The 63,949-nt window shown below is 39.1% G+C and overlaps 1 long non-coding RNA gene across 1 annotated transcript; it reads left to right on the top strand.

Annotated features, from left to right (window-relative positions):
- Nucleotides 1–19,411: 19,411 nt before the first annotated feature.
- On the top strand, nt 19,412–23,083 carry LOC310889927. Its single transcript, XR_014576919.1, has 3 exons — nt 19,412–19,838; nt 20,494–20,667; nt 21,270–23,083. It is a non-coding gene; the product is annotated as an uncharacterized lncRNA (long non-coding RNA).
- The last annotated feature ends 40,866 nt before the right edge of the window (nt 23,084–63,949 follow it).

Below are 63,949 nucleotides of genomic sequence, written 5' to 3'. Positions count from 1 at the left end.
GTGAGGGTAACCCAGATGCTCAGTTCCAGGAAAAAGTGGTCATGAACTTAAACAAGTTTTCCACCCTCACCCCTACCCCAAATACTTTAAGAAGTTGTTGACAGATTGTCAGACTCTGAGGACTGCATCTCAGTGAGTAAGCCAGAGGAAAAAAGAGAGAGAGTAAAATATATGTCTCCTAAGGGGAAGGAAAAAAAAAAAAAGAGAGAGAAGACATTAAATATTTAGCATCACGCTGCCTCCCAGGGAAGCTGACAGCCTACAGACCACACCTAGTATAACGGTCCAGTTCAAAACCACAGCTGATCACGAGCGTAGCCACTGAAGGGACTTACAAGTTAAAATAAAAGGAGCTGATGTGGCATGAGAGGCAAGTGCTACATTTTATGAGCTATGTAATAATTGTACAAGCTGTCTTCAATTTGTTTTAGCTAGAGGTATGAACACCTGGTCTCACCAAGCACTCTGTGAGGAAGTGTATGCTTGCAGATCCCTTGTGAAGCAGTCCTGACACACAGAATGTACGAGGTTGGGAGTGGGTGCTTCTAAGCCAGACTGTTCAGACTGATGGATAATTATGTCCTTTACCAAGCAGTTTTGTGTGGTAGTGGCAAAATGACTGTAGAAAGGGTCTTTTCTAAATGTTGTAGTTAACATGGATTGAACCAGAAGGAGAGTGTTGTAATTCCAAAGAGAGTCACATGGAGGCACTGCCTGGAGGTGACCTCATCAATGCCTTTAGAGGGCAAAAAAGAATTTGTCCTTCTTCTCCATTATTATTTTTTTTTCATATTGCAGAACAATGTCTAAAAAACTGGTGATGTCAATAATTGTCATTTAATGTAACCTTTACTAAAATCTTTCCATGGGCTGTTTCTTGCAGCACCAAGTGGCTCCACGGTGAAACTACAGCACGTATTTACCATCCCAGCCTTGAAGGGAAGTGGTTAACATTTACCCTGCCAAGCTGGCAGGAAAGTGTGTAGCTCTGCAAGTGTCTGATCCAATTGAGCTGCTGAAATCAAATAGCACATTCCAGATTAGATTACTGCTGCAGAGTCTCACATTGAGCAGGATTTCTACAGGGGTGGCAGTGAGTGGGTGACCAGTCTGGCCCAGTGACATCGCCAAAAAGGCTGGAGGAGGAGATGGAGGAGAAGGTCAGGTGGGTGGAGGAAGAGAAAGGAGAATGCTGATGAGAAGTGAAGCAATGAGATTTGCACTGGCAAATGAGATTCTTAAAACAACAGCAGCAATTGCAGAACCAACAAAACAGTCAACAAACCTCTTAACATCTAGGTTATTTTTGAAGTGGCAGGGACTGTGGAAGGGACAAATGATAGCAGCTTCCTCTTACACCCACAGGGCACAACAGAAGGATTGGTTTCTTCACACCATACCTCTGAGCCAAAAATTAACCTCACTCATTCTGCAGAAACTCGCCTGCCAGCCATGCTGAGCTGGGTGGTGGTTTTGTGGAGCAATAGGACAGCAACACTTAATTCATTTGTTTTTGTATTAGAAACCATGTCCTAACCCCAGGTTCCTTTGCAGCACTGGATCCAGCAGAGCTTCATCACACATTTGCCTCCTGAGATGTCTCATGTTTTGGGGGAGGAGGTGGAAAAAAGTCCACACCATGATGCCACAAAAACATCCCAGCATCCAAGGCTTGCCAGAGACAGGGACATAACTCTGCTTCCCCTAATTGCTGGTTGCTGGCAACAGGAGGTGCTTTGTGTGCCTTGCCTGGTCACAAAGAAGTCTCTTCTGAGGAGAACAGCTGAGCAGAGCCACTGCAGTTAGCTGAGAGGTGAGCTGATGGGAATGCCACCAGGAATCCAGCAGGATAAGAGCAGGCAGGGATCCTGCATGAGCAGACCTATACCCTACCACTCTGTATGTTGTCTGAAGGGGTAGCATGACACCTGTGTAACCCAGCCCTACATCAACCCATGAATGAGGCTTTGGGACAGGGATACAGGCAGAGATGTAGGTCAGCTTCTTTTCTCTTCTGTCTCCAGGTAGGTGAATTCAGTTTCTGGAGCAATTAAAAATGAATCGGATCTGATTGTTTCCCTGATCATTTTATATTTCAGTCTTAAAGTGAGGAAGAAAAGTTCCAGCAGAACAAAATATTCTTCAGATATAGTACTTCTGATGCCTGCTTTTTTATACATTTCTCAGGACAGAGCTCGTAATCCAATTATTTATGATTCAAGTCTTGAACCGTGCTTGGTGGTGTGGCTCTCTATTTAGAGAGTGTTTAGATGTTGAGGAACTTGAGGCTGGGAATGATAAGGTTGAGTTCCTATGGGTTAGGATCAGCGGGAAGGCCAACAAGGCAAGCATCCTGGTGGGGGTCTGTTATAGACCGCCAAACCAGGATGAGGAGACAGATGAGGAGTTCTACAGGCAGCTGGCAGAAGTTGTGAAATCGTCAGCGCTCGTTCTCGTGGGGGACTTCAACTTCCCAGTCATATCCTGGAAGTACAACACAGCCCAGAGAAAGCAGTCTAGGAGGTTTCTGGAAAGCATGGAAGATAGCTTCCTGACGCAGCTGGTTAGAGAGCCTACCAGGGGTGGTGCCCCGCTAGACCTTCTGTTCACAAACAGTGACGGACTGGTGGGAGATGTGGTGGTCGGGAGCTGTCTTGGGCAGAGTGACCACGAAATGGTAGAGTTCTCTAATCTTGGTGAAGTCAGGAAGGGGACCAGTAGAACTGCTGTCTTGGACTTCCAGAGGGCTGACTTTGAGCTGTTCAGGACACTGGTTGGCAGAGTCCCTTGGCAGGTGGTTCTGAAGGGCAGAGGAGTCCAGGGAGGCTGGGCGCTCTTCAAGAAGGAAATCTTAGTGGCTCAGGAGCAGTCTGTCCCCACATGCCCAAAGACGAGCCGGCGCGGAAGAAGACCGGCCTGGCTGAACAGAGAGTTGTGGTTCAAGCTTAGGAGAAAAAAGAGGGTTTATAATCTTTGGAAAAGAGGGCGGGCCACTCAGAAGGACTATAAGGATGTTGCGAGGCTGTGCAGGGACAAAATTAGAAAGGCCAAAGCTCATCTGGAGCTCAATCTGGCTACTGCCGTTAAAGATAACAAAAAACGATGTTACAAATACATCAACGCAAAAAGGAGGACTAAGGAGAATCTCCATCCTTTACTGGATGTGGGGGGAAACTTAATTACAAAAGATGAGGAAAAGGCTGAGGTGCCTTCTTTGCCTCAGTCTTTAGCGGCAAAACCAGTTGTTCTCTGGATACCCGGTACCCTGAGCTGGTGGGAGGGGATGGGGAGCAGGATGTGGCCCTCACTATCCACGAGGAAATGGTTGGTGACCTGCTACAGCACTTGGATGTACGCAAGTCGATGGGGCCGGATGGGATCCACCCGAGGGTACTGAGCAAACTGGCGGAGGAGCTGGCCTAGCCGCTTTCCATTATTTATCGGCAGTCCTGGCTATCAGGGGAGGTCCCAGTCGACTGGCGGCTAGTAAACGTGATGCCCATCTGCAAGAAGGGCTGGAGGGTAGACCCGGGGAACTATAGGCCTGTTAATTTGATCTCAGTGCCAGGGAAGCTCATGGAGCAGATTATCTTGAGTGTCACCATGCAGCACTTACAGGGCAACCTGAAGATCAGGCCCAGTCAGCATGGGTTTATGAAAGGTAGGTCCTGCTTGACGAACCTGATCTCCTTCTATGACCAAGTGACACGCTTGGTGGATGAGGGGAAGGCTGTGGATGTGGTCTACCTTGACTTCAGTAAGGCTTTTGACACCGTTTCCCACAACATTCTCCTCCAGAAACTGGCTGCTTGTGGCTTGGACTGGCGTATGCTTCGTTGGGTTAAAAACTGGCTGGATAGCTGGGCCCAAAGAGTTGTGGTAAATGGAGTCAAATCCAGTTGGAGGCCGGTTACTAGTGGAGTCCCCCAGGGCTCAGTGCTGGGGCCGGTCCTCTTTAATATCTTTATCGATGACCTGGATGAGGGGATCGAGTGCACCCTCAGTAAGTTTGCAGATGACACCAAGTTAGGTGCGTGTGTCGATCTGCTTGAGGGAAGGAAGGCTCTGCAGGAGGATCTGGATAGGCTGGACCGATGGGCTGAAGCCAACTGTATGAAGTTCAACAAGGCCAAGTGCCGGGTCCTGCACCTGGGGCGCAACAACCCCAAGCAGCGCTACAGGCTGGGAGATGAGTGGTTGGAAAGCTGCCTGGCAGAGAAGGACCTGGGAGTACTGGCTGATAGCCGGCTGAATATGAGCCAGCATGTGCTCAGGTGGCCAAGAAGACCAACAGCATCCTGGCCTGTATAAGAAGCAATGTGGCCAGCAGGTCTAGGGAAGTAATTGTCCCCCTGTACTCGGCTCTGGTGAGGCTGCACCTTGAGTACTGTGTTCAGTTTTGGGCCCCTCGCTACAAGAAGGACATGGAGGTGCTCGAGAGAGTCCAGAGAAGGGTGACGAGGCTGGTGAGGGGTCTGGAGAACAAGTCTTACAAGGAGCGGCTGAGGGAGCTGGGGTTGTTTAGCCTGGAGAAGAGGAGGGTCGGGGCGACCTTATCACTCTCTATAGGTACATTAAAGGAGGCTGTAGCGAGGTAGGGGTTGGTGCCTGGTGACAGGACGAGGGGGAATGAGCTAAAGTTGTGCCAGGGGAGGTTTAGGTTGGATATTAGGAAGAACTTCTTCTTGGAAGAACTTCTTATTGGAAGAACCAACCTGCACTCAAGAGGAACAGAAGGCTCTCAGGTACGCCTCAATCTGCCTTTGCAAAGGTATACTTGTTGCTTATCCACCTCTAACTACTATATTGTATTTGAACTTTGTAATAGTATAGAATGTAATAGAATATTGTATTGTAACTACTATATTGTATTTGAACAAAAACAGAGCTCAAGTCAGATCCCTATATTTATAGCAGTGTTATATTCTTAGGGCTAACGTGACAGTCAAATCAATAACTCTGATTTCAGTGACTGGAAATATACTGACAGCAACTGAGAGAAAATTCATTATATAAACAAACCACTGCTCTGTGAATCAGATTATCTGGGTTTTGTTCCATATACAGTTGCACTTAGTTTCGTCATCTCTCCACGCCTCAGTTTCCTTTTCCCTCTTTGGTGTGATAATATTTTCTCATCTCACAGGCAGACTGCAAACATTAGTGTGCATTGCTTTCACCCATGACAACAATATACTGGATGAATCTAAAGTGGATGATGCTAGAAGAACAGTACTAAAACAGAATAAAATGACAGCCAGTCACCATTCACTTTAAAATCAGGAATAGACAGGGTCTGATAAATGAAAGGTCATGCATAGCATGCAAAGGCTTTTAAAACACTAGAAGAAGGTGTGTATAGAAGAAATGGTTACGCTCATGAATGGTAAAGCTTCTGACAAGTCAGAGAAGATTCATTTATAGGGCCAGTAGTATAGTACTTGAGAAGAATTAGCTTTCATATCAAAGGTACCCCTGCACTTGTGCCTAAGAGCTGCTGAAGGAAAGATACACATCAGAAAAAAAAAAAAAAAAAAAAAAAGCAACAAAAATGAGAACTAGAATGGGTTAGTTTAAGTCTTTATAGCAGTATCCTTGAGGAATGAACTTACACAAATGAGATGAAATTCCAGCTTAATGGAAAGCAGTGGTAATGCTGTCAATACAAAGGAGGAGTGCAATAAAAATCCACTTTATGTAGATAGGTGAGGAACAGGAGCTTTTAGGCAGATTATTCCTCATGGTAAAGAAATGTCACTTAATGGTGTGCTAAAGGAAAAAAGAAAATCGGGAACACATGCTACAAAACAGTATGTTGCACTGTACAAGAAAAATGCCTAACAGTCTTGTTAGTATGTTCTCTTTCAGTTCACAAACAGTATAGTTTCCATACCCACAAAGGAAGTTGTGGAAATTATGCAAACTGTTGAACTATAATAGTGTTTCTCAAACAATTCTTACCTGGTCTCTGCAATGTTTATTGAAATTAAAGGAAGATGAGCATCTTCAAGAATGAAATCTAACATCACACAAGGCAGCTTTTGAGAACAAACTTCAAAAACTTTATCTTCATGCAGACAAACACATTCACATGTGCAAAATCATACCTCATAGAATATATCAAGTCAGTCTCTGACACGGTTTGGGCTGGGACAGAGTTAATTTTCTTCACAGAGTCTCACACAGTACCACATGTTGGATTTAGGATGAGAATAATGCTGACAACACACTGCTGCAGAGCAGTGCTCACACAGAGCCAAGGCCTTTCCAGCTCCTCGTGCTGCCCTGCCAGCGAGGAGACTGGTAGTGCAGCAGGAGCTGGGGGGGACACAGCCAGGACAGCTGGCCCAGGCTGGCCAAAAGGGTGTCCCACACTGTGTGGTGTCATGCTCAGCAACTACAGCTGGGGTAAAGAAGGAAAAAGGGTGGGCCTTTGGAGTGATGGCGTTTGTCTTCCCAAGAAGCTGTTCCATGTGCTGAGCCTCGCCTTCCTGGAAATGGCTGAACATCTGCCTGCTGGTGGGAAGTTGTGAGTCAGTTCCTGGTTTTGCTTTGCTTGTGTGCACAGCTTTTGCTTTGCCTGGTGAACTGTCCTTATCTCAGCCCACGAGTTCTCGCACTTTCACCTCTCCGATTCTCTCCCCCATCCCACCTGGGGACAGTGAGTGACCAGCTGTGTGTGGCTGAGCTGCCCCGGGGCTAAACTACAGCAGTCTCAAAACTGTGTGTGAATGTCTTCTGTGGCCTTCCAATACAGCCTGTTGATGAAGTGTGATAGCTGGTGACTTGGCTATTATTCATATGGACGTTCGTTCGTTAAGAATTAGATTAACAATCTCATTTCCCATGAAACTTGAGGCTGTGTTTTGAGCATTTTCTTTAGGCTGAAGTGTAGAGCACCTTGTAAATTACCCACATGGGGTGGTATTTACTTCTCTCCTTCCAGATTCACCTTTTGAACACCACACGTGTGCTCTGATGTCACATTGTTAGGCTCAGAGCTAGTTCTTGAGAGTGTTTTTATTTTCCCATTGATATTTATGATTATCACACATGGGAAAGTCCTCCTCCTGTCCATTGTAATTGTGGCAAACTCTGAATTTCCATTTTGCACAAGAGTCAGGAAGAGTTTTCCTCCAGTAAAATCTTCCATGTTTGTAGTTACCCCTGCACTCAACACAGATTCAAGGCATGTAGGTATGTTTTATATCTACTAGAAATGCACCACAACCAAAGGTAAAGCACTTTTCTTTCCACTGCTCCCTTATAGACCATGGCTTTAAAACTGGAACATAGCCAGACCACTACAGGACAGAGATATTAGAGTAATGCCCAACCAAAACTTGAAGCATATGCAAGGAAAGGTAAGTATCTCTTGGGTATATCATGTGACTAATCACACAAAAAAAGAAAAGTCAACATTTTTAATTTTGTGGGCATTATGCCTTTATTGTACAGCACTAAATAATGTAGCAGTATATGAAAAACAACTTGAATGCCAGATGACAGTGACAACTGTTGCTGATTCAAGGCAAGGTTGTGTCTGAATGATGTTGTGTCTGAATGATGAAACCAATGGGGAACTGCTGCCACTGCAGTAAAGTGGCAAGTGTTCAGGAAGAATATCCTCCAAGCTCCAAGAACAGTCCATCCAGATACTCGGGGGGGGGGGGGGGGGGGGGGGGGGGATTAAAAAAAAATCGTCTCAGCATGCAGTGATATTCTCAGGAAAGACAAAGTTTGGGCAAGACTGAAATTGGCAAAGGACTCCAAGGGCACAAATATTAGTTTCTATCTTAAGTAAAAGAAAAAGAAAAAAAAAAGGGAAAATAAAAAAAAAGGAATGTGTTGATGTGTTGTCAGGAAGTTATATGAACCAAGTGATTTAGTGATAGTGGGTGAAAAAAAGGCCAAGGTACCCTATATTCTCCCAGGCAGGATTCACAGAGATGTGCTATCAGCAGTGAATGAGTTTCAACTAACCGATCTCTTGAGAAATCTTGACCCTGTGAGTCCCTGAGGTCTGATAGGGATGTATCTAAAGATGGTGAGGGATGGCTGACATCATGGTAGGGCTGCTATCACCTTTGAAAATTTTGGGGAAATTCTCATACTGACAGGAGAAAGTAAAATGTGGCAGTCATCTTCGAAAAGAGCAAGAAGGAAGAGTCATAGAACTACACACAAATCTATCTCCCTCTGTTTTCTGAGGAAAAGTCATGATGTTCATTCTCCTGGGAGCTGTTTTCGGGCACATGAAGGAGAAGAGAATAATTTGGAACAGACAGCATGGGTCTATCATGGATAAATCATACTTGACCTTGATTGCCTTTTATGATGGAATGAATATACATGGATGTGCATTGTGGACTGTGGATGAGTTAAGACCATTTGATTTTGTCTACCTTTATTTTAGCATGTTTTAGTTCAGGGTTTAAACACAGCTTACCACTGCATTCTTACATCCATATTGGAATGTTATTTTCTGGATAGGTGCACTACCAGATGGATTAAAATCTGTCTGGATGGTCAGATACCGTGAGTAGTAGCTAGTGGGAAATACTCTACGTCGTGGCTGATATCAAGTAAGGTAACATAGAGGTCCATCCTTGGATCCATCCTATTTAACATCCCTAACAATGATGTGGAGAAGGAAGCTGATGGACCCTCATCAAATTTGCAGAAAACTCCCAATTGATGGATGCTCAAACCTCCATTCAGAGGCACCTAGACAGGTTGCAGGAATTAGCCAACAAGGACCTTATGAAACAAAAAACAAATGAATGCTATATCATGTTGCTAGGATGGGCTAACCCTCTCCAACATTACAGACAGGGAACTGGCAGGCTGAGGAGAAACTCTGCTGGAAAGGTTCTAGCATACCATATGCTAAGCATGAACAAGCAGCATGTAGTCCCAGAGATTAATGGTATCTTGGGCTATATGAACAAGATCCCAGACAGTAAGCTAAGAGAAGTAACAAACCCCCTTCACTCAGTGTGCATTAGACCACATCTAGAATAGTGACACATTGTTGGACCCCCAATAAAAGGAAGATTTAAATAGAGTGACTTCAGAGGCAGTCTCCAAGACAGTAGGAGTTCCAGCAAGACAGAACCTTTGCCCTTCAAGGACAAGCTACAGGACTGGGGCTCATTTGGCCAAAAAGGAAGGCTTTAGAGCACCCAAAAGTCCCCCTGGCACCAACGGGAGGGTACTGAGGAGATGGGGCTGGGCTGTTTTCTATGGTGTGTAGCAGGAGGATGAGTCGCCATGGTCAAAAACTGAAGTAGGGGAGGTTCAAATTGGATATAAGGAAACAAAATTTTACTGTGAGGATAACTAAGCAGCAGAACAGATCTCCCAGAGAGGTTGTGCTATCTCCATCCTTGGAGGTTTTCAAGACACAACTGGAGAATCCTAAGCAACTTGATCTGAATTCAGTGTTGACCCTGCTTAGGGCAGGAGGTTTGACTGTAGACACTCAAGGCCGCTTTCAGCTGAGCTGAGGTGGGAGTTTATAGAAACTTAAGGTTAGGGTGAAGTCTGGGTGCTACTAGTTTCTGAAGTACAAATGAAACAAAGATCTGGTTGCACTATCTGGTGAAAATCTCATCATCCAGCAGTCCCAGACTTCTCCTCTTGGTCTCCTTTGCTTTCACTGTCACAACTTTCTAGGGCTTTTTTTAGTCTGCTTATTGTGGTTGTCCAAAGGATATCCAAAGTTTCACAGAATCAGCTGGTGTCATAGACACAAAATAGCAAGTAGCTGTGCAAGGATGCTGAGCTGTGTCTAACTGTTCACATTTAGCATAATGGCATGCTTGAATTTTGACACTGTGTGAGACTCAAGGTCTCTTTAAACAACCAAAAATCTAATACCCTTAATGCTTCAGTTCTAGTACAGAGATTAGTTATATGTAATAGACAGGAACTGCCACAAAATGGATTAAAAGGGTTGTTCATTTAGGCCAATTTCTTCTTGAAAGCAGGGAGTAATATATACTTTAGAGGAAGATGCAAAAAGGCTAGCCTAGAAGGTACTTCCATTTGCTACAGATGGAACTCCAACTAAAATAAACAGGAGTTGTACATATAACCTTCCATTCTAGCCTTACTTCAGTGGCAAGTTTTAAGTTGTAGGAATTGCAGTCCTCTTTGTTAGATGTTGTTATATTTAAATAATTACAGGTTAGCTTTTAAAACTGGATCCATAAAATTAAGAAGCTGAATTCACACTTCTAAATAAATAAGAAGGCTTTTCAAATGAAATTGGAACCTACAAACTGGTCCTTCAAGCTTCAATAGAACATACCTGACTCCACGTCTTCTGAGGACACATCCACAGCTAACCTGCTAACCTAATCCACCAACACCTAACCTGAAGCAGATGGTTGATCTTTCTTACCAGCTTTTAGTTCTCTTTGTTGTCTGCCATCTCTTTTTCCTTGCTTTTACAGAGTGGTAGGTAATCAAACTAAGCTGAGCTGCAGCTAATTTCTTTGTTCATTTACAATATTTTATTTGCAAGTTTATTCTGATAAAGCAATTACTTCATAGCTTTCAACTCCTCAGTCCTTCACAGTTTTGCAATTGCCTCCTTCATTTCCCCCTCTCCCCCTCTCCCTGTAAAACTCTACCAGCATAAGTGAGGGGGACTGCAAAGCAGTCTTAGGTTGAGGTGAGAAAGGACAGGCTTTGCACTAAGAGTCTCCCTATTTTCTACCAGTTTGATACAGCCTTTTAGAATTCATTTTTAAAGTTAAAAAAAAAAATAATCAAAGAAAAGGAAGGAAAGAAAAAAGCATTCATTTCATTGTGCATTTAAGCAAAATCTTTAAAATCCTTTGCATTATTTTATCACATCAGACTTGTCAAGTCACACTCATTTGAATGAGTGAGATTTGAAAACTTCTGAGTGTTATATTACATTTTCCATTGATATATGCTGTGAATCTTTACGGCTGCATGAAAATGAAGCCAAAAGTAAGAGGAGACAGCTCACTTCAAATGAGTGAGACTGGATAGGTCTGTCATATGTTATTTCAGGTGCTCATAGGATAGCAATTCTAAGCAGAGATGGGTGATGCAGTTGACAGGTTTGCATGGGTTTAGATAAAGAGGAAGAACTTAATCATAGAGACAGAAACAAAAGGGTATGATTCTCCTTCTGGAGTCATGCACTTCGAAGACTAATTTTTGCCTCATCCCATACTCAAAATGGGCACAAATGTCACAGCTGAGAGCCCTTCTGGAGGCACTCTTGCTGAGCTCCAGCAATGACACTGCACTCTTCACAGGAGAAGGCAGACATCATTCACTCCACAGGTTATCATCTTTGGCTAGAAGAGGAAATGGTGACCCCACAGCCACCCTCTCCCCTGTGCCGTGTGTACTGCCATGGATGGTCCTAACAAGAAGGTGTGTGTGTGGCAGAGAGAATTTGAGTCTTGTTTGCACATTTGTTCAAAAGCCAGCCACAGACTGACCCTGTTCCTAATTTTCAAAAATGCTTACCTTCCCTTTGTGCATGAAAAAGTTGCCTTTAATTCCTGTCTTAGTGTTTTAAAGTCACCAGACAGACTTCTAAAATTTATCAAACTTTTTAAAGGGGATTATTATTACTATTTTTCTTTTCTGCAGCTGAGGAGAGAAACAGTAGTGAAAGACGCCTTTTGGATTTGCACTAAGTATGTACTTCCTGGTAGGTGCCTGCAAGTTGACTTTTTTGGTAGAGGGAGCAAGACACCAACGAGCTCATTGTCATGCCCATGGGGCGTTCAGCAGTGAAAGACAAAGAAAAGACACATATGATCCTGCAAAAGGGAAGCGTTTGCGCTTAACGAATTGAGAAACTGCAAGCGTCGAAGGCTGATTCCACTGTGCAGCCTGAGTCACGGCCGTCTTTCGGGCGGGCACCCCGAGGATTTATCCAGGGCTCCCCAAGACAAAGTCGTTGCTTTTCTGCTCAGCGGTCAGCAGAGGGAGATGTTGGCATGCCTTTTGCTGCCGCCGTCGACGGCTGTTGTCTGCCACTTAATTAATTCAATGTTTGAAATCAAACCGCAGTTTAAAATGTACTGGTATTAATCCGCAAGGGTAGGCATGTAACGTGGAGAATTTCCATTAAACTTTCTACATAACCACAAATTTTGAGTACTTCTGTGGGATGTTTTTGGAAAGTTGCTGCAGAAGAGATGCTGGCTCTTACAGTGAAATCTTCTCAGAAAAGAGTTCATGCACCAAGGTATTTGTTCGACATTTCTGAGAGTGAAAACAAATCAAACATGATGATTTTTAGGAAGACATAATTGGACCTAGAACAGTTTTTTGTTGTGTCAGAAATGTGAAAGACACACTTTAGTTATTTTAAAGAAAGAGAGGCATGGGATAAGCATTTTTGAGTAATATTAACATACATCGGATAAACATACAGGCAAACTTTGATGCCATGCTTGTGGTGAGATCAAACATACTTGATTGGATTCATCCTGAAAAGTAATAATAAGATCTTCCCTCATTTCAGCAGACCTAAGGCGCCAGAGAAGGCATGTCAATCTTATTACACCTGAGACTCTGCTCTAAGTGTTCAGATTTCATTAGGAGAGAAAGAAAACCTAGTATTTTTGGTTTTCTCTTCTGGAGGAATATCTGCTAGCTTGAGATGCTGGAGCTAGAACAAATGCTAGCACCTTGTACTCCATGAGTCAAGAAAATGTTAGATTTATTTCCAGACCTCAGGACCGTGTTCTGTTATGACTGACACTGAAGGTGAGTGTGATCAGCGCTCTGACTGCCCCTCTGCCCCACAGTGCGGGGTGAGTTGTGATGTGCCGGAGGGGAAAGAAATTTTTTGTGCTGATAGCTTCCCTTTCCCTGTTGCTCCGCAGATCTGCTTACCACTCTGTTAGTCTCAGTTAAGGTAGAACATGGAAATCAAACAGGAAGGAAGGGAGGAAGGGAGGAAGGGAGGAAGGGAGGAAGGGAGGAAGGGAGGAAGGAAGGAAGGGAGGATGGAAGGAAGGAAGGGAGGGAGGGAGGGAGGAAAAGAGAGAAGAGAAGAGAAGAGAAGAGAAGAGAAGAGAAGAGAAGAGAAGAGAAGAGAAGAGAAGAGAAGAGAAGAGAAGAGAAGAGAAGAGAAGAGAAGAGAAGAGAAGAGAAGAGAAGAGAAGAGAAGAGAAGAGAAGAGAAGAAGAAAAGAAAAGAAATCTGACAAATTTGCCTCGAAAGGATTTTGCTCCCAAAGCCTAAAACCACTTTAGAAGGATCATTCCTTTAATTTTGTTTTGTTTTGATCTTACCACTTTTAGGTTTTTGGATTTCCTCTGAGTGTAAAACAGCTAAAAATACACAGTATTTTTCCCACTTTAAAGTTATTCAGAAGTAAAGGACAGGCATTGCCTGAAGATGCTTACCTATTCACCTTACCTAAAAGCAAAGGAAAAGTGGTTAAACACTCATCTCCTCAATGTGATAGCACTTGGAGCCACGGAGGTTATGTCCGTGACTTGTGTTCCACTATTGACAAGTGGGCAAAAATGTGGCTTCAATCACATTATCTCTGATATGCCTCTCCTAGCAGCTGGGTGACACAGAACAGCTGCAGAAGCCCAGATTTCATTGGCAGATGATTCCTGTGCCATCAGGCCATCGTGGTGTCCAAGGTAGTAGCTATTGCTGTCAGTTGAAGGTTTGTCAACTGGTGCTGCAGACATCAGTCTAGCCTAAGTGTAAGCACAGCTGGAATGGCTGTCAACTCCCCACCTTCCACCCCCCACCCCTTCCCCCTCCCCTTCTATTTCAAGCTGGTTGTTGTTTCTGGAAAATGGTGGTTTTGTGAATTTTTCAAACACAAGGCATGCATTTTTCACATGGCCGGTGTTTCAGTGATAAGTACAGCAGGCCTAATTGTTTTTCCATTTTGTCAACAAAAAACCACAGCAGTTCATCCAAAATCTGAAGCGTTCCTTCAAACTTACTGTGATGCAAACAAAAGCTGGGGTAGGGCCCCAAGTCCCTCCTCAGACAGAAAGCTCAGTATGGCCGAGGGTCTGGTGGTACTCTGACACGCTGCAAAGATCTGTGGCAGTCCCCTTCACACCACGTGCGGGCAACAGCATGAAGTGACACTAATGATAATGTCTAAAAGAAGCATGAGGGACACACCTTTCTTTTATTTATTTATTTTTTTAAAGGTACCTAAAAAATAAATCACCAAGTAAACAAAAGAGTAGCTACAGTTGTAAAGAGTAAATTCTCTGCATCTCCTGGACCTTGTTTTTGACTGGAAAAAGTAATCAGAGAACTTTGGGGAAGACTTAGCGTCACATGCAGCATTAATTTTAATGAAAGCTTTTTATTTATTTTCTCTTTTGAATAATAATATAAAATCAAATTGAAATTGAAATAGTATCCAGATACTACTAGTTTCCTGGCCCAAATTCTTCAGCACATATGGCAGAAGCATAAGCTTGTGCCAGTCTGCTACTTTGGGTAATTTTGCATGCAAATAGTTTAGTGCCTATGTTGAGGTGCTAGAATGTGTTTAGTACACTTGAAAATATTTGCATTGCAAAAGGAGAGCTAATCTCCTGAGGAAAATCAAATTGATATTTTGTATTAGGGGACTACTTTGGACATTGTGTGGCCCTGTTACATGGAAAATGATGTTGACAGTACAGCTAGAATTTTTAATTGACCTTCATAAGTGAAGAACCCACTACTACTTTGCCAAATTCGTAAGCTATTGGAACAGTTCTTTGGTTGTCATTCACCAGTGTGCTCTTTTGCTACTTCCGAATCTTTTCTCTGATAATTTCATCACTTTGATAAAGCTATTCCCCATAAGCAGGTTGAGCAGTGATTGCAATGTTTAATAAGTACTCAGGAGGCAGGCTGGTTGGAAAGAAGAAACAGCATTTATTAATGGCATGAATCATTACCACAGCTGGGTCTTCTCTAGCTTCTGGAAATGTCTATTTCACCATGGACATGCTTAGAGGCTCAGCTCTTGGCTACTTCATGGCCGTGCTTCCTAACCATAGCAGCGTTAATATATCCATTCCCATCCTCGTAAGCTGATACGCAGACTTGCATTTCCGTCCTTCCCCTGACACTGATGGGAGCGCACACAGACACATGAACGCGCACACATTCCTTTTAGCTATTTAAGTTAATCTCTGACAATGCTTACCTCTGAGACAGCACTTAATTGGTCAGTATAACATCTAAGATGATACTGGTTCACCTACTGAGTCTGTGCTGTTTTGATCTGGCATCCAGCTGATTGTCTCACAGTGCAGGGCCATCGTGTCTCGCCCTGGTTTGGCCATGTCGAACAGCCAGCTGGGGCTGACTGGGCACTGTGACAGTGTCCATGCTTGTGTCAGCAGTGGCTTAGTACTTCCTCCAGCACCAGACTCTGATGGCACTGGAAACACATTTGGATTCCCATTTGGTGAGTCCTGCAATTGGTATGCTGTTTGTCAGGATGGCTTTTGTGAGGTCTTTTTATTTTTTCAGAGTGTAAGCTGTAAGTTCAGCCACACATTTCTGTAGCTTCAGCATCGTGTAGGATAGTAGAATGTTAAAATATCTTAATTTTGTTTTGTGGAGGAGGGATGTTCTGGAATTTTTTCCAGTTAGTTTAAATAATTATGTTACTCCTGTGGCTATTATATTTAAAGAAAAGCCGATGCAGTTAGTAATAGGCTTTTTTTTTGCTTTTTTTTTTGTCAGTCTGATCACAGATTCTCTTGGCCCTGTTTGCTGATCCACATGCAAATACAGCTGGCGTCTCTGCTGCAGGAAAAGCTCGTCATTATGCCTCATACAGCTGCCATAAACAGTCAAGAAGAAAGGTGTAAGTGCCTTGGGAAATATTCCTGAAGCAGTAGCCCTTGAAGTGGCAGATAGCCAGGGTCAGAGCAGAAGGGTGAGACTGTGTGATCAGCCATGCAACTCTGCATCAAGTTAGTGGTCTTCAGGGCCTTCTGCAATAGAGCTGCAAGCTGGAGCAGAATTCTTTTGCAGTGACCAAGACTGTCTTACATTTTGTTCTGAGGATGTACTGATAGGGGAACAGATTACTAAAGTCTTAATGACTTAAAAACGCCTATTGTAAATATCTGTCCAATACCAGGTGAAATAATTTCCCAGCAGGTCCCCTGAGTGCCTGTTGACTTTCAATTTATGGAGAAAAAATTTAATCTGATCACAAAAGATATGTAGGTCTGCTCTATAATCTGCACTCAGTACTTCAGCTGTTGCTTTTATTTCATTTGAATCAGCAATTATGTTATCTTTTTTTTTTTTTTTTCAGTTTGTCTAATAGATGTAATGATTTTTAGACTTTTTGAAATTCAGAGATTTCTGTTTTCTTTATAAGGAACTTCCATAGTTTTTCTTATTCTGTATCATTCTCAACCCAATTTCAACCATCATTTATTACAATGTCAGGACCTTGTAATCCTTCAAAAAATTCTGAAATTAGTCTTTGAAATACCTCAGGAGCAGAACTAATACCATGTGGCATTTCTGGGGACTTGAAACCTTCAAATGGTATGTTTAAAGTCATCTAATTTACTTCATCTAACTTGCCAAAAGGCAAACCTTACCTACAAAGTTACAAATACGATTATTTCTGACATACTAACTGTTACCTCATCATTATTTTTCATTCAATAATACGTATATGTTTGTTTTGAAATCATTTCTGGGAGGGAGTTATGCTTATAAAACTCTTATGACGCAGGCTATCTGGAAGGAAAACTTTTTATTAACTATCTGATGTTTTTGGCTGTGCATTGTTACAGCTTGAGAACACTTCTGCATGACTCTGGACATACTCAGATGCCTTTTGCCCTGTATTTGTCTCGTAGATCCAAATTATTTGTCAAGAGTCCTGTAATGCTACAACTGAGAACATCTCTTCTGTTTCTGTCTTGTCCTCAGAGCCCTTTCTAGCAAGGTACTGTACTGTCAGGGAAATAGCTGCTATATCACATTACTGCTTTTTCAGTCCTTATTTCTATTTACTTATTTCTGTGAGTTGGTGACTCCAGGGAGGGAGAAAGAACACAATTGCCACATGTGCTTCTATGGAAGATGAAGCCCCCAGGCAACTGTAGGGCTCCTTGCCCTCAGGAAGGCTTTGGAGTTGGGTTCAGTTTCCAGGTACTGACAAAGGAATTAATTGTCAGTGATTTGGCTCAAAATGTTGATAATTTTTGATGTTGGAACATTAGAAGAAAGTAGTTTAATTATATGTTAGCAAGCACTCCTTCTCAATACCAGTAGCACAGCTAACCACATGCTTGTTAGCTCTCTTAAACTCTCCCTAAGACTCTAAGTAATATCAACTATTAATGTGCCACCAGTAGTATTCTGATTTAAAATAATAATGACAGCAGTGGAAGCAGTTGAAATGGTCTAAGAGCTATGTGTAAGGTTGACTGTAGACTCAGGCTCTTAGTCTTCTCACATTTCAATAATTATCCCTCCAGCCATAAGGCAAGCATTTAATATTTCTGGTGAAAGCTGAGATTCCAGAGTACAATTATTCAGCAAGACTATTATTTTTTTAATTCATCTATTTGAGCAGCTGCATAATGATATGATAGGTCTTTGTATGAACACATCTGTTAGCACAGATACTTCCACAGGATCATTACCTCATCATTACTATATTCAGTCCTGTACTAATAATACGATACCTATCTGTACAGCAAGGTGCCAAACCAACTACAAAGACAGTTTGATGAGAAGCAGCGGTTGTTGATTTGTGAGCGCTCAAATGCTCTCTCTGATTTGCTGGGGACCAGCTGGTTGGAGTCTGAACTGAATCAAATAACATGCACTTTGGTGTACACCATCAGCTGTGCTGCTTTTTGTTGTTCCATTATGTCGAATCAAGGGAATCACAGTCAAACAGTCTTGATACAAGTCTGGGATCTTTTCCTGGTCTCACAGCATCTTTTTCCGTCACCGCAACCTGGTTTCGTGATTATATTCTGTCTATGAAATGGCCTATGACTTGTTTTGCAGAGGAGTTTGAGACTTGTTTTGTTACACTTGCAAAACGCTTTAAAAAAAAAAGCAAGCAAACAAACAATAAAACAATCTGCGAGAAAGTATAAGATTCTCATCCAAGGCCTATTCCTTCACTCTGTTTTTCACCCGAATCCCTTTCATGGTTTTGGTGCATCCTGTTGTGAGGTGGCAAACCCCTAGATGTGTTCAGCCAGCTGGGGAACAAAGGTGGAAGTGGGGCCAGCTGAAGGTGGTACTTTGACATTTGCACAAATGCAGTTCTGTATAGGATTTGCAAAGCCTTTCCCATTGAAAATATATTTTGGTCCACTGCAAGGTGACAGGAGAAGAAATCTGTTCGCTTGAAGAAGTATGAAAGTGAGGCATGAAGGTGTGAAGGGTAGAGGAGGAAGGACTGTGTATCTGATAAAGTGTGAGCACCTGCTCATATCTTCCTGACTCCCTCTGTCACCGGAGATTGCTGCTTCTGTTTCAGTGGGGAATAGGCAGTCCAGTTCAAAATTAAAGTAAGCTAGGTAATTGCACAAAACAGCTGACAATACGAAGTCTCCATTTTAGTAAGTCATATGGCAGTCCACTGTGCCTACACATTTCTCATCTGCAAATAAGCAATGCCAGATGGGATTGTAATAATTCCCATTGTTATGGAGCAGTCCTGATACTTTTGGGAAAGTGCTGTTCGAGAGCGCTGCATACTGTAAGTATTCAGGCCAGAATAAAACACTGCTTGTGTTCCATAGCTTTTTGCAGTGTTTTATCACTGAATCTCTGCCACAGCTCTGAACTGTCTGGTGTGGGATTCTGTTTCAACAGATAGGCAGTGACAGGTACTGTAAGTGGGCCAACAGGAACTTATTATGAACACAGAACAATAAGAAAGGTCTGACTTAGTGTGTTTGTGAAACTCCTGTCTGTTAGCAATCGACTTCCTTTGAAAAAAACAGAAATGGGGCCTCTGCTGCCTGAGGGTTGCTGGCGCATCAATCAACCCATTAGGTAAGTAAATAAAGCAATAAATGAAGAATAAATCACTTCTGAAATCCACCAACAAAAACTTCTGATATATAAATTACCAGAATGAAATGACTCATGAGCAGTTTGGAGGCAACTGAGAGGGAAAAAAGGAAAGGAAGAGCAGCACTAACTGTGAAATATTCATTTATCTTTGATCCCTCAAAATTTCCTTTACTCACTCCCATTTGTACACTATTGGGAGGAAAAAAAAATTGAAAAGAATAAGAAGAAAAATATGCTGCAGCATATTTGCTCTAGCACAGAGGGTGGGCAAAACTGTTGCCTTCACATCTGATGCCAGGTGCTTGCTCCACTAACCTAAAAGCATGTGAGGCCCTGACTGTCACACCACACAGCTCTGCAAGCAGAGCACCCAGCGCTCCTGGTGCTGCATCATGCTGCCTCCTCACCAGCAGGCACAACAGGTACATGGAATCAGCTCTTGTGAATAATTCATCCCTTGTGTTCGACAAAAAATAAAGAAATAACACATTTGCTGGTAGATAAGTTCAGTGCAGGTGTTTTTATGGAGGGCAGCAAATTTAGAGGTTTTGTTTCCATGTGTTAATCATTTATTGGAAACTACAACAAAAAGAACCAATAACCCTGACAACTTCAGTAGGTATATTCTATGTGATGAAAGACCTGGATTAACCCCTTCATTTCATGAGAATATTGACTCTTGCAGCCTGCTTTTCAACTCGCCCCTGCATCCAGAGACCCCATGAAGATGTTCAGAGACTGGCCACCTGGGACTCTGCTCTCAGAACAAGGTAGGATGCTTCTCAGGGAGGCAATGCACTTACTGAGGTCAACCAACTCTTACAGCAGTATTGCCTGCTACAAAGCAGTGAGTTAAACAGAAGCCTAAAACAATATTTTTCATCAATATTAGGATATTTTGGAGCCAGCACTATTGTGGATTGGACCCTAAATGGTTTTAGTGTCACTTAAATATCCAGTAATTTAACACCAGTTAAATTGGCAGTAAAAACATCACCGAGTGTTTTGAGCTGTCATCCTATTTATCTAAAATAGCTCCAAATTGTAATACTAGCTATGCTAAGCAATGCCATGGGGATGAAATTGATGGTGCATGTGCGTAGGATTTTTTTACTTGTATTTTTATTTTTTTGTGGAATATACTATGAGGCAGTCTAACCAAGTTTTTTAATTGCTATTACTAATTTAACTCTGCATTGTTATTTATTTTCCTTGAAAGCACTGGGGGGGTGGGGGGGGGGGGGAATGATGTTCCTGCAACAACTTTGAAGCAAGAAGTTCTTATGGATAACCATTTCCAATTCACCCTGTGCTCTGCCAAAAATTAAACAGTGCTTATTTACCTCTTTGAGTTATGTACTTTCCTCCAATCTGCCAATGGAGCAAGTTCTTGTATAATTGTTTTCCTTACAATCTCTCTTGCAGGTTAACCACAAATATCCTAATGTTTAGGACAGGGGAAGTGTTCAGTGGAAAATGCAAAGGAAGAAGTACAAGAACACCTTTCTTCTATGCCTGTCATTGACAACAAGCAACTGAAGTATTTAATGGAAACACACTCCATTTATCCATGCCTTACCTTGCTTACCTAGGAAAAAGGTGCCGTGATCCCTAAGTACATCATCGGATCAAAGAGTTATTAAAGATTAGTGTGAACCTAACTCCTCTATCTGGTCAAGCCAGCACTAGACAGGTGGGGCAGGTGTATGTCTTGTGCCGGGACAGGGAGGGCTGGGGACAGGGAAGGACGGACCACTCTGGATGCAGCACTGAGAGGTGGAGTGCTTTATGGTGCCTGGACAAAAGTGGGATGAACTGGTATCTCAGATCTCAAAACACTCCTGACATCTGGGTCAATGTGTAGCTGGGAACCTTAATGTGAAATAAAATTGTAATATTTCTTGGTTATTCAGACACCTCACTGATCCATTTTGCACAAAGGGAAATTTATCCTGATGTTCTAGCAAATGAATGTCAGCATCTAAAAGGCATGTCTTCAGAACCTCCGTGTAAATATTCCACCCTCTCCAGAGACTGGGCTGGTGCTCACTATGGACACTGCTGGGAGTCAGAAGGCACAACCTGAGGCAGTGGTCCAACTTTTGCCAGGTTTCCCATGAAGGAAGGAAATTAAAGTATGGGATGACTTAAAAAATGAATTCTGGGCATCAGTGATCAAGGCTAATCCTGTTCTGCTATAGCTTATTTATAGGTACATCTGGATATTTACAAAGAACATGAGAAGTGACAGAGCCCTGGGAATTCTTAAACAGAGATGGAAGGATGGACCAACAGATCAAGTAAGCAGTAGGTACTCTTACACGCTCTCTCCCTCTCTCCCCCTCTCCCTCTCCCTCTTCCTCTCTCCCTCTTTCCCTACCCCACTTCCTTCCTTCTCTCTCCCTCTCTCCCTCCCTCCCTTTCTCTCATTATCTGCCTTCCTCTTGTTTTCTTCAGGCAGGTAATCAGACCTTGACCTTTCTCTAAGCTGGAACCAAATGCAATTGTTAATGTGCATCTTTCCTAATTTCTATGTTTGTGTGTTTGTTTACTCCAAAGCTATGTGCAGGTCTTTCTGTGAGACTGAGAATAAAGAATTACAGGAGGCTGTTGCTATTTCATTTTCAGTCAAGTGGTTTCTGCAGTATTAGATAGCACCATAAGCATAGCCAAAGAGACCAAAAGCAGATTTAGAATAGCTCTAAAAATGGTGAACTACAAAACCACCACAATACCTGTAGGATCAGCTCTTTTCACAGGCAGAATATGTATTCTGTTGTCCATTGTCCACAGACATCTATATAATTTGTTCTTAAAACATCCCATACATGTTGTACAACCTGTGTACATACCCTGTTTCACCTCTGCGTATCTAGGAAAGGTTTTCTTGTTGTTCCATGTTAATCTTTCTTTTCCCCCTATCCCCCTTCAATTAAGTAATCTGATACCCTTATAGGCACAGAAAGCAACTGATGAACTGATGACAGCCTCTTTTGTAAAACCATTTGTGTACTGAAAAATTATCTTTGTATCTCGGCTTCCTCTCAGGCTTCCAAACTAAACAAAACAAATTTATTCAGGCTTTCCACATGCCTCTCATTTTTGTTACCTTTCCTTGGACACTTACCATATCATCCTTTTTTTCTGATCAACTAATTCTGTCTTCACATAATCACTACTGTTACCCTTCACTGTGATACTGTGTTATATAAAATTGGCACCCTGGAATCCAACAAGATAAAGTATTTCAGCATGACCTCAAATAACAATAAACATAACCAAAATGTTTGTTGTTTTAAAATGTTAACACAATCACACTGGCATTTAAAGTTACAGCAGAATATGTAAGGGATTTTAAGATATGTGCAAGAGATTTTCAAATGGCAACAAAATAACTTTATTCTTAAATTTACAATGGATTGCTAAGTAGAAGAGTGGCTAATGCAGTTGTTTTAAATAGCTGCAAAAGTGAAACTTTATGACAGGAATACCGGGACACCAGTACTTTGAAATGAATCTCAAGCTCTCTTTCCTAGAGACAGGGAATAGTCTTGAAAACGTTATTTTATAAAAGGTAAGATTGAATAAAGTTCAGCTACAGATTTTCTCTTTGCTGAAATGCATTACATTTGTTTATCCAAATGCTAACATTGGTCCTGTGTGGCAAGACTGTCACATCCAGAAGGACAACGATATACCTTATAAAATGTATTAGCATTTAACTGTAGTGAAAATGTTCAACCAAAGGTTGTCACAGCTGAAACATGTTTGTTCTTCAACTTCTCTGGCCAAATGTGGATGACCTATTCTGCCTTTGCTCATTGTAGATTCCAGTTTCAGACCTCCCAGAATTTTTGTAGAGGAATAATTCCCAGTGAAAGGATGTGATGATGTGCCATCTTAAAGTCATATGAAAACATCGTTCCCAGTACAGGGCAAATGTGCTGTTTCGGAATAGATACAGATAATACACAGATACAGGTAATACACAGATAAAAATGCATTTGTGATGCTATGCCTCCTGTGGTTTCTACTCAAATTCAATGGTTATCCTATTTGTCATGGCCAAACGCATCATGTCTCTGCAAAACTGGGAATATCAGCTCAGTGACATGGTTACATTTTCATGGGCTAACTGACTGAATTCACACTTTCTGTATTGACTATGCAGAAAAATATTTGCACAGTTTACCTCCAGAATGCTGCAATTCCTGCTGTATGCGGCATTTACAGTTATCTTGGAGAAAGATTTCTTACCTTTCCATTATGTTTTCCTTTTGTAACAGCTCCTAATTCATGCTGCTGCACCCCGGTAATAACTTTATTTTCAGGATGGGTTATGTCTGAAGAGATCTTGAATGGATAATACTACTTGCTGTCATTCCATTACTTTCTTTGTGATAGTGAAAATTCCAGTGACCTAGTACAGCACTAGTGAAAGATGCCATTCATGTGTATTTCATATATAATATCTACAATTTTAAAATACATTTAATAATTAGCAGCAATAAACCCTAACTGTGATGGAAGCAACTCTTGCAACAACGACCAGACAAGAGGTTTACTTCTGCACACACACACTCCATCAAGTGAAAATTACTTCAGAGCTTATCCTATAATTGCTGCATTTAGCAGTGTTTACATTGTTTGGAACCCTTTCTAACAGGTTTTATTTTATTTTATTATTATTTTTTTTTAACAACTGAATTTCTACATACAACAGCAAACATTAGTCTTTTGAAAAATAAAGTTCCATCTGCAGTGAATGGATTGTAGTTATAAATGATGTCCAACAGTAACAAACATAAAAAGCACTGATAAAGACGCTTTCTTCATCGGAAGATGAAGAACTGGTCCTTCTGACCACAGCAGGTTCTCATGGCCCTTCTGCACAGCAAGATAATAAAAATATAAAATATTCTATTTCAGATGAACATATATATATTAACAAGATAAGTAATACCTGGTCTAAGATTATCAACAGTTAGACTTCCCTCACTTTGGTGGAAGCAATGTATTTAACCCAAAAGTCAATATTCTGGTAATGCCTGTTTGCAGGCACAACACAATCACAGACATGACAGGCTGTCACTAAGAGGCAGCTTTTATAAAACCTCAACACAGAGGACCATAAAAAATATTCATGTAAAAAAATACCTTCATTGCTTGGATATCTAATACAGTACAAGCATATGTATTAAAAGACATTCTGCACCCTTCCAAACCATGTAATAGTAATGTTCAAAAACAACCTCTAGAATTAAACAGATAGATTTGGTTTTATACCATGGTGTCTCCCTTCATAAGCTATGGATGCAATGCTTTTTATTCCTCTGTCACCGAGCAATCAGCGTCACAGGAATTCTATTTCTAGTGTTGAATTTTCTAATTGTGTTTTATTAAATCCATTATCTCAAGAAGATAATTACTACTGACTTTACGAACGCTACTCAATGAAGAATGGTGATGGACTCCTGAGGAATGATGTCACTCCTCATTTATTTGCAAAATAAAATCTTTCTTGAGTGAATGGAACAAGATCGTCTAGTTTTCTCTTCACTACTTTTAGTAAACCATCAGGTTTTTCTTTGGAAAAGCAACTGTAAATTTATGTGCAACCAAGAGCAGGATGAAAAGAAATGTGGTTGCAGGAAATGCATCTTTAGCTTATAGAGACAAAATGCTCTGTAAAGCGTGGGGTAGGGGGAGAGAAGGGAAAGGGACTCTTTCTTTTCCCTTCAGCCATATCTTCAAGTTTCCACTTGATGTTCCCCTTTGTGTTTGGAGTTACCGCTTACTGTGTACTGTACTTCTATTCAGAAGTTGTAACAGATATTGCAATGGCTTCCATGCAAGCATTAAAAGATACGGCCTCTATCCTGAAAAGCACTACTTGCTGCTCTTGATGCTTTTCTCCTACTTTAGAGGGAGGGAAATCACTGTATCAGAGACATTACAAAAGACACAGTATGCTCTAGAAAGGACAGACTGAGCAGCACTGTATTTTTCCCAGTGGAATGTGTTGTCTACATTCAAGCCTTTTTGGCAAGATCTGAGTAGGGACTTTTTGTTTTGGAAGTCAGCAATTCGCTTATGACTAAAACAATACAGTAATGCTATGTGCTATATATGAGCTGATGTGATTTCACTTCGGTGCTGGGATTGTCAAGGCAAAGCACACTGGCTGGTACCTTTAAACTAGGAGTAAACCTATATACCTATAAAACTAGTTATATACCTATAAACTAGGCATACACTAAGTGTATCACTTCACATTTCATTATTTCATCAAAATAATTATAATAATCTGGAAAGTTTACATTTCCAGATTACATTACATTACATTTCCAAAGAAAGGGAAGAGCCATAGAATCACAGAATAGAATCACAGAATCATTAGGGTTGGAAAAGACCTTCAAGATCATCTGGTCCAACCATCCCCATACCACCAATGTCACCCACTAAACCATGTCCCTAAGCACACGTCCAACCTTTCCTTTAACACCCTCAGGGATGGTGATGACACCACTTCCCTGGGCAACCCGTTCCAATGCCTGACTACCCCTTCTGAGAAGAAATGTCTCAAAATGTCCAACCTGAACCTCCCCTGGTGCAACTTGAGGCCATTCCCTCTAGTCCTATCACTAGTTACCTGCGAGAAGAGGCCGACCCCCAGCTCCCCACAGCTTCCTTTCAGGTAGCTGTAGAGAGCAATGAGGTCTCCCCTGAGCCTCCTCTTCAAACTAAACAACGACAGTTCCCTTGGCCGCTCCTCATAGGACTTTTATTCGAGGCTCTTCACCAGCTTCGTAGCCCTTCTCTGGACATGTTCCAGGGCCTCGATGTCCTTCTTGTACTGAGGAACCCAAAGGTGAACACAGTACTCAAGGGGCGGCCTCACCACAGCCAAGTACAGGGGGACGATCAGCTCCTTGGTCCTGCTAGCTACACTATTCCTGATACAAGCCAGGATACTTTTGGCCGTCTTAGCCACCTGGACACACTGCTGGCTCATGTTCAGGTGAACATCAGAGTCCACCATTTACATGGTATTTTCTATGGTGCCTCAAGTTTGTACTTAGTCATCCACAATGGTGACAAGCTAAATGTTTGTTAGGGACCAATCCCACTGTATTCAAAGTGGAATATGTAAATAAAGAGGAAGACAGATTTCCTAAATCCTCAGCAGAGCTTTTTTCCTTTACAGGGGCCTAGCTGAGAAATATATATTATCTGTGGAAATGAATCCACTGATAAGCAATAATCTGATTAACAGCCCAGCTATTTTCCCAGACCTTGAAAAAAGCCAAAATATATCTTCTTATTGTTCTTCCCCTTCCCCTTCCCCTTCCCCTCCCCCTTCCCCTTCCCCTTCCTCTTCCCCTTCTCCTTCCCTTCCCCCTTCTTCTTCTTCTTCTTCCTCTTCTTCTTCTTCTTCTTCTTTCTTCTTCTTCTTCTTCTTCTTCTTCTTCTTCTTTCTTCTTCTTCTTCTTCTTCTTCTTCTCTTCTTTTCTTCTTCTTCTTCTTCTTTCTTCGTCTTCTTCTTTCTTCTTTTTCTTCTTCTTTTCTTCTTTCTTCTTCTTCTTCTTCTTTCTTCTTCTTCTTCTTCTTCTTTCTCTTCTTCTTCCTTCTCCTTCTCCTTCTTTTTCTCCCTTCTCTCTCTCTTCTTCTTCTTCTTTCTTCTTCTTCTTTTTTTCTTCTTTCTTCTTCTTCTTCTTCTTCTTCTTCTTCTTCTTCTTCTTCTTCTTCTTCTTCTTCTTCTTCTTCTTCTTCTTCTTCTTCTTCTTCTTCTTCTTCTTCCTCCTTCTTCTTCTTCTTCTTAATTCTTCAATTCTTCAAAATTAGGAAAGCCTGATGATAAGTATAAGCCATCAGAACAACAAATTCAGTCCTGATTAGATTGTCTAAAATCTTTGAAATAAATTTTTGTAAAAGTTTCCATTACAGGAGCTCAAACTTTAGAAGTCTTCTATCTTTCTGATGTACTTCCTCAAATATGTTTTTGAAAAATGCTGATCTTTTAAAACAAGCAGTGTTGTCATCAAAGAGAGTTCTTTGTCATTGAATACAATAAAAGGGATGAAATTCTATCTGTCATATTTATTTCAATTTAATTCAATTCAATTTATTTCAATTCACTTCACGTTTTCCAATTGTTTCTAAACTTTTCTAGCTTTAAGAAGGTGTGGAGAGAGCACGCAAATCATTTTGATATGCTTTCCATTATTACTATCATGGTAATACTCTTGTATCAAAATGAAATAAGTAAAACAAAAACAAATGAAAAACATGGAGCAACTTCATGTCCTCAAGATTCTGAATGGGATTCACTGTATTGCATTCACTGAAAATAAATGACAGAAGATAAAAAGGAAAAAAAGTGTGTTAAATATTTTCTTTGCCTAAAAATAGAAGTTCTGAAGCATTGCCATTTTTCTATACATAAGTTTAAAAAAGGTAATTTATTTTGGGGGTTAAAAAAATAAAATAAAATAAAATAAAATAAAATAAAATAAAATAAAATAAAATAAAATAAAATAAAATAATAAAATAAAATAAAATAAAATAAAATAAAATAAAATAAAATAAAATAAATAAAATAAAATAAAATAATAAAATAAAATAAAATAAAATAAAATAAAATAAATAAAATAAAATAAAATAAAATAAAATAAAATAAAATAAAATAAAATAAAATAAAATAAAATAAAATAAAATAAAATAAAATAAAATAAAATAAAAATAAAAATAAATAAAAGCTTAGCCAACTGTTTTCAATGTATGATTTATGTTTTGAACATTCCAAACTGGAAAAACAAAAACAAAACCAAAACCAAGAAACAACAATGGGGTAACAAAAATAAAAAAAAAAGTTAAAACTTGCTTCCAGACAAAGAATTTTGATGTTTTGATCTAGTACTCTGCAGAACTGCAGAACAATATACACACATCCACATATGGTTGTCCTGAAACACCTCACAGCTTTTATCACAATTTCTTGTTACCTGTGTGACAAGGAGAGTAAAAACCAAGCAAACAAACAGCAACAACAACAACAAAAGCTTAATACAGTATGAAAATATCATGGTATGGAGAATATTGCTTAGGTTTAATAAACTAGTGTTGCGGTTGAACCTCAGGAGGCAGCTAAGCCCCACACAGCTGCTCCTTCACTCGTCTTCAACAGAATGGGGAAGAGAATCAAAAGTGCGAGAGCTTGTTGGTTGAGATGAAGACAGGTTAATAGGTAAAGCAAAAGCTGCATGGGCAAGCAAAGTAAAACAAGGAATTCATTTGCTGCTTCCCATTGACAGGCAGACGCTTACCCGTTTCCAGGAAAGCAGGGCTCATCTTATGTAGCAATTTATTGGAAAGACAGATGCCATCATTCCAAAATTTCCCCCCTTTCTCTCCTTCTTTACCCTCCCTGGCTTTTATTGCTGAGCATGATGTCATACGAGATATACCTTTTGTCTTTTTGGGTACATGAAAGCATCGCAAAACATGATAGAGTGCTTTCTATTATTTCCACTGCTTAGTAAGCAACTATATACACAGCATCCACAACTCCTCCCAATGTTAAGCTAACAAGAATTAGTGAAGATTGCATCTTCATGAAGTATGTGATATTCCCTTCCCATTGCAGCTTTTATATATTCCTTTGCTCACCACTCCTCCTCTGTCACACATTCGTCCATGCAGGTCACTGATATTGCTGTATTTTTGGAAAAGGCCTTCAGAGTACGGTAGAACCAGACTCAATCTTTCTCTAACTTATCACCAAAAATAATTTTCCCAGTAAAAGAAGAGGTATTTGAACATCCCAAATCATTCTTTCTAGACAGACTACCTTTTTGAATACTTCAATCAAAAGACAGAAGCAAAGAGAAAGCATGTTTGTAAGGAGACTGCAAGTTCCATTCAAATTGCTCCCAAAGTATTTACTGCATATGCACTTTATAATTAAGTAATAGTTAAACAGGCAGGATTTAAATGTCCCAAGAGGTGCCTTTGGATCCCAAGATGAACTTCTGCCTGCATTACACCTGTGGAAATCATGTCCTTCTACCAGTCTGTAGAAACTTATGTTGGATGAATTTGATATATTTGCTCTTCGTATCATAATGCATCTCATAATTTCAAGCTCAGCAGGAACAAATCAGTATTTCATCAGAATGTGAGTGAATAAGTAAAATAAGCATGAATGGAAACAGAGTTGGAAAACCATCTTCATCTAGTAATCTTTTTTAATTCCTGTGCCTTTACTCCTTGTTATCTATACCTTTTTATAAAGCAATTTTACCCATCATTCATTAATAAGTTGGATGAAAGGTGCAGTCAAACCTCAGCTTCCATGTTAATAAAACCCTGACCTTATTGTTCCAGATATATTCCTGTGACCAAGTTTTTGAACAAATAAAAAGGTTGGCAAATTCTACGAGTACAGTGTACAAAGTTTGCATATGGAAATGGTAAAAGCCCTGGGGCCTTTTTTTAATCCTCCTCCTGTGTTCTTGCAGATGGCAGGCCAGCCTTTCCTTCCTTTCAGGTTCTTCCCTATGGGAAGCAGAGGACAGGTCAGTATTCAATACTCCATTTTGGGAAGGAATGATACCCACAGATGTTTATACACCTGGAAACCCTGATGGAACACAAGCTATGTCAGAGAGTTTCCAGCCCAGGAAATCTCTCCCTTTTGTCTTACACCTCTAGATGTATTTGCAAATGTCCTACCGAAGAGAAGAAACTCCAGTTATTATACTTATCTGCTGTAAAAATTCAGTTTTGAAGAGACAAATTAGACCGGCTTTCTACTCTGTGCATCCCTGTGTGAAGTCTGAAAAATGTATAAAAGCAAAATTGGTACAGCCCTGCTTACCAATCAGTTCAGGCATAATTTCAAGAAACAGAAGTCAGAGAGGGTTCTGCCAAATGATCTTCACAGTCAGTGCTGCTGTCCTCTGACTTGGCATCGATTCAGAGCAGAGAAAGCTGGGAGGAGGGGCAAGGATTATCCCAAGGTAAACTGAGGATTCAAACAAATCAACCCAGATAATTTCAGTCACAGCATCACAAGAATTCACTTGGACTTCACTGCAGTATGTCACTGTCGCAGGTGTTTCCAGCAGTTTCAGCAGCTTGAAGCTGTGGTCCCCACCAGCAACCTCCTGTTGTCACCTAGGGAGGACAGCTCTGGTCTCATCCCCTGGAGCTGGAAGACAGCCAGGGCTGGGAGGGCTGCTGGCAAAGACCAATTGCAGGCAGACACTCATCCCACCCAGCTGCTCTTTGCCTCCTCATCCCATCTTTTGGCATGAGAAAGGGCTTCCAGTGCAGTTGACAGCAAGAATCCCATGAATCCTCTGGGAGGAGGCCCAAACACAAAACAGATTTCTTGTGCTTAAAACTGTCTAAGCAGGAAGTACAGAGGGGTTTGTGGAAGCGGTTCATAATGGGGGGTATGCTGAAATGAAATCCAAGTGGATTATTCTGTTTGAGTGTGAGAAGGTGGACATCTGTGCTTTTTTTTTTATTTGGTCAGGTAGCTGGTGGCATGCCAAATCCAGGGGAGAATAGAGATGATTTTTTTATTTTTTTTTACAGATCATTAGAATTAAAATGATGACCGATAATGTGGTTATTAGATTTCTCTGCTTTTCACTGGAATTCTCCCTGTTCACGTTTTTTTTTTTTTTTTTTGGTGGTATTGGTGGTTTTTGTTTGTTTGTTTTTAATAGAAGAAAAAAAAAAAAACAACAAAGCTGTCACTGACACCCAGACATCCAGCTCCAAAGAGTTGTAATCTATGTATAACAATGCTTAAATCAGTATGACATTTACAGTACATGTTAAGTGTTTTGTTAAAGTCGAGACTTTAATCGGCACAGTATGTTAACAACACTATTGTATAGTGCCACTTAAAAGTTCCCTCCTCTCCCACCAGTAAAAAATAAACACATCCTGATTTAGACTAACACCTTTTGTTACCTTTTTCTAGCACAAATGTGCTATAAAAAAAAAAAAGAATAAATAAGTAAACAAACCCATCTCTTTTTTTATGCAGACAACCCGTGTTTTAGAGTTGATTTTGTTTTGCTAAAGTCAGACAATATTTTGATCTTGACATTTTTCAATGTCAGTTGAATTTTTTCCTACAGACAACTCTCCCATAAGAAAATACCTAATAACACTCCCTGCTTCCCAAACTTTGTATTCTTTAAGAGCTTCTTATTGTTCCATTTTCATTGCTATTTAGGGTAAAAGCTCATTAAAAGATTATGAAGCTCACATCATAATTATGTGGCAGCACTTGCCAATGAATAACATCTGCAGCAATGTGTTAGTGTACTTATATTAGAGTAAACTTAAACCCACTCATTTATTTTTTCTGCATTGCCTCTGTTTTAAATTCTTTGTCCCAAGCAAAGCACTAGGCAAATGTGTAAAGTACACAGGCTACAGTGCAGCCATTGTTGTTGAGTTTTATCTGCTGTGCAGTGCCAAATATCATTTCTTCATTAGACCAAGGTTCATGCCAGGGTAAACGACTCTGTGTTAGATGTCTACAAAGTGATGTTTGCTCTTTTTGTTATATTATTATTTTAAACTTCTCTGTGCTGAGCTTGGGTTCTTTTTGTATGTCTAGTTTTGGCATTTGCAGTCTGCATGAGTTATGTCCCAAGCCGAACTGTGTTTCGAAAACCAGCAGAGAGACTAGCCAACATTACTGCTCTCTCCCTGTCTGTCTCTTACAGTGAAACAGAACCGGAGTCCTCTTATAATGAAAATGTTGTCAATGACGGACAGCATAGTCCACAAATATTTGAGTAAGCACACTGTGTCATTTTTGTTTGACTACTTTTATTTGTGGAAGTGGGTTAACTGTAACATGATCACACACACGCACAAAAAGAAGGAAATAAAGCTATTCTCCTGTTTAAAAATAAAGAAAACAGCTTGTAGCATGAGAGAGAGAATTACCATAATCTGTGACAGAGACAATAGAGTGTACAAACTCTTCTGAGCAAAACCTAGCCAGTCTATATAACACTGCATGCATGTAGCCTTTAAAAATTACATATTCAAAAAAGAAGCTATAGAGACATAATAAAAATACTTAGGGAAATGGGTTGCGATTGGAATTTTTGTGGTACTGAGGTCTTTTCAGGACTGTGTTCCTCCCTTCCTCCCTGACACCACCCAAGAGCTGCAACTCTGACTGTTTGCAAAGAATCTTACATACACCTACCCTTCATTTAAAGCTGTCAATCGAACTCATGCTTGTAAATAAAATGACTCTCAAAAAGAATCTAGATCTTAGAGCAACTGATAACAAAGCTCAAAAAGGCTGTGAATCTAGTGTATGCCTTTCATTCTCCCATGTTCATCTTCTTATTGTTGAAAACATTGTCCTTTGGGAATGTTCTTGGAGCCTGAACTATTCTCATTTTTTTTCCTTCTTTCTCTGCCAGTTTTTTTCTAGATCGAAAACATTTTGCTAGACAATTACAACCATATGCATTTTTTTTGAATATACATTTTCTTGAATTAAGGTTAAAAGATATCAGAAATACCAGTACTCTTTCAGAAGGTTTGAGCTATGACACATAATTCAATAGTTTTATTAAGCAGGGAGGGAAAGCAAGATAGCAGTGATCCCTTACTATATACGTATGGCTAGAAAAACTGAACCTTGCAGCTCTGACCTCAGCTTTTTGCTATTTTTCAGCCACGCGCAGATCAGACTGTGCATTTCAGAAGCCCCATCACCAAATTTTCTCAAAAATCACTAAACTTCCCTCCTTGAATCTTATCTGGAGTGTCTCTCACAGCCCCAGGTGACCCTATTTCCTTCCCTTATTGCTTTCCATAACATGCCTTTCTCCACATGCATTTAGATTATAATGCTGTTCATAGAGAAAGAATCAAACTAGTGGGCTCCCTTTTGTTCCAGATGTAGAAGTTTTGCAGGTAAAAAGAGTAATAAAAAAGAAAAAAAGAAAAAAAAAGAAAAAAGAAAAAAAAGAAAAAAAAGGAAAATTAAACTCATAGAACTCTGCACAAAAAAAAAAAAAAAAAAAAAGCATAATTTGCTATCTGTTGGCCTTTAAGAGTAGGCTGATGAAGACATAAAGCTGTAATTCTGCTCTCTGTTACCCTAATCATCCCCAGGTCTGCCAGGGCATGAGTTCTAAGCTTGGAGCTGGTGAATGGAGTGGGAAATACATTTGTATGAAAGGAGAACTGCCTTCCTTAGAAGTGCACTAATACAGAATGGAAAATGACAACTCTTCCTCTGTACTACCATGCAGTAGAATATATATTGTCTGCACTGTATGTACTATATCTATAATATAACTATGCTGTCCTTATAAAATAGGGAAATAAGGAACTTAACATAAGTACCAGCAGAACAGTCAGGCTTATTTATGGTACAAAACACTGCCTTCGGTTGGCTCAGATAACGTGCTAGCTGTTTAATATTACTCTGACAAATTTAGACCTGTTAAAGTTCCTAGTGCTATTTTATACTGTACCTTTTAAAGCCTGCCTAAAGAGACAATAAAAAGTCTTATGGTGCTTAAAATATGGAAGAAAAAAAAAAGTTTAAAAAGAAAAAAAAAAGAAAACGAAGATCACTGGCAATGTATGTGGGTACAATAATGGGTTAATCATGGCACTGTATGTGGGGACAATAATGGGTTAATCAAGGGCAAAGTAAGTAAGTCTTCCACCTCTTCCTTCTCCACACTCTTTAAATTGCTAAAGACTTTTTTATCCTTAAATTATGTTGAAGGAGAATAAAATTAATTGTTTCTCACTTTTGTTTTCCTTTTTTTTTTCCTTTTTTTCTTGTTGTATTTGGCATAACAAATTTAAATAAAAGTATTTTTTGCTTATTGCATAACATTCTTTTGATTTGAAAAAAAAAAGGGGGAGAAAAAAAATCAGTAACTCTATGTACAAAAGTAATGTCAGAAAAACATTTAGCTGTATGCAATCATCATTTACCTTCAAAATGAACATTGCCAGAACCACGTAACCTCTACCAGTGCCAGCCTGGAAGCAATTCCAGTGGAAAAGCTTGGTTAGGTTCTTCCACATACCTCGTTTTCACAACAAGTGAAAAGCCAACAGATCTTCACTATGTTGTACAGAATTTTAAAAAACCAGGATTCTACCCTCTTATCTGTTCATCCAGGACAACAAGAAGAAAACACTTAGAGATAGCATTTATCATTAGAACTGGAGGAAAAAAAAAAAAAAAAAAGGAAAAAAAAAAAGAATTTTTGATATTCCACTTGGTTTTACTACTCAGATCTTTTTGTTGGAATGTAACTTAAAGAATCACGGGACAATTAAGCAAGCTGCATAATTAAAAGCCTTTCTCAAACTTTGTCTCTTCAGTGACTGCAGATGGGCACTCCTGCAAAGTCTTAAGAGTCTTTATCAAGATATGGACCCAAACATTTGTGGAGTTAGGGTCCGTGGACTTGGCTCCAGCAAAATACTTTGGATTAACAATGCAAAAGGAAGCCAGGAACTGGGGACAGAAGCTGCTAGATTTACCAGGCAGAGTAAAAACAATCTCCCAATAAACCCAGTTAGATGCCAGGGAGGTTATTTCATGTCTTTGTATCCAAAGCTAGTGGTGTCTCCTCTCTCCTTTTATTAAGAAGCTGTGTTACAGGATATGGAGAAAATTGTAGAGTCTGTACATCAAGACTTACATTGATGTTCTTTTTTAATTTTTACTTTTTACAAGAGGCTGAAGAAAAAAAATATGAATTGGGTTTGCTTTTATGTAGGTAGTTATGTTCTGACCACATATTCCTATGCATTTGGGACATCAGAGTCACTGTCAGACATCAGTGTGAAACACTCTTACCACATGCAGAGGAGAAAGGAGAATAATTTTTTTAGATAATCAAAAATATACATGGAGAAAATACTTCCCTAAGAATCAAAAACTGACCACCAGAATAATAGATGCCAAGTATTCCAATTAAATCTAAGAGCATATATTTACAAACAAAATCCATGCTTGTATTTTTCCCCTTTCAATCCCTTTTAGATGATGTGCTTGGGACAGAGACCACTAGTACATACTCTGATTTCAACTGCAGACAGCAATCCTGCTAATTAAATTGCATATGTCATAAGAACAGTTACTGAAGAGCCCAGAAACTCACAGCATCCTCTGCCATTAGCAGAAAATTACTGGTGAGATTTTATCTTTGCCTAATAAATTTCAGTTAAAGCTTGATTTTAATTAGAAAACCCAGGAGAATTAGGTCCAATTCATTCTTGTTCTGTATGCGGTTGAGCTGATAACAGTCCAAGAAAGGGAATAAGCCTGAACAAAGGACTACACAATAAATATGTGTGCAGTCAGCTTTGGGTTATCAATGGTTAGATTATCCGGACTAGTCAGTGCGTAGTGCCACAAAGTAGTAAGCAAGGTGCACCATACCCTCATGCTCTGCTCTCCATGTTACTTCTTACTCAGTCATTGTTCTGGACAGAAATCAGTTTAAAAGTGCCTTTTTTTTTTTTCTTTTTCCCCTAAGGTTGGTGTACCAAGATAGTATTTTTAGACTGATTTACATACACCCTGTATGAGCTATACCTCTGTTTTTAGACAGGCATTTGATTCATTCCCATTCATATTCCCTAGGATGATTGAGTCAATTGTTTCCTTTCCAGTGTTATTTTAATTACGTTAACTCTAGTTTGCAGTCTGCTAGCAAACTGTTTCATACCAAGTAAATAAGAATCTTATTCTCAGTTCTAGTTACCATCCACATTAATTTTTCTTAACATTGATGGGAGCATTCTGCACTACTTAACAGAGGAAAGGAATAAATTTTCTACGTTGCTGGTGTAGGATTACTATGCATTTTAAACTTTATTCTGTTCAGTCCATATAAATCAAGGCTAAATCCACCCAGGTCAAGGTAAAGCAACATTGACAAGAGAATCAGGGTCTCTGTGTATAATTTGTTCCTCTCCCACATCAAAAGCATGCAATGGTAACTCAGCTCCTCATCATTACCAGAATATACCATGAACATGTATACTGTTGATGTGATACACAGCACTATCACATTAAATCTGCTGAGAAAAACAGAAAAGGGAAATTGATAGCCAGTTGCCACTGCCAGAGAGATTCATTCCAGGGGTTGTGCATCTGGATCTCGCAGCTGCCAAGCTGCCAAGCTTATAGTGACTGACTGCTTCCAATCCAGAATAATCAGAGGTAAAGTAACAGAAGTAGTACCATCCCAGTACAATCAGTGATATGGAAAACATACTTATTACTCTTCACTAGGGTGAGATTTTTGTCTGTTTTCTCAGCATTTGTATGACGCATATCTGTTTTCTGATATTTAAAGAACTAGAACTCAGAATAATGTTTTTTTTAAAAACAAAACAAAACAAAACAAAACAAAACCAACCAACCAAACAAACAAAAACATAAATCCTCATTATGTCTGACTGACACAACTCCATTGCTAGAGCTGGTCTGAACATGTTCCCTCTTCTGCTTCCGCCCCCTCCCCCACTTTTGTTCATTTACTTATGCCCTGAAAAACCATAATGGAACCCCATATATTTCCAAATAGATATAAACATTATTCAGCAAAGGTTATTAGCCTAAAATTAAGTAAGAATTAAAAATGAGTAGATGCTTTTTCTCAAAATTCCATTTAATCAAATGTTAATGCAAAAGAAACAAAACAAGTTTGTGAAAACTATTCAGTTATTAGTGTCCTCAGAGTAACTTCTGATTTATAACTGTTATGAAGTCTGAATCAGACCACCAGAATGGTCTTGCAACTACTTCCAGTAGTTCCAATAGCACTCATACTGCTATTTCAGAGGAGTTAGGGACATAATACATGAGATACATGAGATTTGTGACTTTTCTAAATCAGATCAGTTACCTCCAAATATGCATTCATTATATCTAGTGATTACAAACATATTTTGATCAAATGAGATGTACTTCTGCAACATAATTATTCACTTTCAATATCTGTGTCATTTTTTTTCCAGCTTTCAGTAATATCCTGAATGATCAGAAGTCCCATCTATGAATCAGTGGGAATATGCACTAGTATTGTGAGGTGGGTAAGGGCTGTGAATGGTTTCTTGGAACCCATCTAGAATTCTCAAGATGTCATGTAAGTGTTTTAATCTTTCTGTGACGTCAGCATCTGGAAGATCGTACTATCTGGGTTACATCCATTGTTTCTAGCTTTGTTTGCATCTTAGTAATGGTCCTATTTTACACTGTGACATCTATCATCCCCTTACACATGCACTGAATAATACTTGGCATTTTTAGTATACTTTACAGACATTAATCAACACTCACAATGTCACTGTGTACAGTGGCAAGTATATAGATGAAACTGTACAAAGTGAGGATAATGACATTAACTCCCAGAAGTTGAACTTGATATGGGTCCCTTCCAACTCGGGATATTTGATGATTCTGTGATTCTAGAAAGCAGTACAGAGTCCTGATCTGACTTAACCAGGGCTACATACCAAATCAGTGGCTATGAAAAGAATACCGGATATAGATGGATACACAAGTATTGCAATTTAACTTGTTATACGAGTAGAAATTTAGAAATATTTCCAGGCTGTTTTATCTACACATGCATTTCACATTTAATCTCAATTTATTTCATCTCACCAAGATCCCTGACTCCCAATATTCAAGAGGCTAGAAATTATGAATCAGTTTTATCCTTTCCACAAGTACTTGAGGCAGTAAAGAAAGTGTTATCCTTATTTAAAAGACAAAACTAAAAAGCAAACAAACAAAAAAAAACCACCAAAAAAACAAGCAAACAAACAACCAACAACAACAAAAAAATAAATTTATATCAGACCAGCCAGCATTGGTGAAACAAGATGGGGATTTTATTTTATGCCTTCAGAATATCAGTTCTGCAATTTGGCTAGACCAAAGACCACTTTTTAATATCCAAGGAAATTGGGTGCTTTTTAGTTTTTGTTTGTTTATTTTAATTCACATTCAGATTGTTGATTCATAGCTTTATTATGAATTAATGGAGAGAATGAAAGCTGCTGAATTCTCTGCGTAAAGGCTTTTCTGTAACATTTCTAGTTAAAAAGTCTCACGTAAAACCTCAGAAGGACAATGCCAATATTTATTCCAGTTTAAGTAGAGGAACATCTCAAAAACTGCTTAATCAGAAAACACAGTAGAGGTTACATGAAAAAATACTGACATGTGGATAACGTGCTGCTAGACTACTTGTAGTCTGGATTAAAAAGTATAAACAAAAGATGGATCTACAGCAGCTAAGGTCAAGCAGGAACAAGGTCTATGAGTTCCTTTAGATACGTATGCTGGGACTGGGATATCTTGTTTCTATCGGTTGGGAAGTTGAATATATACAACGGATTACTTAGGCCAACTATATTTGCCTATGGCAGGGGGTGTTTTTTCTGTGAAACCCAGAACATTAAGCAAGGTCAGGACTGTGAAACTTATAGCTGAAGATTCTCACTTATTTCTAAAACATGAATACCTGTAAAGACGTCTTCGATACTGGGACCAAGGATCTTAGAAGAGCAGACCAGTACTGTCTCAGGGATATAACTTTTCAATTCTCTCTTTCCTTACTGAAAGTCACAGCTACTAATCATGACAAGCCTGTTTGCTTTCTTTATCTCCTGCCAGACACTTATTTTTCCTACATAAAAGAAATGACCCTATCAAAAGTTAAAGAACATGAGGAAGTCAACATTTAGGATCTCCAGTAGTTGTTCATGTTTGATCCAAAGCAATGAAAGCCACCCTCTAGGGAACTAGTTACAATATTTTTTTAAGCTACTGTAGGGCAGGGTGAAGGAAATACCTCTGCTACCTCTGCTGGAGACAGTTTTGGTCCTGTGTTCACCCATGGGTATATATGGAGTTTACATTTATTCACAACTAAAACAGTATTAATAGCAATAGCCTGACACCTAATATTCTCAGCTACCTTTCCCAACAGCACAGCATGAATCAAAATGTAACTAATTAACCTCCATGGTTTTCTGCTTCAAAGGCCATTTGCTTGACATACCTGATTAACAGCACTTCTTCCCCGCATCAATATTATATACTTTCCTTCTACTTCTTTCTTCTGATCCTCGTTAGAGGTAGTGTCCCTCCTGCTGCAGACAAATGAGAAAAATAGGAATTATTTTGAAGAGGTGACCTTTGAAGAAGAAAGTTTAAAACCATGTGGTCATTTCATCATCACCTGGTTTTAGTTATCGTTTTCTGCAATATGATGGCCATCACCTATCTTCAGAGGCACTGAAGCAGCTCCTATTGTACATCTATACCAGAACAGAATCAGGTTCAGTGACATAGTTCCAAATGACTTTAACAAGAAGGTTGCCAATTGTCTTTTTTGTTTCATTTATTACATGGTTTATCTTACATTTTTGCCCCGTGAATTACACCTAAATTGTGTTCTTTTTCAGAATAATGATTGTAAAAATGGTGTGTATGCAATAAAACTCTTTCATGTTTGTACTGACTTATATATGCTCTTTTTTTTTTTTTTTGGTTGGGTTATTTTGGTTTTGAACATAAATTTTTTTCTTCATTATTTCATAGGAACTGATGCAGCTAGGGAACAGTAAATTCATTTCTTTCATGATTCATGTATTATCAATACAATTGTTAATTAAGTGTTAATAGTTGAAGATCTTTATTTAATACAGATAAAGGAATTAAATTTGTCAGAAAAAAACTATGCTCAATTTATTTTTAAAGAGACTATTTAAAAAAATTACTCTTTCGTCATTGACTACAAATGACATACACATTAAATAGTAAAACCTTACCTTCTGTTTAGTGAGAAATGTGCAGATGCATCTGATTTCAAACAGTGAATGGATTTCATTTAAAAATGGGAGAGCAACTGCTTTCATCATATTTCATCATATTTCATCATATTGCTTGTCAGAGCAAACTCTATATTCAGAAGGATTTGGTGAGGACTGTTTAGGATGTTTCTGTTATCTTTATAAGTCTCTTTGACTAACAATTTTGCTTGCTGTGAACAGAGTTAACTTCTGTGCACTTCAAATACATGGATTACATTAACTCACTTCTAGAGAAGAGACCCACCAGTGACTTCAGACAGCAATACCTGAAAAAAAGTGGGGTATGGAAAGCCAAAGGCTTTGTAGTAACGATACCCCATAAGTTGCTGTGCAACATTTCTATCCCATTTCCTCAACAGTGCTTGGACTGGACACCTAACCTGAAACAGGTTCCTGTTCAACACTCATTGTAGAATGAACTCAGAAGAAAATTACTTGTTAGTTCTATAAATATTTGTTATTTATTTCTGTCCCTAGTTACCTTTCTTTCCATCACATCATTTACTCACTGTAGCAAGTCATGCTGCTTGGAACTTGGTACAGGTTTTAGCAATGCCAGCATGACATACCAGAACAACCAGAAGTATAATTTAAACCTATCATCAGTGCAAACTGTAGCAAATGACAGTCTTGCCAGTATAAAACTTCCACAAAGTTCAGAGCATCAATTATATTGTAGACAATCATCACTCAATTACATTGTTGATTTGTTTGCATTTTCTAAAAGCTAAAATTAAAATTAAGAAAAAATTATTCTTTTTGGATTTGTACTATTCAATAATGTATCCAATGGATGTTTTTAGGACTCAGGAAGTACTTTACTGTTGAAGCATGTGCATTAAACCTCATAAACCCTTTTTAGAAAACAGAACAAACTGAAAAAAAAATAAAAAAGTATTGCACATACAGAGCAATAATTCTCATGCAATACTTCAAGCATTTGGGATTTTAAGATTTGTCCAAAAAAGATCATGAACCTCAATGTTAATTGCTAACTGTCCAAAAAATGTTCTGTTTCTTTTTCTGCTGGGAGACTCATCCAAAGCCAGCAATCCTTCTGGGCATTTTCTGTGTCTTAAATTTGTTTAGCATATAGTGCAGGGTGTGTGATTTCTGGCTTGATTAGGTAAGGCTTTTACCTTTCAGCAAAACTGTTTAGGTGTGTGTTATTACATTTACCTTGAGGCATGTAAATATCACACCCAGTTCCTTTGCAACCTGAGCCTTAACTGAAAAAGAAATAAAACATCCTTCAAGGGGGAAGAGGGCTGAATGTTTACCTGAAAGTAACATCTTCAGGGAACTCTACATATAAGTAACTTTCCATCCTCAAGGCAAGTACTGTCTCCATTTGACTACATGTGAATAAAAACAGTCTTGAATCAAAGTAGTCATTATACTTGGGGCTTTTTCCTCTTAAAATGTTTGCAAACTGAGCATGATAGTAGAATTGATTTTCTTAATTGTAACCTTTCCAAATATATTCATGAAGTGTTTTGGTCTACCAGCTCTCATGATATATGCTTAAGGACAGCATTTCTGCAAGCATTTGTTCTTGAATCCAGTATTCAGTCTGTGCAAATGGTGATGTGTGTAGTCTCTGTTCCCAGTCAGGGGACTTTCATCTTACAAGCAGAAACAATGGGGAAAAAACAACAACAACAACAACAACAACAAAACACCCATCTCTCAAGAGAAGGGAGACGGAAACCCACTTTAAAGGGAGATGAGATTCAATAAAGCAGTCCAACATATTTTTGATACTTAGAATATTTTTCCTACATATTTCTAAACAGGAAAGAGTTTAATATTCACTTAAATACAAGGATGCCAGATTTTAAAATACTTGATTTCTTTCCCAAGAAGAGAAAGATATAAAACAGATTTATTAGCTGCCTAACAGACTTTACGTTCGCTTTTCTCATCACGTTCCAACCAAGTAACCGGGTGTATGAAGATTAGATATAACCAGAGACTTCACCAAAACCAACAGAAAATACCGGCATTTGCCTTAGAATATTTTCATAAACAGGACTGGTTTCACTCTTCCTTGATCATTACCAAAAAACCCCCACAAACAACCAAACAAAAAAAAACACCTTTGGGTCTTTGTTGTTTTAGTGTTGTTTTAATTTCAGATCCTATATTTGGGCAATAATGTAGTTGTTAGGCAGTTAAGTAAATAGCATGATGTAAGATGCTATAAGGATTTAAAAGTTGTGATGAAGTATATGAATTCTCAAAACCCTCAGAACAAAACAATTCTTACTGGCTAACTGTAAGCATCTACAATTATAAATGTTGACCTCATTTTACGTGTGGTGGGTTTAAACACCACATCAGTCACGTGTTCTTAAAATACCTACTGACCACTAAATGTCTGCTAGGTATATAATAAATACTAAAGTATCTACTAAAATCTAGTAGATTTTTCTCAGTCTTAAAATCTGTTAATTTTCTCATTACTAAAAATGCCAAGAATGGCTTAATTACCTGAAGATAAAATAACATTTTTATAGCAGCTTATATTTGTTGATAATATATATTTTGCACATTTATATTTTATTAGTCTATATAAATACTTTTGTATTTCTTTAAGTCATGCTTTCAGCTTTCTCTTTTCATCAGGAAGTCTAAAAAGTTTAGCATAAATCAAAATAGGTCTATTAATTCTTCTCCTGGATTTGTAATACTACGTAAAAATCAGCAAATTAAAGGCTCTGTTCTAGTACTATTTTTTCCTATGATTTCACTACATCTCTGTGTTAATAAAGCCAAAGCTCCTGAAAACAATTATCTTTACTTTCTTTTTTACCTTTTAATATTTGTACAGTGTATGACAGTGACATACTATATGTATCTATCTCAGAAATATATTTCTAATAGATGATTCATTCAGAAAGGAGGTAGAAGGGAGCTTGCGTTGGGTTTTGTTGCACAGAGACTGCTAGAAGAATACTCCTCAGATATCAAGGATGCCTTTTGATGTTCTTGTGAATTTCCCATCTGATTAGTCTGACACTGCAATACACATTTACTCTTTCTCAATATTTCCTAAGATTCATTCCTTAATTTTCATGGCCTGTGCTCCCAGAATAATTCATGTGCTTCTGAATAACAATATAGAGCTGGGCCTTTGAATCTGCCATGATGCCATTCTCACATCACAAAAACTGTAAAAGCACCAGTTGATGTTCATTTCTGCTTTAGATCATAAGTCAAGGGAAAAAAGATTGTTAAAGAAATTGTGAAAGTTTTGTTTCCACTTGTATTCCACATGTAACACACAGCACTACATGTTAATGTATTTATCATATCAGCATCACACCAAATTCTTCTGCAGCAGCCAGGCTGGTCTTTCACTCAAGTGGCAGTGTCATCTAATCTTGGTCATTCTGTAGCACATGCAAAGATTACACTGGTTCACTAATATCTCACACTTGACTGGTATTCTCCTTTCACTTCTGTTTTGTGTGGAGAGGTACTGTCATTACAAACTATGACCTACACGACTTCTCTGGTTGATTCATTGCACACTAGGATACTTCTTATACTAAGGGTTGGGTTGTTTAACCCTGAGTACTAAATTCTATTGACTGTGATTATAAATGTTATATATGCATAGTCTGAATGTGTGATGGCTGCTTATCTGCCAGCATGACCTGCAATAAGAAGGGTTATTGATATAGTATTTTATGGACAAGTATCATACACAATCAGCAGTTTTTTTCAACTTGACTGTAGACCTGTCTCTTATGCTCTTACATCAAGTGCTTGTTTTTATTTTGGGCTTCTTTAAGCACCTGAGATCCACTGAAAATACAACAAAATAGCAGAATGTAGTTAGCATGCATGCAGGTTTCCTTTTTTTTTTTTTTTTTTTAATTAATTACTCGGATTTCCTTCAAAAGTAGCACAAATATGCAAGTCAACTTTATGATTAATTACTTCAGACTCAAATGCTTTTATTTTTGGTCTTCATGGAGAATCTACTATTTCCACTGAGATTTTTTCAACAACTTTAGCAGTATTTAAAGTTAATGAGCTTTTTCAATTAAAGCTTCAGATATTTAGCCTTTGGATAACATTTAGATGAACCAGGGCGTATCTCTAATTACATTGTGTGAATTCTTAAGAGGTTCTGCATACGCTTCATTCATAACAAGCACATTTTAAGTTGCGGGCACATACTGGACTTCACTCAGGACTGAATGCAAATCACCCTTGTGAAAACAGTATTGCCAATAGGTCTGAGAGTTCGAAGAATGAGTGCACTAGCAAATGCCCTTGAGAATAGGTAGAATAGCAGCCATTCTGAGTGGCAGAAAAATCAGGACTGCCATGAGGTTAAAAACTAGGCAAGGAAAAGAAGGCTAGGTAAAATATAAGAACATCATCTAAACTGGACAAACATGTCAGAACAGAATACTGAAAACTTGCTGCTTGCTTATAGAAACCAACAATGAAATCAACAAAGAGATTTCAACAAAGATAAAAAATAAACAAACAAACAAAGCCCCCTCCACTCAAAACCTCCATTCTAGCATGAGGAAAATAACAAACACACAAACAAACAAACAGAAAAGATTATGTGGTTTTCAAACACTGTATTTTTGTCCAGATGCACATGGGGAGGAAATCCCTGGGAGCTGATGTCTTCTGCTGTCGTGTGGGAGTCCTTTGTTTCTAATCACTCTTCCAGACTCCTAAGGGGCAGAAGTCATCATAAGAACAAAACTGGCACACCAGATGAAGCTGTTGGTTTGCATTCAGTGCAGCCATTTTAACATGTTTTGTGTGTCTTGCATGACCTTGAGAGCATCACCTACGCTGTATCCTTGAGAGCCTGTATTCTTGAGAATGTGTAATATGGTATTATTTCCTTATCTAAAAGGGCAATCGTGAGGATATGTGCTGGAGCAAAGACTAGCCATAAGGAAGGAGTGAGTTAAACACGCTTAAATCTAAGTAAATAATAAACAGTATTAAACTGCAAAGTTCATCTCCAGAATGGGGTTCTAAACATTTTAAACCAAGGGACCTGTTGAGCACCAGCCCATGTATTCTACATAAAGAGATGAAGCAGAAAGGCTTGGGAAGGTAAAATCCGAGTTCAGGTTTCAGTTTCTTACTAATGCAGGTCTGTCCAATTGTTCAGTGTGGAAGTGCATTCACAGAATATATGAAAATCCAGCTCACCTCCATGTTTTGAATTCACAGATAAAAATCTGTCAGTACCACTAGCTTAGTTTAATGTTCTAAATATATGCTTTTCTCTGATCTGTCCTGTGTCTTTTTGCAGTTTGGTTAGGCAGACTTATCACATGCCACATCAAATTGATAGTTGTCTCTGATTTGACCAAACTTGTTGATCGGGCAGCCTCTTTATACAGAGAGAGGGGACTGAATTACAACTGTTATCCTTCTGAGGGTTCTGATTTTAATTCCATCTTCCTCATCCTGTTCTCAGTTTTCAGAAAAGTCGATGCAAACATAATATCCTTGAAACTCCTCTTTCTCAAATTTTCTGAAGTTCACCACTTGTTACACAGCTGTTAAAGGCAATGGCAGAGACAAGCAGAACAGTGTGTAGTTCTGTAGGTTTTTTTTCCAAGCACTTCTGATAAATTCAATTTAAAGGCAAGAAAACAGTTTCAAAGGATATAATTGGAGATCTAACTTGAAGAATGATCACTAAAGTACATGATCTCATTTTTCTCTTCCAACCCATTCTGTTTCGAGCAAAACACAAAGAAGAAAGTGCAAAAGAGCATAGCTCTTAAGTCAACACTTGCATCGCAGCTTTTTGATACTACATTGCAGGGAATGATAAAAGAGAAATTGCTCTTTTTGTGACTAATGCCTCAGACTAAACCAGAACAGAACAAAGCTGACAGCTGTTTTTTCAAGATTATTCTGAGAACATATCAGATCCAAAAGAAAACGTCACCTTTCTCCCTAGCAAATGTGGCATTAGAGAGGAAAAGTGGCAAAATTCCAGCTGTAACTTGCCAAAACTGTGAATCTTAAGGTATTTGCCTTAGGAAGAAAAATATCAACCATGTTCTCATCACTGAAGTATAAAATGGCTGTTTTCCATCCATTCAAATATCCCATGCTTTTTATTAAAACTATGTAGAAAAAAGGAAAATTTAAAGAGGCCACAAAAATGCAATTTCATATCATTTCTGTTTTGAGAATGTTCTCCACACAGTATAATCCAAATCCAACCTCATACTTAGCTGAACCCTTCTTGCTCATTGTCTTCAGAATAACAGAGCCAATTTCGTTACAGCTGACTTTTCGTTTGCTAGGCAACAAAGCCACTTTTCCCTTGGCAGACATGGCCACCGCAGAGTCATCGCCATGGACAGCCCGATGCATAGGAGAGGTATGCATCATGCCGACCACCACTCTGGCCAGTTAAGAATGAAGATGCAGCAGAGAGTGCACACTGGGAACTAGACTGCACTTCGCTGTTGGGAAGAAATTCCCCATGCAATTACTTTTGAGAAGCCACAGGCTTTCATTTGTGCCTTTAGTCATAATCACCGATTTAGCTTTTTGAAATGATTCATGTGACTTGATTGCTTTTAGTAGCTACTTGGCTTTGACTGGCTGATACATGCACAGCAAACAGAAATACATTAAAACAGCAAGCACAGTTGGAGTTACAACAAATTGAAAAGGGTGCTTTAAGAATTTACCAAGATACCTTTGTCACTCTTTTTTGCCCTCCTGTTTCAATGACTTCAGCCTGAAAGCATTAAAATGAGTTCCTTATACATGCTTTGCAGGTGAGGGGTTTTGTGGTGTTTTTTTTTTTTTTTTTTTCTTTTTTTTTTTTCCTTCTCTTTTTTTTCTTTAATTTGCTGTTTGATTCGCCCCGGGATTTTCAGGTGTTGCACGAGGGAGTAAAGAACAGAAAGTACCTCAGCTCTTGGTTGTCAGCCATTGGATGATGGCCACAGCATTATTAAACCATCCAAGCATGCTGGGTCTCAACCACAAAATTTAATTTTCTCTACTGCAGGGACTAATCAACTACCAGAGGCTCTAAGTCCTGAGGAGATTGTTTTTATCTGTATTTTTTTTTCTTTAAAAAAATGAAGCACAGTTAATTTTACAGTTTTGTCTGTCCTCGGGCTTACAAACAATGACAGAAATGCAGTTTGATGAGAAACAGATAAAAAGTGGAATTTATGCTTACACTATTACATAAATTAAAGAAAGATGAAAGGTTTAAATTATTAATAGCACCTCCATAAGTCAGATAGAAAGACGCCAGATTCCCTTAAGTGAAGGAGAAAAAAAAATACAAAAAAGGAAAACAAAAAGCATGCTGAATGGTATCAGAAGCTACCTCTTGCTTTGTATAAAACTCATGAAGATAGTCAGTCCTTACTGCAACTGCCCATTTCCACAAAAACACCTCCACTGACAAACTGAATTCCCATTTCTGAATCTTCACAAGACATTTACAGTACACGCATATTTATATCTTAATTTTAGTATTCAGAAGAATGATCTATAATGGGATTCACTGAATAATAATTCGTTAGCTTCTTAAGCAGTTATTAGCATGCTTTCTTTTCTTTCTTTCTTTCTTTCTTTCTTTCTTTCTTTCTTTCTTTCTTTCTTTCTTTCATTTCTTCTTTCTTTCTTTCTCTTTCTTTTTCTTTCCTTCCTTCCTTCCTTCCTTCCTTCTTCTTTCTTTCTTTCTTTCTTTCTTTCTTTCTTTCTTTCTTTCTTTCTTTCTTTCTTTCTTTCTTTCTTTCTTTCTTTCTTTTTCTTCCTTTCCTTCTTCCTTCCTTCCTTCCTTCCTTCCTTCCTTCCTTCCTTCCTTTTACTTTCTTTCTTTCTTTCTTTCTTTCTTTCTTTCTTTCTTTCTTTCTTTCTTTCTTTCTTTCTTTCTTTCTTTCTTTCCTTCCTTCCTTCCTTCCTTCCTTCCTTCCTTCCTTCCTTCCTTCCTTCTTTCTTTCTTTCTTTCTTTCTTTCTTTCTTTCTTTCTTTCTTCCTTTCTTCCTTTCTTCCTTTCTTCCTTTCTTTCCTTTCTTTCCTTTCTTTCTTTCTTTCTTTCTTCCTTCCTTTCTTCCTTTCTTCCTTCCTTCCTTTCTTTCTTTCTTTCTTTCTTTCTTTCTTTCTTTCTTTCTTTCTTTCTTTCTTTCTTTTTCTTTCTTCCTTCCTTCCTTCCTTCCTTCCTTCCTTCCTTCCATCCTTCCTCCGTTCCTCCCTTCCTCCCTTCCTCCCTTCCTTCCTTCTTTTTTTCCTTCTTTCCTTCTTTCTTTCCTTCTTTCTTTCTTTCTTTCTTTCTTTCTTTCTTTCTTTCTTTCTTTCTTTCTTTCTTTCTTTCTTTCTTTCCTTCCTTCCTTCCTTCCTTCCTTCCTTCCTTCCTTCCTTCTTTCCTTCTTTCTTTCCTCCTTTCTTCCTTTCTTCCCTTCTTCCTTTCTTCCTTTCTTCCTTTCTCTCTCTCTCTCTCTCTGTCTCTCTCTCTGTCACTTTTTTATTTTTTTCCCCAGGAGCTCCATGCGCATGTTCTCTGCCCTAGAAATATGACTTGGCAATTGAACTATTTTAGTTTCACTTACTAAGAAGTTTGATGCTAAGAAGGGAAAGCAGGGAGGGAAGCAAAGAGAGAAAAGAAAGAAATACTGCAGCTCAGCACCACTGCAATAGTCTTCTACTTTGTTTTTAATCACAGAAGCTGTTTCTTGGAGTTCTCCCAAGAAAGACCAGGGTGGTGGTAGGGGAAACTCCACAATGAAATAATGATACCTTAAAATGTACCAATACTGGAGATAAAGGCTGTAGTATGCACATGTAAAATTTTATCAGAAAAAGATGGTTGCAAGCAGCAGTTTACATGACTAAAACAGAATTCTTTCAAAATGACGGCTGTTCAGGCTTTATAGAAAACATTAGCTTAAAAGAAATGTGGAAATAGAAGAAAGTTTCAACCAAAGAAAACAATTATAAATATTCTTAATTGCCTGGAAATAATTTGTCATACAAAATTGGACTGAGATACTTTTATACAAAAGCTTCAGATGCATTGATGTTGTAATGCCTTTTAGGAGCCCAGCATATTTTTGCACAGAGTGTTCCAATAACACATTAAAGAAAAGGATATGATTTTCACTTTTATCTTCTGTCTCCCTTCCTCACTCCATTCTTTCCTCCACTTTTTTTTCTCTTCACTTTTTTTTTTCCTTCTTTCTTTCTTTTTGCAGAGCAGAGGGGGAACATTAAATAACTGGAAGACTCAGTAACTGCTACTCAGTGTATTTTATTATTTCAGGAATTCTTTCCAAGCTGGGCTGCAATTACATTTAAAACTGGAGAATAATGGGCTATTGACATGTATATGGTTTTAGAAATATAAGGCCTCATTTTCTCAGCTGGAATTTCCCCACAATGTGCATTTGCATTACATTAGAGATGCTCTTTTTAAAAAGAGCATAGACTGCTTCAGACATTTTGACATTATCTGGGTCAGAGGGAACGTTTAAAAGCAATAGCCCTACATCTACTGTGAATCTCTTACAGGCGCACACAATGCATTAGTGACAATGGGGGAAACATTGAGAGGTTCTCCATATTAAGCCATAGTTTATGACATACCTGCCTGCACCAGACATTAATCTGCAGGAGATAGATCGTTATGGACATGGTCCCTTGCTCCACTCCAACTGCATATACATTACCTATATTGAAATCTGTACATCTTCACACCCCATAAAGTTTGATGTGACCAGAAATGGTAGGATGCGTAAACTAGCAGTTTTCATGGTGCATAAAACCATCTCTATTTTCAATATACTTACCTACATATAAAGAATTGCAAGTTTTTGCTTCTGACTTAACAATGACGGCATTATTCTCCCTTAGCTTAGCTGAGGACTAACTAGCTTGTCAGGCTCAAAATTGCATGGCGCTGGTTAGATATGTAAGTAACTCAGTACCTTTCTTGTTCCCAGAAGTGCCTAAGACATAATGAAAAAGGAATGCAGAAGTTTTTCACCTGTTATAATTGTTTTATAAAGCCCTATACAATGAAGTCTTTGTCATCTTCCAAGAATAGGTCATTTGTGAATGGTAATGCTTACACAAGTGTGTTTTATGAATAGAAAGATCTGTGTAATTGGTGTGGTATTGCAAATGAAACCCCATGGAAGTTGCACAAGATGTCTATAACTTTCTAACTCACCACTTGCAAGATTTTCAGATATCGGAGGTTTAATTTATCCTGCACTGACATTCTGCATTCTAAATGGAAAGGACTCCAAATTACTACCATCCCACTGTAATTACTGAGAAATGAAAACCAGTGTAAACTATGTTTTTTTTCTTCTTTCCTTTTTTCCTGTCTCATTTCTGACATTTCTCCCCACTCCCACTGCCTACCACCATGAAAAATTTCTCTCTTTTAAAAGCTCTCTATATTAATGGTCTTCCTTTTCCTCCTTCTCATAAACCTGATGTAATCTTTGCTGTTCTCTTGACTATTCATTTCTTCCTAAACCTGACCAATCCCTTGTACACAATATGCCTATCTGGGTACTTTTGCTTCTGTCTTCATCTGCGTTTTTAGAAGCCTCTCCTCTCCTGTCCATTCTGTTATATCCAATTCCAACCAGCAGACCACATTTTTCTGTCACTTTTCCCCTCTCTACATTTCCTTTGAACTGACACCTGAATTTTCTTAAATAAACCAACCCTTCTTGATGACCTGTCCCCACCTCTGTTCCTCCAACTGGAAACAGCAGAAAGATACTTCTTTTGTATTCCTGTGCTTGAATTTCCAGATCCAGCTTTTCTAGAGCTATTGAGCCAATAACTGTCAAAGAAGTAGCTACTAGCAAAACTGCCAAATGTGTCCAAAATGTGCCTGTCCATTGACTCCTGGAAAAAATGAAACCCTAAAATAAGCAGCCTCATAAAGACCCTATTATGATCCTGCAGGATGGACATCCCAGAGGACTGAGGACTGTCATTCTTCCAAATAGGTAAGGAGGGTGGGTGGGACGTTAAGAAAGGAGAATTTGAGATGACCCTTCCCCTGTCTATAAAGCTAGGAAATACCATTCTTCTTCCAACCTCTGCTTCAAAGTTTCACTATGTCTCCCTGGGTTTCAGACCTGTCCTAACACTGTTCTGGCCCAAAGTATGTGCTCTCCTCTTCTGAAGAAAGAATGTGTCATCTCCTAGTGCCACAGAGAAGAAAGAGAAGAGTTACCTACATATAGGTTTGTGTTCACTGGCCCACCAAAACGAGAGATTTTTATCATGCTTTTCTTCCCCCAGGGCAGAGCAAATCTCATAGTTCTCTCCCCGAAAAGTGCAGAGGTATTGGGAAGTGGGAACAGATGGGGTGGTATTATTTTTCTACAGTATGTAGGCAGTTCCTAATCTTTTCTTTCCCCAAATGCAACCTACTTGGCTGGCAAATTGTCTGCTTGTGAGTGAGCATTCTATCTTACAGGTTTGCTTCATGTACTGTGTCCCAGCAGAACAGAAAGAGTGGTTTCACTCCATAAAGTATCAACATTCATGCTTCTAGGTAGCTCCAGAAATGAGTCTCCCACTCCCAATCATTCATAGAAGAAGTTAGTACCTAGCACCCCACCCAGGCCTGGTAGAAAACATAATGCACATGACTCTGTAAGCAGCACTATTCATCCCAGTGCCTTTGTGATGGAAATTAATCCTTTCAAGAAAGCTCTTCACATATTAAACATGATTTTACAGTTTTAGCACATGGTAACATATGTTCTAAATTGTAAATCTGATTAAAACATTATTGTGAGAGATAAAAACACATAAAGATGCAAAATTGTTTTAAAATCTGTCTAAAAGAAACACAAAGTAGAAAGATCTGCCCCCCCCCCCAAAAAAAAGCGTATAATGCAAAAGCAGAGAAATTTGTTTAAAAGCTCTATATTTATTATGTAAATAGATATACTCTAACACTTCTGTCATGAAGAGACATCACAATCATGCAAACAGGTTTTTATTTGTTGATAAGCAGCACCAGCAGATGATTCTGGCAGCTGTGTAGCAAGTAAATAAGTATTTAAACAAATCTGTAACATAAGCAATTTTGCTGGATCAACCTACAGGGCTAATTTAGAATTGAATACAACCTGACAAGGTAGAAAGCGAGTTCTTTGGCACATCTATTACCCAGTGTAGCATCACAAAAGTCCTGTTCAGGATTAAGCGATGCATCATGCAAGCTTTGTGAGGACAGAACAGTGTCCATGCTGAGAATGAACCATGACTCTGCTGCATTCAAGGATGAACTCTGGTATAGTTTGCATTTAGGGGACACATAAAGGCTCTGCCTTGAGCCTGGATCAGTGCTCCAGAAACTTTGGGCATCTTTCCTTCAAGTCATTTCGTTTCATGATCAGGCTTTAATCCGGTTAGCATATGACCACCTATTGCTCTTTCATCTGATCAGGTATTCCATGATCAGCATTTATCCAAGTCCCTTCTACCTTAAGATGTTGCAGAAACAATTTGGATTTCAGGACTAAGTCTGGCTTGGCTTAATTTTTCCCTTTTCCCTTGGTCCCTCCACTACCTTATCTACAAAGCCATTGTGACATTTTCTATTGAATCATCAGTCATAGCTTCTTTTAAAAATAGAAGCCATCTGCTATATGTGGAGTTCAAAATTACATTATAACCCTTCCATCCACAGGCTATTAATGTAAAACTCCCAGTAACATGGTTTAGGGCATAGTAAATCATAAGCACAAGTGCTACAGCAAGTAGAATTCAGGCAGAGATATTCTGGTTATAATTAAGTGCTACTAGCAAGGACTAACACTTGATTCTAGTCACCTTAGAATTTGAAAATAGAAATTGCCATTCCTCCAAATTCAAATATTACTGAGGCATATCTGCCTCCTAAATGGCCTGGCTACATGTCTGGATCAAAAGTAGTGGAAAATTTCCCAACTAGTTCCACTTGGATGTTAAATCTAGGAAGAAAGAAAAAATCAGGTAGCAGGTAAATATCTTTGCTGGAAAAGAGACAAGGAAATTGGTATTGTTCTTTTTTAATGATCATATTTCACAGTTATGACTGACTGAGTTATTATTAAAAAAAAAGTCAGGTGTATAATTATAATTATTATTATAATTATAAAAATATACATATGTTAAGTGGAAAAATGAACAATGACCGACATGCCGATATTTACTCCTGTTTAATGGACAGAATTCCAGCACACATAAATTTTTTTCCAACATTTTGCCAAGCAATTCTTCATCAAAATCAATATGAAAAGCAAATTCTGTTGCATTAGTATAAACTGTAACCATAAATGGGAAGTAATGATACTTTTGGAAGGCCACAGTTCTAACAGGCTTATTTAGATGGGAAATTTTATTTTGAATTAAAGACGTCACCCAGTCCTACAAGGTCTGTTTGTTTGAAAAATTTTGCATTGGTTTCCAAGCCCTGGCTACAATTGCCCTTTGCATTACAATAGTCACCACCCTACTTCTATGAGCTACATGTTCATGTTCAGGTCTGTTCCATGTTCCTGAAATGGTTTCCTAGAATTCAGAGGAAGAGTACTTCCCCTATCTGAGAACATTAAAAAAATTAAATATCCAAGAGAAGACTGTATCTGCCAGACTTTTATAAGAACCATACACTAGGTCTTCTTTAAATTGTGCCATGAATGAGGGATAGAACCAAATGGGTACATGAGAGCAGGTCTGTAGTTATAAGAGAGAGGGAGAGAGGGAGAGAGAGAGAGAGAGAGAGAGAGAGAGACAGAGAGACAGAGAGACAGAGAGACAGAGAGAGAAAGAAAGATAAAGAACAAGCAGGAAAGCAACTACAGCTGAGAAAGGCTCACATATTAAGGCCTAACAGCAAAAGGAGTCTCCAACCAAAGCTGCTGATTTGGGCCCAGAATGAGGTTTCAGCTGATGACAAGTTTTCAACCAGTGATCGGGAATGAGAGGTGGATCCAGGCTCAAGCACTAAGCTTAGACCAGTCTGATGAGCCACAGCAGGAACTGGATCAGACAGAGGATGACAGACTATTGTTAATTGTTAATGTCATAAACAGGGGTGGTTCAGATGTGGGTTTGTAAGATATAGATTCACAGTTAAGTATGGGACCAGACAGGCAGATAAGAGGGGATTTTGGATGTGAAGTTAAGCAGCAACACTAGATTTGCCTTATCACAAAGGATAGCATCTGGAGTTCACTTGCTCTGGCAACACAAGAATTGGAATTGAAAATGAGTGACCCACCTAATAGTCTGTGTTACTGATGTGACAGAAGCAAGGCTTCATCTAGGCCAGTTCCTTCAGGATATCTCTGTCTGGATTTTACAGGCTTTGTCAAAATGGCTATTGCTATACCTTCAACATTCACAGTATTTTTGACTGCAAACTCTATGTGTGGAAAATTTAAAATGACTGCAGTTTGTTCTCTGTGCCTAAAAGGACTCTGTTCATTGGTCTTAAAGTGGTATGTAGGCTGTGCTCACCTTAACCCCATAAAGACTCATGCCAATTACTAACTTGTTCTTTTTAAAATCGAAGGAATTAGACATAAAAAATGAAATGTATTAGATATGCTAAGGAACCAGATAGCAAATCTAACAAAATTCTCAACTATTACTATTATTGTTATTATTATTGTCCTTTTCTGTCAGGGTGCATTAGCTCTCCTGCTTACCTAACAGTAGAGATACAGAAGGTAACTTGGGGTACAACCAGCCAGGTGTTACCTATAAACACTCTGAAAGCAGAAAAAGCACAGAAGCATTATATCCTTTTATCCTTTCTACAGAAGTTCCTGGGTTCCTGGCAGTTCTGTATCTCATCCCTTGTCTTCCATAACATACCCCAGAGAACTTGCCATTGCTGGGTCTCCTGGAAGACAGATCTTTGCATAGCTTCATCTGTTCTCTTCTCCTGTCCTGCATTTTACATTTCATTATATATATATATATATATATATATATATAAATTGATGCAACACAAAGCCCTACAACATCCAATTCCCATTTCCCCAAAGCAGAACTCTGTTTTCATAGGTAAATAAACATGCTGTTTAAATTAGGGAACCGTTTTGTTGAGGGCATGGAAGGCAGGGTCAGAGGAAAAAGTGCCGAAAGCTATTTTTCTGTGTTGAGCAAACGTGGGAAAACAGCTTTTGCTTCAGGGCAGAATTTGTTTCAAAATAAGAACACTGTGTTTGTTGTCAAAGGCCGAGAAATTTGCAAATCTAACTACATCTTCAAAGTCTTACGGATTCTTACAATAAGAAAAAGATGTATGGACAGCTAGAGACAGAGAAAGTCCTTACAGACATACCGTAAATGTGGGTGAAATGCAGGAAATACAAAGCAGGCATAAGAAATGGAACAGGTTCCACTGAGACGAACACAGCTCTGCTCCCTCTGCTCTCTCTACTACTCCCTGGGGTAGGAGTGACAGGGATAACATAGTAATGAGGCTGAGCTGGGATGATGCCTACCAGCAAGACAGGTGTTTTAATTTCTGAAGTAGTTGTAAACTACTGGATTAGCAGATTATTTTGGCAGTAAGAGCTGTAGAGCAGCTTCCTGAAGTGCACCACAGTCTGGATTAATGCTAAATCTTAAGACCATCCTTAAATTAACAAGTTTTCTTTATTCCTTTCCACAGGACCAAAATTTCACTCTGGTGTAATGAAAAAGTCCTGTTCCAGTCTAGCATCTATAATTTTTTCTATTCCAGCTGTGGTTTTGGAACAATTCTTCCTTTGTTGTTTGGCTTGAAATGACTTTTCATTTGCCAGTTTCATTGCAGCTACTGATACAGTAGCTCTGTACCTTTCCTGCTGGTCTACTGTGGAGACTTTTCTTTCTATCAAAGCTCTTCCCTGGACTCATCAATTGGTTGTCTCTTATTCAAGCATCTAGAACAATATTTTCCTGGTGGACTGTTTTCTGAATAACTTTAACTAAGAGTTCCTTGTCAAGCACTCTGTGTGTTGATCTTGCTGCTGGTGTGAAGGTGAATACAAGATAAGCCTTGCCCCATCACAGACCTCTCAGATGAAGCTGGCTCCTGGCTAACCTCATTATGTAACTTAGCTTTTAGCAATAATTTCAATTTGGATGAAGTTCTTATTTTTCATACATTATTAGCTAATTTCAAAAGCAATAGCTTCATAGTTGCATCAAGACACAGGACTGTTACACAATTATAGAAGATATCAGTGGAGAAAAGGCATTTAACAATTGGCATCTTATAAGATCATTATTTTTTTTACACCATTTTTCTTTAGTGTGGATATATCTTTACACTGAGTGACTAATTTATGGTTAATACATATTTAGGAACAAAGACTCATTCTTTTTGATAAGCAGGGTAGCCTATGAAAGAAGTTAACGCTACACAGCACAGAATTGCTCTATTAGGGAATGACTGTGAATGCTGAGGGTTTCTTTCATTTCTTTCCCAACTGTAGTTACTGTATTTTTCAAGTGAGTGGTTTGGCAACCCTGAAACTTTAGCCCTTACTTTTAGACATAAATCGAATAACTGTCCCTTTATGTTGTCAGTTGCTATATAAAATTGGATTCTTTCAAGTTTTTAAGTGGTCCAGTATATGAAATCTAAGAAATTGCAGAACTCATAAATCTAAAGTTTTTATATTCAAGTCAATGACTTGCTTTTAACATAATGCAGACAGGATACTGAGGTGCCAAGGTTGATGGTGAAGGTAAGAGAGTTATAATACAAATTATTGCCATTTTTCCCTTCAGCTTCTTCAGACTGCCTAAGACAACGATGCAGAGATGCATATGGCTGAATGGCAAAAACACTCTCAAAAAAGTAAGTAAAAGATGAGAAATCATTCAGACATAAATTATATTTGTACATGGATTTGCAAATGAAACATCAGTGATACGACAAATTTTTATTTAAGAAGCCATATAAATTGCCTGTGCAGAGGCCTGAAACCACTCTATATGAAGTGGTGCTAATGAAGGTCCAAGGGTAAAATTGTTATTTCAGCAAGTTTCCTCCCCACTCATGCCACTTTCCAAATGTGAACCCCCATACTGGGAGAATTATGTACATCCTTTCTGATTGGCTGTGCCCCTAAAATATTACTCTGCTAGAGACATTGAGAGAGCTGCAGGCTAGGATAATTCATCAGTGCAAACAAATGAGTTTACATCCCAGTGCAATGGTGAAGCTTGGTGGGGATAGAATCATAGAATCATCATAGAATCACTAAGGTCGGAAAAGACTTTCAAGGTCGTCTGGTCCAACCATGCATGTTGTAATAGACAGCAAGCATTTTATTACTAGTGTATCAATTTATGTTGCTTCCGAACTTCTGACTACCTACTAATAATTGGATATTAATTATGAAAATACATGTGGTAGCACTGGTTTTTTTTGTTTGTTTGTGGGTTTTTTGAGTGTTTTTTTTTTTTTGGGGGGGGTCTATTTAACAAAATACAGTCTTGAATTAATCTAACAAAACTTCAATGGCTTTGGGAATTTTCCATATTTTTTTTTTTAATATAAGAAAAAGTGATTTTGCAAAACTATGCATACTACAACAATACCCAAACAGCAAAAGCTCATCTCCTGAGGACAATATAGAAACACGGAAACTTTGCTTTTATAATCCATACATGTAAATAAACAAGGATTTATCCACGTGTACCCCTTCCTCGGTGTCTACTGGAGCATGGACAATTTCTGATTTCATGCATGCTTTTCAGTATTACAATATCATTATCTGAGTTTTGCATCATAAGCAAAAACTGGGGAGATGGAAGAAGAAGTCCTTGTGTCCTTTGATAGGTCCACAAATCAACAGCACAAATGTTTTTTGCAAATCCATTAACTAGTTGCCCCTGGCTAACCAGTACGTTCAAATGCAATAATCAAACTCTGTCTCTGATAATACGCTCACACACTGCCAATAACAGGCCTGGTTAAGGGGAAAAAAATATAATAATAATTAAAAAAAAAAAATCAAAGCTGCCACAAATACTCTGGCTTAGTAAATCAGTGAAAAAATGACAGGAGAGGGCTGGTAAGTGTCACATGGGCCCTGCAGGCACCACTGGTCCCACAAAACCACCTCCATGCGCTGGCCCTTGCTTCCACCCGTCATGGGGCTGGGGCCCCTCAGGGGTCAGTGTGCAGGCCGCTGCACCTGGGCCCAGGTGGGGTTGTCTCTGGCTCCAGAACTGCTCCACAGGGGTGGCTGTATAGGGCGCACATCTCAAGGTTTTGGTAGTCAAGGCTTACATGCCATTGTCTGGGGGTCACTGCAGGGCTGTGAGCAGAGCCCAGCAGCTGCCCCATGTCAGACTAGAACCAGCTCCAGCCAGCTCCAAAACAGACCCACTGCTGACCAGAGCCGAGCCAGTGAGCAATACTGGTCAGGCCTCTGGGAGAACAGATTAAAGAAAGAAAGAAAAAAAAAAAATCCTGCTGTGCAGCAGCAGCTAGGAGAGAGGAGTAAGAAATAGCCCTGCAGACCCCCAGGTCAGTGCAGCAGGAGGGCAGGAGGTGCTCCAGGCAGGCAGCAGCAGTTCCCCTGCGGCCTGTGGAGAGGCCCCTGGTGGAGCAGGCTGTCCCCCTGCAGCCCATGGGTCCCACACGGAGCAGATCTCCACGCTGCAGCCCGTGGAGGAGCCCCCGGTGGAGCAGGTGGATGTGGCCTGGAGGAGGCTGCGGCCCATGGAGAGCCCCCGCAGGAGCAGGCCCCGGGCCGGAGCTGCAGCCCGTGGAGAGGAGCCCACGCAGGAGCAGGGGGTCTGGGGGGAGCTGCCGCCCGTGGGGGACCCGTGCTGGAGCAGTTTGCTCCTGGGGGATGGACCCCGTGGTACGGAGCCGTGTGGGAGCAGTGCTTGGAGAGCTGCTGCCTGTGGGCAGCCCCCGCAGGTTCAGTTCGGGAAGGACGGCATCCCGTGGGAGGGACCCTGTGTGGAGCAGAGGCAGAGAGGGACTGTGAATGAGCAGCGGAGAGGAAGTGAAGCATCAGGGACTGACAGCAGCCCTCATTTCCCATTCTGCTGCACTTGCTCGGGGGAAGGAGGTAGAAGGTGGTATACAGGGCAAAGGTGTTTTTAGTTTGCTTTCAGTTTCTCACTGCTCTAGTTTGTTAGTAATAGGCAATAAATTACTTTAGCCTCTCTTATTTTGAGTCTGTTTAGCCCATGATGGTAATTGTGGAGCAATCTTTATTCTTATCTTAACCCACAAGCTTTGTTTTCTCCCTCCGTTCTGTTGAGGGTGGGGAAGAAGAGAGTGGCATGGTGGAGGTCAGCTACCTATCAGTGTGAACCCACCACAGAGGCTCCACTCCCAGGGCGACCTCCTGAGCCTCAGGCCGCAGACAGGCTAAGGGTCCCACACCCAGGCTGTGGGGATGGGCCCCATAGCTGTGCCAGGGGCTGACCCCACAGCCATGAGGTTCCTGTGGCTGGGTCGTTGCAGTTTGTTGAGCTGGTTGTGGGAACTGGATGGAGGGGAGTAAGTCCTTATAATCTATTATAGCTTAGGGCTGGCTGAGGCCCACAATGATAAAATGGCAGAGGTGGAGCCAGACAGAGGCTGGCATAGCACCCGGATCTAGAGAGAGCTCACCCAGCACCTCACTTTGGAGAGGTGCCTGAAAGCATGCCAAGGACTGCAATCCAGCCCTTGAAGGAGCCCAGCTGCACTTTTCCCCATCGTTCTTACTACCCACAGAAGGAAGTGCCCATGGAGGTGGGTACCACTAAGCCTAATAATCCGATATCCCAAGACTGAAGCCGGAGGTGGATGAAAGGATCATGCTTTTACTATGGTGATAAATGTCATTGGTTTGAACAAACTGTCCAGACCACTGAAAAATGAGTGCTGTCAGGAGGCATCTATGCCAGCACCCTGTCATCACATAGTTGCCTTCACCCTCCTGGGGTGGGTGCACTGTCCAACCCATGTGCCTTTAGTTTTTGTGATCACTGAGTTTGAAGTGTCCAGAACCCCACCTGGCCCCAACCCATCCCAGCCATAGTCATTGTTACGGGCAGGAACCTGCCCATGGGCAAACCTCTGGAACTGTTTCCCTTAAGGTCAAACACGGGACCCAGACAGTTATAGACTCCTTTATGTTTCCCTCTTTCCTGTCATCCTCAGTCTCTCCCGGTTGCAGAAACACTTCCTTATTATGGTTTAGTTTTTGTGATCCCTTTGCTGATGTGTCACCCGCAGCTCCCAGTTCATCTTATCTTATGGTGCCACAAGTCTTGCTGCTTCCTGACTCGGAATTATTATTATTATTATTTTGACTTCTGAGCCTTGGATTTAAAACTTGTTCAGTGGAAAGAGCAACTAAAGTATCGCCTCAGTATCACTCATTAAATAAGCTAGTGGTTTTTGCCTGCTTCCCAAATGATAACTGTCTTGTAACAAAATCAAAATTTCAAATGTCACTCGTCTTAACACTCTTCTCATTAAGAAAGACAGAGCTGAAAGACCTTAGATAGTGAAGTGCCATTTCATTGTAAGTGATCCATAAAAACTGAGCTCCATAAAAGACTTGACAGAGTTCTGGCATTGTAGTAGCCCTGCTATACTTAGTTTTGAATGCGTGACAGATGACAGTCTCTGAGTGCTTCAGTTTCTGACTTTTGCAAAGAACAAAAGATATTTTTAAACTTGTGGTGGTGTAAACTTATGTTCCTTTTTCTCTACCCAGTAGCTTTGCAAGCTATTAGGTAACAGAGCCTTTACACCTTTTCTCCTCTCTTCTACCCAAAAGTCAATGGATAGATTTTATGCTGACCACATGCAGACCACAGCACAGCCTAGCCTTTTCCCAGCATGCATGTACTATCTGAACTTAGCACTTCAATGCCTTGGCATACCACTTCTATAGACAGGACTACTTTAGTGAATCCTGGAAAGAAGACATTTACAGAAGTGTTCTCTCTGAAGTTTCCAAAATTTCTGAGGCCTGTGAAAGACACAGAAAACTGCTACAGCAGTTTGCAGAAGAATAAGAATGCAGAATATTTGAATATTAACATGAACGTGTGAGTATTTATAGCCTGATAGGACATCTCAACATGTTTCAGCATTTTCCTCCATAAAATTAATATTCAATCAAATGAAAAGGGAATAGTTATCCTGCTTGAACCTTACCAGTCTGATGAGGTAAGTCTTTGGAAGATATGTGAGGGATTTGTTTACTTATTCCCTTTATGTTATGTATTTCCTTCAACACAACCTCAGTTCCTGTTATTAACATATCCTCTGTGGAAGTAATTTTCTTTTCAAAACTATTAGTGCCAATTCCATGATGCTTCCTTATTGGTATGCCCAGAACTGCAAGATGTTGTAATACAATCACCTAAGAGGAAACTTGCACACAATACACACATATCTATGTTTGCTGTACAAACATTAGGCTACAGATAAAATCGATGGCCAACTGTCTGTGACATACAAAACAGGTAGGAAAATAGCAGTACGTATCTTCAGCTGTTGTGTATGTCTGTGGAAACTCTGGATGAAAATCTGGCCCAATTTATGTAACTACTAGCTACCTAGCTCTGTGCAGATGGTTAATATTCCTGTGTGAACACACACATACAACTGATTCTATTTTTTCCATTATGAAATCCTGGGTGAGAGAGCTTAATAATTGGGCTGTAGACTCCTATTTAAATTGTAGTCATATAGAATTTATCTCCAAAGAAGTGTGTTGCTGTTTGGTTTCTGTTGAATAAAATGTGATTTAAATTGATTTGGATAGTTTTCTTAGCTAGAGAAAAGCCAAAACCTGTTTATTCTGGACAGATTTTGGATATGGTGCTATTATTTTTCCCTCTGGCTAGAAAAACAAGCTTCATTGAGAAGTAAGAATTGTTACAGATCTTAACAAAGAGCACAGTCAGTTTCTTTATATCTGAAGGTAAGTGACTGATGTATTTATTATAAAGAATAAATTCATCTAATAACCATGCAAAATAACTTTTTTTTTTCACATTTTTATTTTATACTCAGCTGGTGTATCAAATAGAGCAAGACCAAATCCTTCAACTTTTTTGATATTTGCTATTTTCCTGTTGCCTTGATAGTAACAGTTATAAACAGAACTCTTCAGCTGGAAATATGCTTACTCTCTAATCTAAGTATCAATGCTAAGTAATTTTTCTTTGCAGAGCTCTACAGTTTGTGCACTTGTAATGAAGAAATTTATGGTACTGTGTACCACTGTCCATTTCCATTACACCGAGAGCCTGATCCAGTTTCTGTATAACCCTGTAAGAATGTCTCCATTGACCACACTGGAGTAAATAACTACCGTAATACCAGATCCAAACATCCCAAGGCTTTGAAAAAGGTTGGAACTTTATCCAAACCTTTGACTCAAATCCATCTGTAGTTAAACTACAAAGTACATTCTTGATTTCATCTGAGACTGCAATGTGTATTCTAATTATGCAAAATTTTAGCAAAGAAATTAGGCTCATAATGACATACAAGGAACTGCTAGTGTGCCAACAAAAATACTGGCTGGAGTATTTTTATTGGCAACATCTTTTAGAAAGTCTATTGATATGTTTTGACATCAGTGGATGTTTCATTCCAAATTTATTATTTATAGTACCATTAAAATACACGTTGGTCATTTTAGGTCTGTGTTTTTTATTATTATTATTTTTAAGGAATTTTAAGTTATTTAAAAATAATAATGATTAAAAAATGATTACAGTATAATACACCTCTGATAAATAACTATGTGAAATCTGTGGTTCTTTATTTAATAACTGCCTTTATTAGTAGGTTCAGGCTCACCTTTACTTAAGTTATGGACACAGGCAATCTTTCTGTTTTTTGACTTCCACCAGAGATGCAAGATCATGAAACTTTTTAAAACAGAGGCTCTGAGATGGATTCTCTTTTTTTTCCCATTATATAAAAATTCCTATAGGTACACATATCTGCCAATCTCCATGGAAGCAAAAGCCTGAAGTGACTTGCCTGAAGTAAAAATTAGGATAGAATTTGTTTTGCAGACCATTAATAACAATGATGTGTGAGAAATTGATCAGAGTTTAAATTTTGGAGAAAACAATTGTCATTGCCGTTGATCCCATTTATTTATTTATTTATTGTGAAAGCTCAGCATACTTTGCTGGAACACTTTTAAGACATCATCACTTTGTAAGCAGTTTTCTGAGCAGAATCACTTTTTAGTTGTTTTGAGTTTGAACTAATTATATAAATATGAAGATAGATCAGATCGGTCTTTAAATATTTGCACAAAATCTCTAATACACGCATAGCTTGCAATATCATATTCCAGACCAAATTCATTCTTTATATAAGAAGGCAAAACAAAAACCACTCTGAAATTTCACATTCCTTGACTGGTTTGAATGTGAAACATTCTTATGGGTGTAAGAATTCAGTGAAAGAACCAGACATAAGTGAATATATACAAGACGAACTGAGTTTACAGGTCATAATTTTGCCAACAAACACAACTCTTTAACACATTGAATAATCATGTGGAGGGAATTGGGGTATTTTTCATTTCATTTCATTTCATTTCATTTCATTTCATTTCATTTCATTTCATTTCATTTCATTTCATTTCATTTCATTATTTTTGATTTCATTCTGTATTCAAATTCTGGCAAATGACCATCAGTTTTGTTTCTAAAAAGAACTTGTAATTCATGCTAAAACAACAAATCTAAGGCCATAATCTCACCTGTGCACTTGGTTTATATTTCTGAAAATAAGGAGTGCCAGTGATTTATGGTCATTGAACCTATTCAAAAATCAATGTTATAAAAGTTCCTCTTAACAAAAAAGTTGTGTTGTTTTCTTTTCGTTTTGTTTTTATTTTTAATCCTTTTTTTTTTTTTGGTAGTATATATGAACACACTAAGTAGA

Source organism: Anser anser (genome assembly GCF_964211835.1).
Source record: "Anser anser genome assembly, chromosome: Z".
Lineage (NCBI taxonomy): Eukaryota > Metazoa > Chordata > Aves > Anseriformes > Anatidae > Anser > Anser anser.
The sequence above is the reverse complement of the archived record's forward strand: the minus strand, read 5'-3'. Positions and strand labels throughout refer to the sequence as shown.